General features: G+C 41.5%; 2 protein-coding genes across 5 annotated transcripts in view; both read left to right on the forward strand.

Moving 5' to 3' along the window:
* Positions 1 to 329: 329 nt before the first annotated feature.
* Positions 330 to 29580, forward strand: PM20D1 (peptidase M20 domain containing 1). 4 transcript variants are annotated; one of them, XM_042465541.1, is made up of 11 exons: positions 330 to 549; positions 3187 to 3273; positions 7041 to 7276; positions 7581 to 7667; positions 7952 to 8085; positions 9027 to 9146; positions 11691 to 11766; positions 12823 to 12884; positions 15110 to 15188; positions 16738 to 16809; positions 29529 to 29580. In XM_042465541.1, the coding sequence occupies exons 1-11, from the start codon at positions 330 to 332 to the stop codon at positions 29544 to 29546; spliced, it is 1191 nt and encodes a 396-aa protein (XP_042321475.1). In that variant the 3' UTR covers positions 29547 to 29580. The 4 variants fall into 4 exon arrangements, 2 of the variants coding, with proteins under 2 accessions (XP_042321475.1, XP_042321476.1); XR_006103727.1 differs by lacking the exon at positions 29529 to 29580 and having other exon boundaries at positions 12828 to 12884; positions 16738 to 16808; XR_006103726.1 differs by lacking the exons at positions 16738 to 16809; positions 29529 to 29580 and adding an exon at positions 14602 to 14835 and having other exon boundaries at positions 12828 to 12884.
* A 31595-nt stretch (positions 29581 to 61175) lies between these two features.
* SLC41A1 (solute carrier family 41 member 1) overlaps positions 61176 to 72089 on the forward strand; it is a 54988-nt gene continuing 44074 nt past the window's right edge. Inside the window, exons 1-2 of the mRNA XM_042462373.1 lie at positions 61176 to 61326; positions 64352 to 65708. Coding sequence (XP_042318307.1) covers positions 65322 to 65708 — 387 coding nt within the window. The 5' untranslated portion in view covers positions 61176 to 61326; positions 64352 to 65321. The remainder of the gene's footprint in view (positions 61327 to 64351; positions 65709 to 72089) is intronic.

The raw sequence follows: 72089 nt of genomic DNA on the forward strand, positions 1-72089 counted from the left end.
TCAATAATAAGACTCAAGGTGGTTAACAAAACCTTTTAAAAATTCAGATTATTATTATCTCATCTCTCCTTGTGGACTGAGACGGACAGATAGATATACTGCAGTTCCCAGAATTCCATAGCAGTGAGCCATGGCAGTTAAAGCGCTCTCAAAGCGGATTATTCCTGCAGTGCGGTGATGAATAATAACCGCTTCATTACTGATTAATGAGAGGCCGCCTCTCTCTCTCTCTCTGTCTCTGTCTCTCTCTCTCTCTCTCTCAGTCTCTCTCTCTCAGTCTCTCTCTGTCTCTCTGGCCTTCCCGAACAAGCACAGCGGAACGCGACGAAATGCCGCCGCTGCCGCCCGCCAGCCCCCGCGGGCTCTTGTGGCTGCTGGGGCTGGGCCTCTGCGGGGCGGCGGCTGCCCTGATGGCGGTGGCCCTGGCCCGGACTTATGGCACCCGCCGGCCCCCGACGGCGGAGGCCCCTGCTGCGCTTCGGAAGCCGCGCCTGGCTGGGCCTGCCTTCTCTGCCCAGGAGAGGCAGGAGCTCAAGGAAGCCCTCCGAGGTAAAACGGAAGGAGGAGGAGCAGGACAAGCAAACCAGTCCATGGCCCCCTCAGGATGGGAAGAGGCTCCACGAGGCAGAGACTCAGAACAGCCAGGGAAGGCAGCCGGGGGAGCCAGCTGAGCAGACAGCTATCAGTCTATCTACCTACCTATCTCTGTCAATCAATTAATCAACCAATTTCATCTATCTATCTATCACTCTATCTGTCTCTATCTATCAATCTATCTGTATCAGTCTGTCTGTCTATCTGACTGGGACACCGCCTTGAGTCCTTATGTTGGGAGAAAGACGGGATATAAGAAAATAATAATAATAATAATAATAATAATAATAATCAGTCTATCTATCTCATCTGTCTGCCAATCTATCAGGCAATCTTTCTATCTATCATCTATCTTTCTAGCAGTCTATTTATCTATCTATATCAGTCTGTCTATCAGTCTATCTATAAGTCTATCTATCTATCTATCTTTCTGTCAGTCAATATATCTATCTATCTATCTATCACCAATCAGTCTATCTATCTATCTGTTTGTCTGTCTATTTATGAAGCAGTCTGTCTGTCTGTCTATCAGTCTATCTTTCTTTCTGGGAGTTTTTGCCCACCTTTCTCCCAAAATGAGCTTCAAGGAATATATCTGTATGTTTCTGTTTAAAAACTAACAGAAGTACTGAAGAAGGTCTGGAGGAAGCCATGTAAACCCACTGGGTGACCTTGAGCAAGTCACACTCTCTCAGCCTCAGAAGATGGCCATGGCAAGCAAATTCCCCTCTGAAGAAACTTGCCAAGGAAACCCTAGGATAGGGTTACCTTAGAGTCACCATAAGTAGGAAACGACTTGAAGGCACACAACAACAACAACAACAACAACAGGAAAGTGTATTTCTTCCCATATTACATTTCCAAAAGGAAAGATAAGGGTGTATTCTACATTAATGCTACTATTATAAACACATTGGCTTCAGTCCAATTGTTAACTAAAGCAGATCTACTGAGTCAGTAGAGACTTAGGGTGCATCTACACTGTAGAAATAATGCACTTTGACACCACTTTAAGTGCTGCAGCTCCATCCTGTGGAATCCTAGGATTTCTAGTTGTGCGAGGTCCCAAAGAGTGTTGGTGTTTTAGTTGTGCGCTTTCAAGTCGTTTCTGATTTATGGCAACCCTAAGGTGAAACCATCATGGGGTTTTCTTGGCAAGTTTCTTCAGAAGGGGTTTGCCATTGCCATCTTCTGAGGCTGAGAGAGTGTGACTTGCCCAACATCTCAGCCAGGATTTGAACCCTGCTCTCTTGAGTCCAGTGCTCAAACCACAAAACTACAAATGCCAGGATTCTGTAGGATGGAGCCATGGCAGTTAAATTGGTGTTGAACTACATGATTTGTACAGTGTAAATGCAGCCTTACTCGGCACTTACATGAGTTCCTATTGATTTGGCCCCATTCTATTTGGAACCAACACTTAGATTTAGGCCATTTCTTTCCTCATATGAAATCATACTGAGTTTGATTGAGTTAGCCTCCAAATAAATATGATTATTATTGCAGCCAACTTGTGCGGACGTGTCATGCAAGCTATGCCTTATGAAATGTCCTCTTCTACTCATCTGTTAAAGGTGGAGGATCCCTTACTGCTTTTTTTTTCAGGTGATCCCATTAAATACACACCTGTCTTCTTTACTTGCTCCTCCTCAGCCAAACCCGCAGAAGTGTGTGATCAAGGGGGAAACAACATTCTGTGTGAGAAAACTGAATATGAAAAATCCAGGGTGACGAGATGTCCTCCTTTTCCAGCACATGTCCTCCATTGCCACCTTCTGTCCAAGAGGAATTTCAAAATGTCCCCCATTTTCAATATGACTATGAAGCATGACTTTATATTTCTAGGAGGGTTTTTAGATTTTATTTTGTGATGCCCTCTATTTTTCTCAAATGTCCTTCGTTTTGTGGTACCTCAGCCTCCTTTGTGGTTAGGACATCTGCAAAAAATCCTTTCTCCTTTCACACTCTTTCAATTAGGAAGGTGTGGTAAGTACAAGTTTTGCCAATCTGTCCTCCATGCGCGCTGTCTATATTAGTTGGTGAACCATTCTGGTAGATACCTGTTTTATTATTGAATAGTGCTTTACTAATGTAAAACACACAATAAGAAATAAAATGATATATTGTAATTCTGTATTTTTAGGCCTTTAAAGAATGTTTTTGGGGGACTGTGAATATAGATTTTCAGCCACCATGTAACTGTAACAAGTTAGTTTGCAAAGCCACAAGTGCAAAGATGAAATGAGGCGAAAAAGTGCTCCTTTCTTCAAAGTCTTTGTGTCTGTTTCTGTTTGTTCTGGTAATTCAAGACAGGAAAGTTATAGCTTGCCTTCATTTTGCAACCACCCTTTAACTATACTGTAGTCCTTTTTCTGCACTGCTGGCCCAGCTTCAGTGTTTGTTATGCTTATGGCTTATCACAGTGTTTTTCAACCAGGGTTTCCCAGAAAACCTAAGTTTCCATAGGTTTCTAGGGGTTCTATGAGAAATTGTGATTAAAAAAATAAACTATTTAAAAGCTGTATTGTTGTAATGTAGCACTTTGCCTGTCTGAGAAAACCTCAAAATCTCTTCTCTTGTATTTTATGTAAGGTGCTATCAGAATACAAACAGTCTCCTTCTCTGAAGATGATCAGAATATAACAGCCCTGGCAGAATTTGAGCCATATATTCGCAAAGGTATTTGACTTTAGGTTATTATTTTGACAGAGAGAATGGCATGTGTGACACAGAAGATCTGATTGTTGTATGGTTAAAGAGTGCTTGGAATTCATTATTGTTATAATTTTTACTTGATGTGATTGAAGTAGTAAACTGACAAAATGAGATTTATTATTCAGTAAAGTGCAAATGACAAAAGATAGATTTGGTACTGAATAGAATACTGCTGCTTAATTAACTGAAGCAGTTGTAAAGCATTTTTAAAAAATATTTATATAATGTATTAAGTTTTTATATTAAATATTTTTTCTAAATTATATTTATCACTGTGTGATTGATTATACAGAAGGGCTACAGCTCATCAGAGCATTTTTTTTTTTGCATACAGAAGATGTCCGGTTTGTTCTCCATCATGACCAAGTAGATCTGTCTGAAATCCTGGAGAGCTTCTGCCGGTCACTTTAGGAGTGCAGAACTGCTGCACTTTACTATTAGCTATGCTTTCTGGAAGTTAAAACCCAAAACATCTGCAAGGACAAAGGTTCTTTCTCTGGTCACAGACATTCAGTGCTGAACTAGATGAATTAATGGCAGCTCCATATATCCTAAAGTTTAGAAGATTTTTTTTAAAAAATCAGACTTTGATCTGACTACAGATCAGTTATGATGCAAAGATGTATGTAGATACACTGCATCAACACGCAGACTGAGCTCAGAAAAGTTGTGGGAAAGTTCATGTAGCATAGGAAAGTTGGGCCCATTACAAACGGGCACCCTAGGACGGACTCAGTCCGTGCTAGGGTTAGAAAGGGGCATCTCTTCCAGACGCCCCTAACCCTAGCACAGACTGAGTCCGTAACAAATGGTGGCGGCCATTCCACACGGCCGCTGCCATTTTAACGTAATGGACGCTCTGCATCCGCACATCGTGCGGCAGAAGTGACGCCACGAGTGCGTGGCTAGCGCCTCGCAGCGTCACTTCTGGGCCGCAAGAAGGAGCGCGATTTTCGCGCTCCTTCTTTGCTGTGTCCGGGAACTGCGCCGTTTGGCTGCTGCGGTTCCCGGACACAGCAACCGGTGGCGGCAGCAGACTGCCGTATTTCGGCGGTCTGTAACCCGCCTTGGTGTAGAATAGTTGCTAGCAGCACAATCCTATATGTTTAAGTACTTGGGCAAATCCTAAACTTTCACTAGAAGTGAAGATGGCTAAACTGAGGCTGTCATACTTTGAATTTATTATGAGATTACCTGATATTGGAAAGCAATGTGAAAAGAGGGAGATTGTACTGCAGGTGGATTGATTCAATCAAGAAAGCTACAACCCTGAGTTTGCAAGACATGAGTGTGATGACTGGGGCTCCCGGTTGTTACCACAAATTCATAAGGTTTCCATAAATCAGTCAACTTGACAGCAGACAACAATAACAACAACCAAATCCTATTGAATTCAATTCCACAATAAATGTATATAGGATTGCAGCTTAAGAATAGTTTTTTAAAAAATAAATTCATTAAATTCAAACAACAAACATGAAAAAAATCAATAAAGACAACTTTAACAAACATGGATATAAAATGACAAAACACGAATTTAATACAGTGCTCCCTCGGGTTACGAAATTAATTCGTTCTGCGGCTAATTTCGTAACCCGAAAAACCTTCGTAACCTGAATTGCCATAGGCGCTAATGGAAAAAATAGCTCTCTGCTGCCCTCCGGTGGCGGAAAATAGCGCCGAGGTTTTTTCGTAACCCGAAAAAACCTTCGTAAGCCGAAACAATAAATCCCTATGGGATTTTTTCGTATCCCGAAAAATTCGTAAGCTGGGTAATTCGTATCCCGGGGTACCACTGTACTACCTCTCCTGGCTTGATTAATCTATTATTTTTAACATTAAATTCCTCCTTTTGCAGGTCTCCATGCATTACATTACTATACAAATCATTGTTTTAATCTTGAATTTCAAATTATATTTAAAAATATATAATTTTAAGAATATGAGAGCATAACCAAAAATTGTCTGAACTCTATTCCAAAATTGTTTTAGATAGGTATGTATAAGAGTGATGTAAGTAGGTCACTCTTTCTTAACCTCAGCTCTTCACCTGCATTGTAGTGATAAGGAGGTATTCGCACTCTATAGAAATGTGCTTGGTAAAAGATTTGGTAAATATTGGTTCAAAAGGGATATTAACAATGAGAGAAAGAGAAGAGCTAAGTAAACAAGGACACACATTTAACTGGATAGAATACTTTCAAATCAAATCTAAATTCAAAGATGATATAAAGAATAGAGGGATTGAAATAATAATAAATGAACTCGATGATATATGGTGGAAACCACAAAGAAAAAAGATAGCAAAATTCTACAAGATATTACTAATGAGAGATCTTGAAAAGGAGATAATAAAAGAAAATATGGTAAGATGGGCACGGGATATAGGACATCCAATCCCATATGAAGAATGGCTGAAGGCCTGGGACAAGACAAATAAATTCACCGCCTCACAGTCTCTAAAAGAAAATCATCTCAAAATATCCAATAGATGGTATTTCACACCAGCTAAAATAAAATATATATATAAAATACCTAACTTAAAATGTTGGAGATGTGGGGAGAAGGAGGGCACGATGTGGCATATGTGGTGGTCTTGTAAAAAAGTCAAGAAATTTTGCTTTAAGGTTCATTCTGTGATACAAACAGCATTTTCTTTTCAATTTAACATGTCTCCAGAGTTCTATTTACTGAATATGTTGCCAAAGATGGAAAAAAAGATGGAAAAAAAATATTGGAGATATATTATATTTAGTTACTGCTGCAAGACTTGTGATAGCACAAAATTGGAAGAGCAGTAACCCACTACAAATAGAAGAATGGATGATAAAGACACAAGAAATGAAGGAAATGGACAGATTGACAAAATTGCTAAATAATAGATTTGAATTAGAATTAAATGATGAGTGGTTACCAATAGCACAGACATGGGAAAGGTATTTGATATAAAGAAAGATATTTTGATATAAATTTGATGTATGTGAAATGAGGTAAAAATGTGTGTACATTTTTTTCTTTTTATTCAGAAACAGTTGTTTTTGTTAAATTGATTATAATCAAGTATAAAAAACTGAGAATGTAAATAAGACTAAGATGTGAAATGAGCAACTCAAAATAAAAAATAAATTAAAAAAAAAAGAAATGTGCTTGGTAAGATCATAGATGTAAAGGCCTTTGAACATTCAGTCAGCTTTTATTAATTCAAATTATATTAAATGCTGTGTGCAAGAACTACAGCTGTTATATGCAAGTGAATTAAATTAAAGGTTATGTTTCCCTTCTCTGGAATTCTGAAATCCAAAGTATTTCAAAAATCAGAACTTTTTCATTAGTGGCTGAGATAGTGACAACTTTGCTTTCTTGTTTTCAAGAGTGTTTTTGGGGCAGATAAGAAAGCAGATAGTTATTTTCATTGTTGTAGCTGTGTACTGGTTTTTCCAGATGTTACAGAAGTCTGGCAACAGAAAAGGGAATCTGTAAATGCAGAGTTGTTTATACTTTTTCAAAATATATTTCCCACATTGGATATGATGGTAAGGTGTGGAGGCAGGAGAGTTGTGGAGTATTCTTCTCCTTTGTCCTTCAGTTAATCATTATCTCACATGAATTGTAAAAGATTTAAAACTTTACTGAATACATCTGAACTGTCTCCCCTCAGCGGTGTATCCAGATCATAGGTTCAACATTTCAAACAATCCTAAGTATTTTTCTTATTTTTCTTTTTCCTCTAGCCTTTCCTGGAGTGTTTTCTGCAACATTCATTCATCATGAAGTTATTGGAGGATATAGTCACCTGTTTACCATCCAAGGGTCTAACTCTCAACTGCAGCCCTACATGTTGCTTGCACATATAGATGTAGTTCCAGCTTCCCCTGAAGGCTGGGATGTTAGTGACCCTTTCTCTGCTGAGGAGCATAATGGGTTCATATATGGAAGAGGAACACTGGATAACAAAAACTCTGTCATGGTATATGCATTGTAAATTTACCTTTTGGAGAATGCAAAATGTTTATGAGAGGCAGATATGCATGAAATGTAATGTCCCATAAGATGTAGAGATGGCCATTAACTTGGACATATTTAAAAACAATTTAGAGAAATTCATGGAGAGTGAAGCTTACCCTTTTTCTCTTTTATTATTTAATATGATGTTTATGTGTTTGTTGTTCTTCATGTTATTCTGTTTTATGTAATTTATGGTAAAAACCATCTCTCTTTTTATGATGGTCTGTGAATAATAAATTATTGATTGATCTGTTTGCATTCCACAGGGGATTCTACATGCACTGGAATTCTTACTGAGACGAAATTACCGGCCACAAAGAAGTTTCTATATTGGCCTTGGGCATGATGAAGAGGTATTTTTATGACATACAATATCCACCATACTTGTGGCATTCAGTGCCACAGTTTGCATGTTGGGTGCAGGATTTTAGTAGTTCTTAGAATGAACCTGTACAGTTCATTTAGATTCTACATTTTTGATACAAGTGGCTTGAGGCATAATGGTCTTTCCAGTCGAAGATAACTTTATAGTAGTTGCCTTTTTCTAATGAAGCATTGGATGCTTGCTGCTACCTGATGCAAAATAGTACGATAGTGGCTTGATATCATGAGATCCTGTTATGTTTTTTTTTTCCAGATAGGTGGTCAAAAAGGAGCAAAAAAGATTGTGGCTGAGCTGGAATCTAGAGGGTTAAAACTTGCTTTCCTGCTTGATGAGGGAAGCTTCATCTATGATGGGATCGTCACAGGAATAGAGAAACCTGTAGCTCTGTAAGTAAGTTTACCACAAGAAATGTTACTGTTACTCTTATGAAACAATAGGGAGCTGGAAGCCATGCCTAATGAAATGCAAATAATTCAGACATTATCTAACAGTAGATTCTTATCTACCCTTTGTTTGGCCCTTCTCTAGAGTGTTAAAAATGTATAGTGCACCCCATCTTGCTTTATGATAAATATAAATGACTGACCACAGAAATATACTTAGTCAAAATGATTCCAGCCAAGAAGACAAACAAATGGGTCCTAGAACAGATCAAGCCAGAAATCTCCATGGAAGTCATGATGACTAAACTGAGGCTGTCATACTTTGGACACATCATGAGAAGGCATGACTCATTGGAAAAAACAACAATGCTAGGAAAAGTGGAGGGAGGTAGAAAGAGAGGGAGGCCTCATGCTAGATGGATAGACTTTATTGAGGAGTTTGCAAGTATGAGTTTGCAAGTACAAGTATGAGTTTACAGGAAGTCTTGGAGATGTCTCATCCACAGGGTCTCCATGGGTTGGGATCGGCTCAAGGGTGTTTAATAAAAACAAATGGAATAATATGTATGCATTTGGAGTCCTGTTTTGGGGATACTGGTATTCGTTTTAAAAGGCTCATCCATATTACTGAAAGGAGCAGGATAAATGGGCAATGGAGTCATTGGATTTCAAACAGGTGTGAGGCTTTTCTGTTTTGAGCGGACCAGAAAAGAATTATTATAGTTCCTATTGTGTTACACAGCATAGCAGTGTTGTGAACTGATCAAAAACGACAAGCATGATACACACTTTTTGTGTGTTTTTATTTTTTGAGTAGATAAAAAAATTCTAAATAGAATCATCAGTAAAGTGGCAAATGCTAGACCTGATTATCAAAAGAGGCATATTTGATAGAGAAAAAACCTGCTGTGAATTTCATTAATGCATTTTCCTCCACTTATCAGAATAGCCATCACAGAAAAGGGTGCAATTACAGCACATTTCGGTGTGACGTCAGTGCCAGGCCATTCTTCTGCACCACCTAAGAGGACAAGCATTGGTATTCTTTCTGAAGCAATGTCCAGGTCAGTGTTTAGGGAGTCCCTATACCAGGAGAAAGGCAGGATATGAATAGTTGTTGTTGTTGTTATCTGTCCCAGTAGCAAATTTCTAAGACAATGTGATTCATGTCTACTCAAATGAAAGTCCCCTTAGGTTCAGTTAGAACTTCTTTCCAGGTAAGGCCAGGGTGGGTGGATGACCAGATGAATGGTGGAGGGAGTTTTTGACTGTGGTGTGTGTAAGATGGGAACCAGAAAGGAGATGTGATAAACTGGCCAAGAGCATCTTCATGAGGCTGGAGTGTTAAACAGTGTTATAATTTCCCACACTTTCATATGGTCATCTACCCACCCTGGCCTGAGGCAGTATCCTTCCTCCTGCCCTTGTCTCTCAATGACCATAGTTAAAACTGAAGTTGTCACCTCATCACTATACCCACAAGTTTTGCATTTCTGTGGCTACTCAGGCAGTCTAAATATAAAGGTCCTTCCTGGGCAGTAGTTCACTCTACGAATTTGAGGAAGTAGATCTAATCTACCAAAATGCATGCTACCACTTCTTTCAACAATTAGTCTCAAAGGGGCTACAGGATCCCTTTGGGTACCCATATTCCAGACTAACATGGCTATGCCCTTGATTTTTCCAGTTGTTGTTGTGGCCTCTAGGTGTGTTACTGCTTATGCAACTGGTTGTAAAAAGCCTGAACTACCAGTTTTATAACAGGTTGTGCAATTGTAAACTATGCTGACTCTCCTCCACCCTCCAAGACATGGCATCCACAAATACAAAATCATATATCCTAGCCAGAATGGCATTTATGCTACAACTTCTTTCACACAGTTAGTCTCAAAGATGTTACAAGATCCCTTTGTGTACTGATACTTGAAACCAACGAGGCTATGTCTCTGAATAAATGTAACTGGATGGCCTTAGGAATGTGAATATCTGGTTAGATAAGCCCTAGCTATAGAATAGTGTTAACAGTTCATGGTGCAAATCTGTTGTCATTCCAGTATTGTAGAATTTTAGATTATAAGCTTGTCAAGGCATATCAGGACTGTGGCAGTGGCCCAGATCAGGCTGTGCCTGTGCAGTTGCCACAGTCCCGGCATGATCGGGTTGGGAGAGGCCTATGGCCACTGTTTTTGCCCTGTCTGCATGACCCCTTAGACATGTATGCAGAGACCATATTCCAAATAATTTTTGCCTCTCATCTGAGAGGACACTGCTTCCATTTCCTTAGTGAAATGTGTGTGCATGTATGTGTCTTTAAGTTGCCTTGTCAATTTATGGTGACCCCATGAATTTCATAGAATTTTCTTGGACAAAGAATACTAAGAAGTGGTTTTGCTACTTCATTCCTCTGAAATATAGCCTATAGCACCTGTAATAGGGTGAAAAATAGCTTGTATGTCGTTGTGGAGGTGGCTCTAAAAAAAAACCTGCCAGTGTTTTCAGACTTCCAGAAAGCAATATAAAATATGTATGTTTGTTTTTTTAAGAAATGCATTTAGGAACCTGTTACAATAGAAAAGATAAAGGTTTATTTTATAGTACATAGAACTATAGAAGGAAATGCTGTGGATATAGTATATCTTGATTTCAGTAAGGCCTTTGACAAGGTTTCCCATGACATTCTTGCAAACAAGCTTGTAAAATGTGGGCTAGACAAAGTAACTGTTAAATGGATCTGTAATTGGTTGACCGACTGAACCCAAAGGGTGCTCAACAATGGCTCCTTTTCATCCTGGAGAGAAGTGACCAGTGGGGTCCCACAGGGCTCTGTCCTGGGCCCAGTGCTATTCAACATCTTTATCAATGACCTGGACGACAGAATTGGGAGCATACTTATCAAATTTGCAGATGACACCAAATTAGGAGGAATAGCTAATACTCCAGAGGACAGGATCAACATTCAAAATGATCTGAATAGACTAGAAAGCTGGGCCAAAGCTAACAAAATGAAATTCAACAGAGAAATGTAAGGTATTGCACTTAGGGCAGAAAAATGAAATGCACAGATATAGGATGGGGGACACCTTTCACATGTAGCCAGTGTGGTGTGGTGGTTTGACCACTGGACTATGACTCTGAAGACTAGGGTTCAGATCTCTACTTGGCCATGAAAACCTGCTAGGTAACCTTGGGCTAGTCATACTCTTTCAGTCTTGGGGGAAGGCAATGGCAAACCCCTTCAGAACAAATCTTGCTGAGAAAATCCTCTGATAAGGTGGCCTTAGAGTCATCATATGTCAAAAACAACCTGAAGCCACATGAAAACAACTGAAATATTTAATTCATATGTGTCATCTTTGTTTTGTAATTTGCTTATTTATTTCATGGAAGTATTATTAGATTGCAAGTCTATCTAGGCAGGATTTGCCATCTGAAGTGTTGTTTACAAAACTTAGTTCTCTAAGCAGAAAAAAATTACTACTGCTACCATTCCACTACAGTACTGTTATGACTACTGTTAATCAAAGGCCGCTTTAAATGCATTCGTTATTAACCTGGATAAACAGAGCGATACAATGGAGTGTTTATTTCTCCTTCTGCATTTCTTCTAGGCTGGAGCAGAATCCCATGCCAAATATGTTTGGTCATGGAGCTGAACTCAAGATGTTTGAGGAATTGGCACCAGATGTAAGGATTCAGCCATTTGTGCCCTTTTACTTGTTTTCACTGAAGTAATCATAATATGAATAGTGTTAGCATTATTAGCCAGTACTAATTACATGTTGATATGTCATTTTCCTGGTCTTCTAGGAGCTATTGAACAGGTCACCAGAGAAAATAATAGATTTCATCATCATTTCTCTCTCATACTGTTCACAGGAGTCTTTTCTTTCAGCAGGGGTTGAGCAAAGCCCTTCAGCATTTTCACACTGATTTTTCCTTTTCTGTTTTTTTTAAAGGTGTATGCAACCCTTAGGGGACACAGTGGGCAATTTTAACGTGTTTTTGGCCCACCTGACCTATTTTAGGACTGGAAGGACACTTTCCCAAAAGGGGAAGAAACTTGTGGTGCAAGCGCAAGAGCTACCTTTTGAAGTTCAGGAAAGGCATACGTAGCTTCCTGGGCCTCTAGAATCTGCCCACCCATGCTTTAAATTTTTTCCTATTAACTACTTAATACAGAAATTTATATGCCATTTCCTCCATTAAGGATTGCTTAATACAGCTTACAAAAATTATAAACATCATAATCATCCATAATTAAAATAGTGAACAGTTGTTCAAACATAAGACCAAAGCAATATTTAGCATTATGGGAGCAAGGGCTGCAGTCATCTGTTCTTGCAGTATCACATTTTGCTTCAGTTAGTTCCTGGCTGGACTAGTTTAGCAGTTGTTATATCTGACCCAGCAGTCTATTATGATTTGTGCTTTTCCTCCAGAGTAAGATTGCAAACTCGCTTTTAAAGCATAATTTGTAATCCTTGTTTGAAAGGCAAGCATAAATCATTATTTAAATAGAGCATCAAAGTATGGTTTGCTGAAGTTAAAAAAGCTGAAGTGGGTTGGGGGGTGTTTCATGCAGAGGAAATGGTCTGGATTATGCTTCATACACTTAACCATTCCTAACTTGCAAGACCATTTTCAACAGTGCTTTCGAATGGTAAATGTTATGTCAGAAAACACCCTTATTTGAAGCAGATTTTCTGGTATGTATTAACTTTTTCTCCCCTCATTATTCAGTTTAGGTTCCCTCTCAATGTTATCATGTCAAATTTGTGGCTGTTTGCACCTCTAGTTGGCAGGTAAGAAAGAGGCATGGTACTTAGTTGTTTTTAACTATTTTCAAGAAGGCTTAGAAATAATGGTATTGTGGAGTAATTTACTTTCCCAACAACAATGTGGCCATTGCTGAGGGAAATGTTCCCCCATGAATGGCCAGGCTGTGTAGCTGGCTGCCTAATAAGGCTTTTGTAAAATAGCAACTTTATAGGTTTAGTTTGTTATGAATACTCTGAAATAGCATGCTTCTGTAAGTACTGAAATGTCCTGTCTGGTAGGATGAGTGTTAAGGTGGATGGCAGTTTATAGAGCTTAAGAGAATATATGCCTACCTCAAGTTATAGCAATCTAAAATTGTCCACATAAGACAAGGGGGAAGGAGAAGGCAATTGAGACAGGGTCAACAGGCAGAATATGCATTTATTTAAGCAGACGGGGTTTATTTAACCAGAGGCCACTCCCGTCTTGATCAACACAGAACTGTGGCAGCCACTCTCTGCGGTCCCAAGAGTGCCCACTTCTGTGGGCCCAAATGAGCCATGAAAAAGCGTGGTAAAAAACTGCGCCTTTCACGGCTAGTTTTGTGCCACATTCGCCGGCCTCAGAGGGATCTGCGGGTGTGCATGATCTGCATACTCTGCCCCTGGGTTGGCCCAACAGTGGCCCTTTGGGGCTGTCTGTTTAATAGAGTTAGAGTGCAACTTTATTAGGAATTGGGTGGGAGAAGTGAGTTGTTTTACTGTTGTCTGCTGATTTTTGTTTTTAATACCATTAAATTAACATTCCTATTCTGAAGTTTTACACCAACTAAGAGAAACCTGTAAATAGGCATTTTATCATTCTTTAAGTAGTGCACCCACATCATATGTGGGTGTGCTATACGTGGCTTTCAGTTTACGCTGAAAGCTGCACGTTGGAAATGGTAATGGCATGCCTGCGCCGTACATACTGCTCCACACGACATGCATGAGCCCCATTATTTTCAGTGGGGCTCAAGCATACACACTATTTGCCTTATGCAGGGTGTGTGTGTGTCTGGAACGGATCCCCCACGTAAGGCAAGGGACCACTGTACATGCATTGGCATAAAATTAATTCAAATAAATGGTGGCCATAGACTTAGAATCATAAAATTTGGTTAGAGTTGGAATATATCCAAGAGTCAACTAGTCCAACCCCTTATCAGTGCAGGAATCCACATCATTCCTAAAAGATGACCATTCAATGTCTGTTTAAAAAATGTGAAGGAGAGACTACCATTTTTCTGAGGTAATCTTTGAATACCTCTTACTGATATTATTTCTAATATTAAGTTGAACTCTCCTTTCTTGTAATTGGGATCCATTACTTTGAGTCATACCCTCTGAAATAGCAAAACAAAAGGCTTGATCCTCCTCCTATATGACAGACGTTTGAAGATGGCTTTCATATTATGCTCAAAATTCTGCAACATAAACTCCAACCATACATGGAGAGAGAAATCCCAAAGTTCCAAGCAAGGTTCAGAAAAGGAAGAGGCACTAGATACCACATTGCAAACATCTTATGGCTAATGGTGCTCATGAGAATATAGAAGCTTACATTTATCTCTGCTGAAATTCAGTTTGTTTGTTTTGTACCATTTCTGCTATTGGTTAAAAGTAAATTTGAATTCTGGTTTTGTCTCGTGAGCTATTGTAACCTTCCACTCCAGTTTGGCATTATGTGAAAATCTGATTAGTATTCTCCTTTCTCCGTCAGTTAAGGGATGAAGCAAACAGCCAAGAAGGAGCAGCATCTGGAGCACAATTGGGCTGGGACTGTGGCAACTGCATGGCCCACTCCCTGCATTCCCAAACTACACCACCCAAGAGCTGGATTAAAACTGCTCCTTTTTAAGACCAGAGGGCTTCGTCGAAGCACTTCCAGCCTATTTGGGGCCGTACGTCATGTAAAAACTACACCCCCAAAGCATCCAGAAGCTGCTTCGTTTAGGCATGTGTTTTGGGTTCTAGTCATTTGCAAGGATGTAAACAAAACTGGAACCAGATTTCATATTACATGCAGCATTAAAAAATAATTAATACATTGTATGTGGAAATGTATCACTGCAAGAATTCTCAAGTAAAGAAATTCAGGCAAAACACAATAAACATAACTGAGAAATGTATGTTTATTGAGCCAAAATATTGTTACTAATTTGTGGAAGGAAGCCTACATTAGTTTACTTTTGGACTTGAAGAAGTTTGTCTTTTTCATCTTCACACAGATTTCTTGAGCAACAACCCACCACAAATGCTTTAGTTCGAACCACTACTGCAATCACTATGTTTCATGGAGGAGTCAAGGTACCATTTTATGAATTAACAGGATTTCCCCTAAAGCATAATGAGAACAGTCTACATTTGTCTGATCTATAACCATGGCTTCCCAGATTACCACTCAAGATTACAAGAATACAAACCTCACCACCCACCCCGTCACTTTTTAAAGTGACATTTGCTCCTCCTAAATGGACTATTCTCTGTTCCTGAATTTAGGGTGTAGATTCTGTCTTTTCCCTTTTATATACATATAGTATGAGATAGCCACCTGGGTAGACTGATAGAATAAGAACCACTGGTTTGCCTCCAAGTGTAAGTACATTAAACAGGGAGCTACAGCCATTTTCAACACTCTCACCTATGCTTCAGTAGATAGCACTATTTTCAAACAGCTGTTTATGGCATTGGTGGTGACAGGTGGTAGAAAGGAAGAGGAGGAAAAGAGGTTGAACAAACTAAGCAGGCAGATCCTGAAATTGTTTGGATATAACCAGTAGAAGTTGACACTACTTGGGATGATATTGTTGCTGGTCAGCATATCTGCCTAAATACGAAATGAAGTGGTGAAATCACAGCGCTTCTACAGTTCTCTCGGTGCAAACCAATCTATAGTTTTCTCCCACCATTAGGGGTTGGAGAGAGGCAGAGCACAGGAAAGCTTGCTTGGCTTAAAATATCTTGATAGGAGACTACCCCATGTTGCTCTGTTGTCATGGTTCCACCCCTTGGGAAATTAGGCACTATGGCAGATGGGCCAGAGAAGCTTCCCCGGTTTCCTAGCCTGCCATGTGGCCATCTAGGCATTCTGATAGACCACCAAGAGGTTCAGTATTGAGAACGTACCACTGTTCCTCTCCACAAAGTGCAGACTTGGTTCCCAGATCACTGGGACCTAGGGTTGATATATTGGCACTAGATACTTTTAGATGTACACTTTTTAAAAATTAAGTACAGGTACTCTAAAACTATTCCTCAAAAAAATCTTATTTGGTTAAGTGGCTTTCCTTGGTGTGCTAGTGAAACAGTGACACACAGTGGTGAAATGAGAAAGAGCATGTTGGGCTTACTTTCTTCATAATTCTTGTTTGCTAAAAAGCAGCCCAAACTACACCTGATGGTGGCAGACTTGCACCTTTTAATGCAGGCTTGTCCTAGTTATGTGGGAAGTAGGGTACAGTATATGGTTTAAAGGGGATTCATGATTAGGCAAATGAATTTGCAGCCTGACCCCCAAGCTGTTTTATTTCCAGGATGCATCTCTTTTGGGTCCCTCCCTTGGCAAAGAGCCAAAATAGAGCTTTTTGTAGTGTCATTACAAGTGGAGAGTGAAGAGAACAGTGACACTTCAAACAAGAAGTGTAAACAAGTGTGCTTTTTTCCTATCAATACAATTTGCAATCTTCATTTAATATTGATAGGATGGCACAGGCCAACTGATGACAGTGTAATGGGTTCAGAAATTATTAGTGAACAATGGAAATTGTTTGAAAGCTGCTATGTTTCATCTGTGGTTTGTTGCTTGAAGATAATGCCTTTTGCATTTATGCTTATTTTTTTCTTCCCTTGTCTCTAGTCCAATGTTATTCCACCATCTGCGAATGCAACTGTGAATTTCCGCATCCATTCAGCTCAAACAGTTGATCAGGTACTTTAACTATGTGCAATATTATTTGTTTTCACACTTCATGTTTTATCTTTGTGAAAAGCCAGTCTGGGACTGTTCAGTGTCTTCTTCAGTCTGGCAGCGAGACATATTTGAAAATGGTAAAGAACAAAAATACTGTAGAGTTATTTCCAGAAAATAAAGGAGCCGGACAGGGTCAAGACAGAAAGAAGCTGAGAAAAAGAGGCTGGAGCAAGATGACACTGGAAGTTGTAAAGTCTCAAGCAGGGTCCTTGAGGACAGACATAGATTTCTCTTTTGTAAATTAAGCAAGGATGCATTTGAGGAAGTAGGCTTAAGTTTACAAAAGCTCATGGTATCAACTTCTTTCTTTCACTTCGTTTCAAAGGTGCTACAGGATCCCTTTGCATACAGGTTACATATAGTACAGTCAGCTCTCCATATCCACAGATTTTTTTATCCATGGATTCAAGCATCCACACATTGAAAATTTTCCAAAAATGTAAAAAAATACAAAAAACAAACCTTGCTTTTGTCATTTTATACAAGGGACACCAGCTGACTGTGCCATTGTATTTAATGGAACTTGAGTCTCCACAGGTTTTGTTATTCATGGAAGTTCCTGGAACCAAACCTTAGTGGATACCAAGGGCCCACTATAATAGATTGCAGTAAGAGTTACTGAAATTTCTGTTCTTGCCCCTTATCCCCTGACAGCAGCATTAACTCAGAAGTAGCAATATCTTGAATTTCCATCTTGGGAATTAAACTCATGCTTTACGTGTAAAATAAAAAAGTTCCCAAGCTCAATCCTTGCCATTTTGGGGTAAAATGGAAAAGACCTCTCGCTGTCTATATTTTTGGGAAACTGCTGCTAGTCCAAGTAAACAGTACTGAGCCAGATGGGTCAGTGGTCTGATTCAATATAAGACAACTTTGTGAAATAAGGGGGGAATAAATATAACTTATTAAAGACCAGCTTTGTTATCATCCTTGCTTGCATTGGACATGCTATTGACAACACAATCTCCACCATAACCAACCTCACTTCACAGAGAATGTGGCATAAACAAGGCAACACAAACAGCCAAAAGACAGACAATATAAACCAACAGGCAGATACCTGGCAATCAGTTTCTATGCATTGCAGTAACCAGTTTTAGAGATTAATCTGAAACTATAAAAGGTCTAGAATGAAGCAATATTTGTCCTTCTGCACTTGGTGCAGATGGACTGCTCTCTTATATTTCTTTTCAGATGGACTTGCTCTCTTATATTTCACTTGGTAGGGTGCAAACGTAGCACCCTATTGCTGGGAAGTCACAATAAGGAACACTGTAGCAGTTTGTGGAAAGAGCAGACAATGTTTGAGGAGGGTCTATGCCTGCCAGAATATTCCGGGCTGTTCCCTGGAATATTCTGGCCCTGAATTCTTCCCTTTACCTGCTGTATTTTGCTTCAAATTTTTGGCTTTCACATCAAACGACAGGTACTGCCTTTGCACATGGCCCCATTCGTCACATGGTGCCTCTGCTGAGGTCAGAACGAGGTGCTTATCCACACTATTGACTTTAGTCAGAGTGATTCAAGCCCACTGTGGTGGTGCTGGGCAGCTTGCAGGGTCTGTGAGTCAAAAGGCAGTCACTGCCATTGCTGCGAAGAGAGCCAAAAACCCCTAGCAAAACGTGAGTTATTTAAATGTGGGTTAAGGGGAGGAAGCCCTGAATCAGGTGCAGGCATCATGAAAACAGTCCAGACCAAATTTGGGGTATTGTCCCTGCATCATTTAAACAGGATGCAGTGAGGCCAGGAGGAATTCTGGGTAAATCAGCTGTGTAGACAAAGACTAAGTAACATCTCAGAGCTGTAAAATGTATTCCATGTGACACTTCTATATAGTACATGTTCCACCTGTTATAAATCTGCCATCAGATATTTACAGAGCCAGAAAAACCAAGGGATCATCAAATGCATGACATAGAGTGTGTTGCAATATGACCTACTGTATGTATATCTATTTCTCCCTTGCCATAGTTATAGAGAAAGGCTGCTGAGAGATACTTTATTTTTTCCACAGACATAACTTGTCTGGGAAACTTGGCTGCTGAGCCTCCTGAGAGGCCACAGGCTCTGCTGGAGTGAGCACAGCAGAGCTAGGGCCAGGCTCAGGCCCCAGGGGAGGCTCTGGCTCATCCTCCGAGTCCTCCTCCCGGCTGGGCAAAACATAACTTGAGTTAGCAAGCCAACAAACCAAGGTGAAAAGGGAAGTTACCTTGATAATTGGCGTCCTATTCTAAAATTAGAAATGGAATAACTAACAGATGTGATTTCTCCCCCCCCCTTTTTTTTTTTTTTTTTGTATTTAGCGTTTCTCAATGATTTTTAAATTAGCAATGTAGACAGTCTAAGGGTCTTTTAATAATAATAATAATATGGTTTATTTATAATCTGCTTTTCCAAAATTTGATCAAAGTGGCATACAATTGGAGTATAAAACATCTCAATAAAATCAATTAAAAACAACATTAAAAACAACTCAGTAATCATAACAACAAAAGGGCCAGATGGATAGGGGAGTTGATATACACACTACCAGGTCGTCAATGAAAGGGGGTAAGGGATAATATGATTTTCACGGTGGGAAGGATTGGGAAAAGAAGAACATCTTTAGATTCTTTTTAAAAATAAGGAGCCCTGGTGCCGCAGTGGTTAAATGCCTGTACTGCAGCCATTCACTCAAAACCACAAGGTTGCGAGTTCAAGACCAGCTAAAGGGCCCAAGCTCGACTCAGGCTTGCATCCTTCTGAGGTCGCTAAAATGAGTACCCAGACTGCTGGGGGCAAATTAGCTTACTTACTGTTCACCACTATGATCTTTGGAATAGCGGTATATAAATAAAAAAACAAAACAAAACAAAAAGATCTAAGGATGTGGTGGAGCGGAGCTCATCTGGGAGATTATTCCAAGATCTAGGGGCCAGGATAGAAAATGCCCTCTGTGAGGTCCTCACATAGCGTGTTGTTGGGACCTCCAACAATTTCATCCCTGTCGACCTGAGCGTGCGGGGGCAGATTGTATGGGGATAGGCGGTCCTCCAAGTACCCTAGGCCCAAGCCATTTAGGGCTTTATAGGTCATTACCAACACCTTGTATTGAGCCCGGAAGCGAATAGGCAGCCAATGAAGATCTTTCAGAATAGGTGTTATATGGTCAGACCTGGAACAACCAGCGACCAGTCTCACTGCCATATTTTGCACTAACTGTAGCTTCTGGGTTTGGTACAAGAGTTGCCCCATGCATTGCAGAAATCCAGTCGAAGGGTTACCAGAGCATGTACTACAGTTACAAGGTCCCTCCGGTCCAGGTAGGGACGCAGCTGGCGTATCAGCTGAAGCTGATAACAAGCGCACCTGACCGTTGCATCCACCTGAGATGACAACTGGAGCGACGAGTCTAGGAGCACTCCCAAGCTTCAGACTGAGTCCTTCAAGGGAAGCGTGACCCCGTTCAGGACCAGATGGCAAATCTCACCACCCAGACCCGGGGAACCTATCACCAGTACTTCCGTTTTCTCTGGATTCAAACTGAGTTTGTTTTCCCTTATCCAGCCCATTACCGACTCCAAGCAGGCATTTAGAGGAGAGATGCCATCCCTAGTCACTGCATCAGTCGGAGACACGGAGAAACATAATTTGGGTTCTCAGCGTAAATGATAACACTGCGCCCCGTATCTCCGGAATGATCTATCCCCAGCAGTTTCAGTACAGTGGTGCCTCTGGATACAAATTGAATTCGGGTTTAACGAAAATTTCGGGATACGAAAGTTGGAATTGCAAAAAAACTTTTCGGGTTACGAAATCTTTTTTCGGGTTATGAAATTCATTTCGGCGCAAAATTCCACTGCTGCAAAGTGCAGCTATAGGCTTTTCCAGTGCTAACGGAAAAGTGTTTCGGGTTCGACTTTCGGCTTACGCAAAGGCAGGCGGACCGAATTAATTTCTAACCCGAAGCACCCACTGTAAAAGTTGAAATGCATGGGGACCGAAAGCTCCTTGAGGGACCAAGATGTAAGTGCCCTCTTATCGAGCAAACGTCCCCCAGCTGCACCATCTGGAATCTACCCGAGAGGTAGGATCGGAAACCACTGGGCGCAGTGCCCCCGATACCCAACTCCCTCAGGCGTTCCAGAAGGATACCATGGTCACTGGTATTGAAAGCCGCGGAGATGCCAAAAGCACTAACAGGGACCTTTCTCCTGCCATGCCCAGATGGAGATCATCAACTAAGGCGACCATGGCAGTCTCAACTCCGTGGCCCGCCCGGACGACGATTTGAATGGGTCTAGAAAAATCCGTTTCAATCCAGGATCGATTGGAGCTGGAAGCGACTGCTCTCTCGATCACCCTCCCCAAAAATGGCAGCAGCGATACAGGCGTGATGTGTTTGAATCGGGGTCTAAGGAGGGTTTTTTTAGCAGGGTTTTTAACCACTGCTAATTTTAATTTAGCTGGAAATTGTTCCCTCTCTTAGAGATATATTATGCACCATAGTTAGCACCGCCTCCCCCCCCCCGAGTCTGCCAGGCAGAGGGACAGGGATTGAGGAGAGAGCCGTCGTCTTCCTAACTTGAGGAAGTGGCTCACAAAAATCATTGCCTAAGAATGTTCAAGCTGTTTACACACTAATGATCCTTCTGTGAACAGGAAAACACTTTTAATACTGAGGCGGGGGGGGGGTCCTTTTCTGGCTCTGTATTTTCTTTAGAGATCTTTTATTGATTTCAGAGTTGAACATGCAGCCTTCCAATCTGTGTTAATTTTGTGATGGATCACCTGTGCTTACGTTGTCTTTTGGGGTGTTCTTAGGTCCGGAAATAGTAGGAAAAAACCCAATTGACGATTAGGATGTGAAGATAGAATTGGGAATGCCTTTGATTCCACTCCCAGTTAGCCCCTGGGTGACCAAGACCTTCGCATGCAGGTTTTCCGTAGTCCATCCGGATGTTTCCCAGATTTGGCAGATTAGCTCCAGGTACTGGCAAATGCATGATGTTATTGTTTTGTTTCTCATTTTCCACTCAGTATCCCTATTTGGTTTCCATTGCTCTTTAATCCATTCCATTGCTACACTCACAACACACATTACCATGTTCAGATAAAAAAACAAACATTGTTTCCCCTCTTCTGTTTCCTGTTTCTGACCTAGGTTGTTTGGAAACTTTTTACTAGTAGAACTCATTTTAAAAAAGTTAACAAAAAACTAGCAACCAGTGTACCGACACTTTAATCTCTCACTTATATAACAGCATACAGTTTGTAGGTCTTATACAACACGGCCATACTTTTATTTTCTTCATTTAGGCAGTGATTTCCAAACTCTGGCATTCTGGGTGTTTGGACTTCAGCTCCCACAATCCCAGATCCTTGGCCAGATGGCTGAGCTTTTGGAGTGAAGTCCAAAACACCTAGAGGACCCAATATTTAATATTTAAACAAAAAAAAACGTGGAAACATTTCTACTGGAGACCTGCATTGCCTAGCAGTTTTATTGGCTTCTGTTGCCTCTAATCTAGTAATTAAGGAGAGGTTTTCAAAGCTCTAAGAAATTTCAGCCCATCTTTCCGTGTTAGATAGAGAGCAAGAACCTTAATCCAGTGTGATAATTTCAGCTAAAGTAACGCGTTGTTGAATCCGTTGCTGATAGTTAAACCCTACTGTGCAGTGGATCTACACTAGTTCAGACTAGTTATGGACAGGCCTTAAGATCTTCTCCCTTTATCTGTTACCTTAACGTAATATTGACTTCCTGCTATCAGCTTCATGATTTATCCTGATGATTTTATCCCGGCATTTGTGTTGGAAACCATGACAGTGACATTACACAGTCTCACAAATGCTATTTATCGATTTAACCAGTAATCTTCGGCACCAGGATTGCCAGGTATAGTTTCTACTTGATTTTTTTTCCCTAGTGAAAATTCCAGGAGAAAACATGAATGTTTTCTCTATCAAATACATATAAATTTTGCCAGTAATGTATTCAAGACTTTACAGAATACTTTCAAGTCAATTCTCAAGTTTGGGAGCTAACTTAAGAGAAAAAAAAGAGGTTGGCTACTTTTTCAAAGGAGAACAGTTAACTGCATAGGCGATGGGCTTGACGCCGGGGTTGAGGTCGTCTATCTCAGCAGCCTGTGGATGAGCGTTCTAAAATTTTTGAAGGCATTTGGAAGGATCTTCCCCACCTCAAAACTATTGCTGACATTATTGCTGCTTTCTCTGAGAAACATCCTGTGCTCTGGGGGTGGGTCTTGCCTATTGCTCAAAATGAATGATGCCAGCAAGTCTGTCACTAAAAATTGCTAGTTGCAAGTCAGGTTGAATCAGTTGCATCATTTATTTTTGAGTTGAGTCCAGGTTGAGTAATGAAGCAACTTAAGTCATGCATGAGTCCAAGTCAGTCAATTAAGTCTACATCATTGATTATTGCCATGAAACATGACAAGAGATCAGCACTTTTGCTAAGCCTTGAATTAGATTCAGAGTGTTGTGGTTTAAGTGCTAGAATAGCTTTGGGAGACCAGGTTCTGTCCTTGTTAGCCATGGAAACCCATTATGTTAGCTTCAGCAACACACATTCAGACTTTAGAGAAAGGCAGTGGAAATCTCCTCTGAAACAAATCTTACAAAAAAACCCTATGACAGTGTTGCCATAGGTTGGAGTCTAAATGACAATACTGTATATACTTATGTTAAGTCTGGAAATTTTAGTCAATAAATTGGCCCCAAAAACCTGAGCCGACTTATCCAAGGGGTCAGCAATACGTTCTGTTACTTTAACTCTTATTAAAAGAAGGAAAACAACCCCTAGTTAAAGCAAGAGTATAAATCTGTCCTGGACGCCCTGACCTCCCTCTACTCTCTCATTCATCAACCTTTAGTGTGAGCACAACAGCTTGCCTGGTGAAATGTTTTAAGTTATTTGGCATGTTGTCCTTCCTTCCTTCTTTATCATCTTTGTTACATGCCCCTAAGTCTTACCCTCGACTTATCTCTGGGTCATATCAAAAATCCATGATCTCCCCCCCAATCCTGCCCTAAACTTATATATTGGTCGACTTATACTGTAGTCGAGTATAATACGGTAAAAGACATGGGAGGAAGTTATATCCTTCTTGTCCCATATTGATAAAACTACATGGAACAGCACATCTCTTCTAAATCTGAATTACAATTGTTACTGCTGTTGCTGGCTTGGGAGAACATCTTGGAAAACGTTACTATTTGGATTGCAATTCCTAGGTTCCTTAATTACCATAGCCCGTGGCCATGCCGGCCGGGGAGATTCTGGGAGTTGTTGGTCCAAATCAGTAATTTTTTTCCGAATTCTGAACTGTTACAGATTCATACTGTAATATTCTAGTCAGATACATCTAATATAAAGGACAAGAAAAAACGGCTTTGGCCTAAATCCAACTGTGAAATTTTAATGCTCCAAAATAGTAGTAGCATCAGTGTTTGGGGTCCACCCTTTCTCTCACTTGAAAACCTGCCTTTGAACCAGGCTTGGGAGGCTTTTTAGGGTGTTTTGGAGGGTTGTTGCAGGAGAGAGTAGTGATTGCCCATTCTCTGCCTACAGAAACACCTAGGGAGTACTATTGGCATAGATCGGAAGTGGCTTTGTTTGTTTTAATTCTCAGCCAGCAGTATTATCTTCACAACGATTATATTCACGCACAGTAAAAGCAAACAAGCTAAGTTATTGCCCAGACTTCTAAATCCAAACAAAACTTTCCTAATCCTTAGTTTCTAATTCTGTTAAAATGCCCACAACTCCAAACACAGGCTTCCCAACTGGGGTGCCTGCACCCCCAAAAGGTGTGATTTCAAGGGTGCAACAAAGAGTGGTTTTTATCCTTGAGTGACTAGTCTGGAATCATCACTCAGCCAGCTGTCAGTGTGAAGTGTTAGTAGGTGGTTGTGTTGAATGGTTGTGATTTTTGTTGCATAAAACAGTAGGGCCTGAATAGACAGGCCAAAATAAAAGCTGCTTCGGGTCACTTTGGAGGTACGCTGGGAGAGATCTCCGGAGACATGGGGCGCGGGGTTATCAGTACGCTGATGACACCCAAAGAAGTCTTCTCTATGTCTCCGACTGATGCAGTGACTGGGGATGGCCTCTCCTCTCGTGGCCTGTCTGGAGTCGGTAATGGGGCTGGATGGGGAAAAACCGACTCAGTCTGATCCAGAGAAACGAGGTGGCTCGTGATAGTTTCCCTGGCCCGGGGGATGCAGTGGTTCCACTGTCCTGACCGGATCCCGCTTCCTGTGAAGATCGTACGCAGTCTGGGGTGCTTCCTTGACTGTCGCTCCACCTTACATCTCCGTGGTGCGCCGGTCAGGAGCACCTGTTATCACGCTTCGGCTGATACGCCAGCTGCGTCCCTACTGGCCAGAGGGACTTGAAACAGTAGTACATGCTCTGGTAATCCTCGCTAGGATTTCTGCAACGCGCTCTACATGGGGCAACCCCTTGTACCTACTGGAAGCACAAATAGTTAGAATATGGCAGCCAGGAACTGGTTACTGACAATCCAGAGCAGTCATAAAACACCAGTCTTAAAGATCTGCACTGGCTGCCTATTCGTCCGGGCGCAATCACAGGTGTGGGTTATTACTATAAAGCCTAAATGGCTTGGGACCCAGGATATCTCAAGGACCGCCTCTCCCCATACAATGCCCCGCCACTCTCCGAACCTCTGGCAGCAGGGGTTCCAGGGGCCAGGCTAACCTACTTCTAAGAGGACTTTTACCATCTCGGCCCCTACCCTCTGGAATTCTCGCCCATTGAGCTTCCGCTCGGCCACCTCCTGGCCCAGTTTAGAAAGGGGCTGAAGACCTTCTTATTTAAGCAAGCATTCCCTGATGCCAAGCCCCGATTAACCCTCCCCCCCCCCCACGCCGTGCAGCTGGCCGGAATGTTTTTATGGATTGGTTTTATTTATATGGTATATGTGTTTTATGTATATGTATATGATATGCCTGTATTTTAGTAGCTGTACAACGCCTTGGTTTATAGAGGGCGGTATAAAATAAAATTTTTTATTTTATTTATTTTATTATGCATGTGTCTAAGAGGCTGGAAGCTCGCCAAACGCACCACTTTAGGAGCACAGCTTTGGCGTGGCTTCTGGCCTCTAGGACCACATGCATCATTTACAACAACATACTTCCAAAGCGACCTTGAAGCAGCTTATTTTGGCCTGTCTGTTTGGGCCCCCCGACGTATGTTCTCTTTTATTTAATCAACAGAAGGAATTATGTTGTTAGCTATTTTGGCACCTTTTCAGTAAAGCAGGAGGCGGAACATGTGGCCCTTTGCACATTGTTGGACTGCAAGTCCCACCATCCTAGCCGCATAACCATGGTGATGAATGATAGACAGCCAGTCCCAATGGTATCAATTTCCCACTACTATTTTAATGGAAAGTCTTATATAAATATTTAAAAATATTTTTTTCTTAAGGGACCATGGACGATGAGGAGACACAAAACTTTAAAAACATGCCACAACTAAGTTACATACCATTATCTAGATCCATTCAATCTGGTTTCAGGCCTGGCTATGGAACAGAGGTAACTTGATGCCTTGGTGGATGACCTATTGCAGGGAACTAGACAGGGGAGTGTGTCCCTGTTGGTTCTCCTGGACCTCTCAGCAGCTTTCAAATCCATCGATCGGTATCCTTCTGGACTGCTCTCTGGGCTGGGGCTTGGAGGCACTGTTCTAAGTGGCTGCCATTCCTTCCTGGACAGGCAAACCCAGAAGGTGATACGGGGGACTCCTTTTCACCCCCTGGCCATTGACCTGTGGGTGTGTCAGGGCCTATGTGTCCTCTGCTGTTTAACCTCTACATGAAACTGCTGGGAGAGTTTTGGGTGCAGTGTAATAATATGCAGATGACAACTCTACTACTCCTTCCCCCTCAATCAAAGGAGCTGTCCTGGTCCTAAACCAGTGTCTGTCATCAGTAATGGCTGGATGAGGGCAAACCAGTTGAAACTTAATCCCTGAGAAACCATTATCTGGCCATGGTGGTACATTCCTTGGTTACATCACGTTTGGCCACTTGTAATGGGTTACATGGGGCTGTCTTTGAAAAGTGTTTGGAAATCGTTTGTTCAAAAGATGCTGCCAGGCTGTTAACAGGGGCATATACAGAGATCATACAATGCCGTGTTTGATGAACACGCTTCATTGCTGGCCCAACTTTGTTTCTGGCAACAATTCAGGTGTTGGTTATTAACTATAAAGCCTTACGTGACTCAGGTCCACACTATTTGGCAGACTTTTCTCCTGGTATGAACCAGCCCGGACTCTGAGTCCTCTGGAGAAGCCTTTTCCTCTCCGTCCCAAACACATCACAAACACAGTTGGTGGGGACACAAGAGAGGGCCTTCTCGGTGGTGCCCCTAGACTCTGGAACTCCCCCCCAGGGAGATCAGAATGGTCCCTCCTTGATGGTTTTCGCCAGCAGGTGAGACCTACCTATTCCCACAGGTGTTTAAGGAATTGCTATAAGGACGCAGGGTGTTGGACCATTTTAAAATTTGTTAGTCCCGTCCCTTATTTATAGTTTTTTCTTTTAAAATATGTTTTATTCTTTTAATAACTATCTGTTTTAATTGTAATAATAAATTCCTTTTTATATTATATTAATTTAATTTAATTTAATTTTATGGTTTTTATTGTATGTTTTTAATGCTTGGCAGCTGCTGAGTCCCATTCCTGGGGGAAGAGCGGAATACGACTAAATATAATAACATATATAAATACCCACTCATGTTAGTTGCAACCATAGGCCCTGTATGCATGGGCCAAAAGGTCTCGTACTCCCCCTGGCCTTACATCATCCCCTATGATGACGCAGTCAATAGCTCCAGATGGGATTGGCCAGTTCAGTCCCTATCTATGCTCTGACCATCCCACTATAAGGGCCTTGGTGCCAGTCAACAACAGACCTTGCTCTTGCCATGGAGTTTTCTGAAACTGTGGCAGCAGCAGAAAATACCATTGATTCATGTGCTCCATGATGTGGTGTTGGGGGCAAGTGTGTCAACACCTAGCCCAGGGACTAACCCGTGGCAGGATAACACGATCTTGACCTGTGCTATTCCTACCCATCTGCTTAGGCCCATAGTTGATTAAGTGAAATTTGAGTGATTAACTAAAAATATTAATATAAGCAAGCTCTTTATATGTTTATCGAGGTGCAATTTCCTATCGAATTTTTCATCTGTGATCTAAATGAAAAATTAGTGATCCACTGACTGCGAAACAGATAATCTGTATCCTTTAGGTTTTAATGGAAAGGTCGCGCGAGCACTAGCAGGCTGGCCCCCCACGTCACAATCAGGGAGCTAGCCTGAAAAGAACGAGGCTCCTCCTCCCTAACCTGTATCTTTCGGCTCTGAGGGAGAGGTAGGTGACCGCACCATCAGGGGGCTAGCCTGAAGAAAGAGGGCTCCTCCTCCCTAACTGTCATCTTTCGGCCTTGGGTGAGAGAGTAGGCTGGAACCAGCACCATCAGGGGTAGCCTGAAGAAAGAGGCTCCTCCCTCCTAACTGTCATCTTCGGCCTCTGAGGGACCCGGAGAGTAGGCTGGCCCATACCATCAGGGGCTGGCCTCACTTGAAGAGCGACCGGCTTCCTCCCTCCCTAACTGTCTCTTTCGGCCTCTGAGTGGAATGCTGAGAGTCGCTGGCCCAGTATCATCAGGGCTGCCTGACTAAGAGCCCTCCATCCGGTCCATCTGCCTTGGTCCAGGCCTCAGAGGGAGAAGTACAGAATGCTGGACCTGATTCCCTTCCCCCCCTTCACCCATTTCCCTTCTCCTTTTGTGTCATGTCTTTTAGATTGTAAGCCTGTGGGCAGGGAACGTCTGTATCCCCCTATTGTAAAACCGCTCGGTATTCCCAGTGCTGGGGGTACAGTATATAAATAAACCCTATTCTTATTATTAAAACTGTTTTTTTTTTCAAAAAAACTGGCATATTTACAGTGTTCATTAAACCGACGCTTGGAGTTGGATCCAGACTTAGCTGTGTCTGCTTTTCAAGTCATTTCTGACTTTGACCTGTCATGGAGTTTCTTGGCAGAATTTTTCAGAGGTAGGTTTGCCTTGCCTTCTGTGCGGCACTGGGTTTCCATGTGCTAGTGGGAATTCTTCTGGTGATTGGTTTCCTCAGTGTCCAAGTCTAACATTCAAAACCACACTGGCTCTCCCCAGACTTAATAGTCTTTATTAAAATCAGTTATTAGTAATTTTAAGTGCTACAATTATTTTAGTGGGTATGATGTACTTATGACTATGAATGCCTCCTACATTGTGGCACTAAGCAGTTTAACATATCAGTTTCCAGTGATATAGCTTCATCTTATGGAATTCCCAGGATGGTATGTTTACCCCAGGTTCCTTTAGCCTTCTCTGCCACCTAAGGTGTGTGGTTGCCTATTTAAAACACGACTAAGGACAATCCCATTATTTTTGTTAGTGTGCTAATCTGGCCTGCGCCCATTGACAGTGTCTAAATGGCTAAACACTCTACAGCATCCTCCTTATTTTACCAAGGTGAACCATCTGTTTCGCGATCCAGCCCTGATTGTCTCCTTGTTGAAATAGGATGCAGATTATTTGATGTTAACTTGGCCTTAAAAAATGCCTTTTTCTTTTACCAAGGTTCCATGGGCTGAATAGAAAGACTCTCTCTTTGACGGATATGAAATAGCAACGTGGAAATTTCTCTTCCAGCTGATTCAAACTTCCGATTTTATATCCAACCCACAGAGCCACATATTGAAACACTCAAGAGTTCTGCTCGACTTACCATAAACCAAAGTAAAAAGGTTTGTGCAGGGTTGTTAGAATCTGAAGTCTACAAAGCACCTGGTTTTCGTTTTGCCCTCGTTCCTGAACCCTGAGTTGTTAGGAATAGCGTATAGCATTCTGATTTCTAAAGTAATGGCACTATCCATGCTGGACAAGCTGTTCTGTGGAAAACAATACTGAAAACACTAAAACTGAGTTAATCACTTTTGTATCAATAAGGAAGTGACTAAGCTTTCATCTCATATTCTACATCAGACCCGCCTACAGATTGCTGAAAATTCTTAATGCTGATTTCCCTAGGACAGCAGTATTAAAATGTATATACTGAGGATTTTAAATTGTTCTCAGATTGAAAAGACGAGCAGTTATTTCATATAGAGGCAAAAGATAAAAGAGGCTGGTTAATGGTGTTGTTTAAGATACTAGACAACTGGTAGCATCAAGTGGTACAATTTCTCCTGTATGTATTAATTTACCTGAAGTGAGAGTTAATACCCAATTAACTTACGATTCATATCGTCTTTGTGGGTGTGTTGCACTTCCAGACAAGGTATTGACGAATCCAGAAAACTAAGATGCACTTTTTGCTTCTTGTTTCTTATGGTTTTGATTTTGCTGGTCTATATAGTGGACCTTGTTCTACACTGGGTTTGGTTCCAAGATCCCTCGTGCTATAAACACAAAAATCCGTGTATGCTCACGTCCCATTTAAATATTAATGACATAAAAGCAAACTGCGCTTCTTTTGTCCCTTATAAAACAAATGGACAATTCAAGGTTTTATATTTGCAAATTTTACTTTTTGGACATTTCAAAAACTCGTGCTACTTGAATCTGTGTATAAACAAAAAATCAGTGTATACGAGCGACGGGACTGTTTATTTTGTTATTAACTGTGTATCAGGATTGCGGAGATAGACCTTTTTGCTTTCCTTCCCTGCCCCACCCCCCCACCCTATTGACACCTGTGCCGGGAAGAAAGGTCCCATTTATGTGAAATTTGCCCAGGAGCAGGGATAAAGAAGGAGAAAACCTGTGGCTTCATGGACCAGCTGCCATCCCTCCACACCTACCCAATCATGCCCCACTCTACTTTTACCAACAGTCTGGCTGACATGTCTTCCCTCTCACTATTTAAAAAAATGGGCTTATTTTCTGAATGTCTTGTGACTTTTTCCTTACTTCAGTGGGAATATACCTGAGAGGCAAATCTTATGGCCAGATTAAATTTGAATGCTGTCAGGAGCAAGAGTGTTTGTGTCTTTGTTACTCCTCCTGTGCTACATTTAGCTCTTGTCAGTTTTAACCGCTAACACTCATAATGGAGATGCGTGTAATAGGATGGTCCCTATGTAGCTTGTCATGTTTTATTTCAATTGCTTTCTCTAACTGAAGCTTACACTGGAACATTGATTATGTAATTGACTTAATGAAATTTATTTTGAGGTTTTTTTTCCTTCAGAAAAGATACAGGTTGCATACCAAAAGAACAAAGCTGATTTTTGGTGCCTGATTCCTCGCGGATGTCTATAGGGATTGCTAAGGCCTGAACAATATAGCGAAAACAGGAAGATCTCTAGTATATGCTGTATACATTTGCCTATGGTTTTATCTGGCTGTGACAACTCCATGGCATGAAACTGATTTTTCATATACAGCAATTAAAAAAGACTGTTTCTGTGATCGGATGCTTGAACATGTTCTATAATTCATTGGTATATTTCTTTATGCCATTAACTTTTTGAGTTTGACTTTCTTCTCATTAAAAATTTTTTCCTGAAAAAACAAAGCTCTGCTATTTTTTACCTAGCACTATCTTAGAAGCTATCCATAAGTTTCTTCTCTTTTCCTAATTACAAACAAATAAAACAAAAACCATTGTGCTGATTCACATTCTCGATGCTACCGGTCGTGCCTCAGGCTTTTTATGGATAGCCTAAAACACTAGGCCTAAATAAAATCAGATCCTGTCATCTCTAAAGGTTACTGCTTGAGGCATGTGAGGATTGACTTTATCTTGCTAGAGGTTTGGTTAAAGATACAACAGCACAAGTCCATTCGCGAAGTTACTGTATGGCTTTATAAAAGAGAAGATAAAAAATTAAGTAGGCTGTAAAGACACAGTTGCCTAGAGTACAAATGAAGGTAGAGCAAACAATATATAATAGTTGGTTATTATAAGGAAGAGAGGGAAGTTGCACAGGAGGGTTATGTGCCGCACAAATGATGCCAAGTAGAGAACTATACACTTTATAAAGATGCACTCTTCATCTGGCAGGAACCAGGGACATTGATATAGACGCTAGAATGAAATTTTTACACTCAGGTTTTGTGGGGGGAGGATTTGGGGGATTACTGGGAGAATTTGTGGTATGTGCCAAGTAAGAAGGCTAACTGGCACATTGGTGGGCCGCAATGAAAAGCCACAAGGGCCATGTTGAGCTGCATCTTGTGCTTCCTCAAAACTGGGGGATGGCAGCCTGTGGGCTACACGTTTGTCAGATTACACGCCTGTCATCTGTAATCATTAGCGGCCTAAGGCTGATGTGAACTGCAGCAATAACAACATCCAATAGGCCATTCATTCCTCTTCCTTGCTTACCCTATCCTTTTCTAGCTATACAAAGGAATTCAGAAAGGAGGTAAAGATGGAGGAGCGATATAGCATCAAAGTCTGAAAAATCTTAAAGGTAAAGGATTCTCCTCTTTTTGCTGCTGCTTCTCTGAATATATACCAAACCAATCAATCTTTCTGCCTTTTGGGCTAGAAAAGCCAGTATGAGTTGGAATACTAGAGATCGAAATCAGGGTAAGCATGTGTGAAACCTGGTTCTTTTAGCAACAAGGCACATTCCTTTTTACCAAACACTTCCCTTTTGTAGAGAACAAGCTCTCTATACCAATTACACTATTAAAAGTAATTTCATCTCCTCTTTGCAAATGAATATGAAATGTTGCCAAAAGAGGATGGAAGGAACCCCCCCCAACCCCATTTGAAGAACTCTTTTTAAAAGTTTTAGAAATAAATCAAAAGAAGACAAGAACCACCCCCAAAAACCCTCAATCAAGATGAACATATTCACTGGTCACAGAGCTGTGTGTCCAAGAGCTGGAGGTAGAGAATAGAAATCGAGGGTGGAAGGCTGGGATTATGTCATATAATCTTAGGACGTGGCATAGTAGCTTTGTTTGTAAAACTGGAGTATTCCACAGCAACAACCTTTTTTGAACATCTACACCTGAATAATAGATTCCTTTTGATAGGGATCTGTTAGTTGTCTTTCACATAATAAATTATGCTGTAGTGGGCTAACTTGCATTTTTCTGCCCTCTATTTTCCACTTAAATTCCTTAGTTCATTAATCTTTCAGTGATTCAGTGGAATTGCTGCTAAGTTTCCTCAGGAAAAGATTGTTGCTTTTTGCTGCTGCAGCAAACCAAAAATAGTGACAAATGAAAGGATTGTCAAGAATACTACTGTATTCTTGAAAGCAGGATGTGTGTTATCTTTTGATAAATGCCAGCACTGCTGTTTGTTTACTACTGCTCTTTATCTTTGGTTGCTTCCCACCTTGAGTTACGGTAATTTTTTTAAGGGATTTATTATGTAACCTTCCTATTTTTGAGGGAGAGGTGACATCATTACCATAACTTTGTTGTGGGGTCCTCTTAGCCCCCCCCCCCCCGCTCGCAGCCGCGTTGCATTGCCTTATCTGCTTTCTTACTTTGTTACATTTGTTCGTTCACGCTCTCTCTGGCGACACCAACGTAAAGAACCGCGCGATAACCCTGGCGACCTAGCACTTCAATCTTCAGACACAGATCGGATGGTTGCTCCCCTCTTATACTAACATAAATGTGAGATTGCGAGGCGTACTCATCCTCGCTTCTGACGTACAACTATTTCAGGGTCCAACATCCCCTCATCTCTTCGTTCCAGACCGACCCGTTCTGGTCACTTACTCTGCTGGCTGCTATGCCATGAGACCCATACACGTTCCGATCACCAGTAGCCGCCGTCTATGATACACACAACAGCCCGTTTGCGGACTATACGACTCGTGTACCTAATGGCTACCACGCCCTTTACGTGTCCCCGCACGCGTCTCCCCGAACGCTTACGGCACACCTTCTCTACCTTACCCGATTCAGACCCAATGTCCTACAGTGCTTTGTAAAACTTCTACCCTTGATATTACAACCACATCCCCTCTTCCCACAGCCCTGTCCCCAATTGTCACAATAAAGCATTCCGCGTCGGCAATATTACTCAGCCTTGTAATGTAGCTCGGACCACTCCTTGCATTATACTCGTCGTGAAATTCGGAATCGGACGGGCTGTACTCAATAATGCGGGGTAACTGGTTTAGCAGTGTGACCGGATTATGCTGTCGGCTTATCCAGGTGGTTGTCCTGGCAGTTTCACGCCAAGACCCCCGGCACGTGCTGAGGATCATGTATCTGCCCGAACTGTGAGGATCCCGCCACGCCCACGGGCCTACAGTGGGTCATCTCTCCCGTCTACACTCCCGTTATCGTTATTAACACCACCAATGTTTCAGTACGGGGCCCCCGACCTTACTCATTAATTAATGAAAATGAGTTTATCAAATTCTAACATCCATTGCCTACTTTGTAAAAAGAGCTGGACGTGTATGACTGCATCGTTTATCCGGGATACTATCGCACATGGCGCTTTAGTCCTGTTGCCTCAGTTGAGTGTTTTTGTGGAGTTAGTGTGTTAGAGCTAACTGTCGCCCAAGACTCCGATGCCTGCCAATAGTCCACTTTTGTAGATTTGACTCTATTTTTCAGATTGCACATGCGACTCTGGCTTCTCCATGCTCACTGTCTAGACTGTGAGCTCCGCCTCACGTGTCAGTTAGTGCGAGCCAGTGTCTATCTCGATTCCGTCCTTCACCAGCACACTACCCCTCACTTAAACAGCCACCGACAGACGCATGATAGAAACCTCCCGTGCTCGGCTGAGGTCCTATCGACGCTTGGACACTTGATGTGCGCGGAGCGGTGTCCTCCGCGCTGTAGAGTACCGTACCACTCCGCTACATTCGATGTTGTTCGTGTGCGACCGGTGTCGGCCGCGGAGCAAACCGGCCAGACACCCGCGGGTGGCCCTTTAGCCAGCGACCATTAGCCCCCCGCCCCTCTGCGCTGCCCTTATCTTGAGCTCTGGCGAAGCCCTCGCTACTTGGCGAGTTGACTACATGGGGGAGCCCCTGCGCGCGCGTGGTGGGCGCTCGCCGTCGACCCAAATTAGGAAGCTGGTCTTTGATGATGCTCATGAGCTATAGAAACGTGAGCGCGCGGTGTGCTGTCAGATCTGGCCTGAATCCGACCCCATGATTCAGGAGAATTACAAACACCGATGGTTCTTCTCGCTATTGACGGAGATAGGACACCTATGATAGTGGGAAGAAAAAATTTGAAACCACCTTACTACTCCTAACAGGCCTCGTACCGCGACCTGTCTTATCACCTAACCGGTCACTTTCTGGACTCCCAGCGGTCTTTGTTAATACCATATAGTGCGTCAATGATTCCTCGCTGGAGCGGCCCTACTTAGTCCACCGTCAGCAAGGCCATTGTCTCGTTGATTTTAAACCTCATTTGTGCGCCGGGCGCAGGGCATGGCTCAGCTGCGAGTCCCTGGAGATGTCTAGCTCTACAGAGACAATGCCCACGATAGATTATCCCGCTGTTGCGCGCTGACATCGTAAAGAAACTTGCCACACGGGCAAGGGCGGCAGTTGCAACAGAGGAAATTGGAATATATGGCCCCAGCTCTATACACAAGCTTGCACACCGCTCACTCCTTAGGCCCTCATCAAGCTCTTCTCCACACAATCACAGAACACTATTCATGCAATAACCCCACCATTCCCCCCTTGATTCTGGCACTATCTGGGGGAGGCCTGTCTCCTCTCAATCCCCCTCTGCCCTTCCGTGGATTCCTTGTGGCCCTTTCTGTCCTGAATAGCCAGACATTCCGCACACTTTCATTACATAATGCGGCGTTTATTTCCTCCCAAGTTCACGACTACCCTTCCTAGCGGTGCTTTTCTCCTTACTGACCGGTATCTTACTTTCACGTTATGCGCTTTGGCTGCTAGCTAATCTCGGCCGATGCCTTCCGTAAACATCTAAACCTCCGGCGCTTCGGGTCCCACCATCCCTCCTACCTCTTCCCAGGAATACCCTCTTTCATGTGCCCCTGTACCCTCACAGATTCCTCCTTCTCGCCAGGTTCTTAAACAGAAGTCTCCTTTTCGTCACAATGCTTCTGCTCGATGAGCGCTTTGCTTAGGTGGTCTGTATCTCACATAGGTGGTAACGTCCAGAGCTCAGGCTCGCTGCACCCCCAACTGTCCTCCTTGAGAGCATGATTCGAAACAAGGGTTATCAGTACTTTGTTCACTGCGGAGTAGATAAGCTACAGTGTGGCGGTTATCCAGGGCCTGTCTCTTCCACCATCTCCCCCTTCATCCACACACCTCTCCTCCTGACTACTTTATAACCCCCTGGGGCCACACCTCTTCTTTGGCTCCTCCTGTGCACCTGACCCTCTTCACCCCTCCCAACTCCCACAAGCTGCCCTGCTTTACTACACCATTATTGTGGTGTTTATCAAATGAATTTCACAGAGTACAATGGAGGTAGCTAAGCTTGTTATGCTTGGTGGACATACACCTCTGTAGTATTGCACCTGACCAAAGACGTTGCGTTAAGTTTGTTTTAACTGAATACATAGGGGATGGCCATGGGGTTAATGCTCTAGCTAGACTCATTTACCTATGTAGGGCTAAAAAGAAAGCTGGATCTGGATATAAAATGAATATTTTTACACCTTCCTGCTCTCTGTCTTGTTGGCAGTGCCAAAACAAATAAGCTAGAAACCTCAAAGGTCAGTTTTGGTGGGTAGGGTAGGTCTTCTCTCCACCATATAGGGTTTTCACTACTCAGGCCTGCTTTTCTGTTTGAGGTAGTATAATGGTTAACCACAGACTGGAACATCTTTGGTTGAATTCTCAGCTTCACATCAACCTTCACTGGTGGCTTTAATCTATTATTCCACTTTAGCTAGTCAGGACTATGGCAATGCTAATGCTAATGTAGAAACCATCCGATTTTTTGGCATAATCAGACCTTGGAAAAGTTACTTTGTGGACTTCGCTCTGAAGAGTGGTATGTTCACTGGGGTGGTAGTGTGTGTTGAAAATAATTTTTACAAGCTGTAGGAATAATTAATATGTAAGAATGGTTTTTACATTCAGGAAAGTGCTATTTTATTTCTTTCCCAGTCACTATTGTGTTCACAGAATACTGAGGTGGTTTAAGCTCCCATCAATTCATATCATCTCATTATTTTAATGCCATTGTGTACCCAAAGCGCATTACTAATACTAAAAACATAACAAATATGTATTTGTACACATGGGGGGGGGGGGCGCCAAGGAGAGGAAGGAAGGAAGGAATTAAAAATTATAATTATACAAAACAAGTAAAACAAATTATCAAAAAAATAATAAAATATAAGCAAAGCGACAAATAGATAGATGCAAATATACAATATTTAACTAACATTCCAAAGTTTAAATTGAGATTTTAAAATATGGGAAAGAAATGTTTAGGTTGAACAGTGAGTGAAATATATTGAATCGTGAGTGAAAAGGATGAAGCTGAGCTAAGGAAACTTGGGTGAGAAGCCTAGGTTCCTAGAATGCCGATCTTGAGCAGGTTGGTAAAAAAAAAATATGGTTGAAGAACAGGGTGAGCTTTGCTGTGTAGGGCTAAGACAGGAAGCTGGTACTGATTCCTGGACAGTAACGGGTTAACCAAAGAGATGAGAGATCAAAAATGGGTGACATGATCAAAATGAGATGCCAAAAAGATAATTTTATCATGGGCAGTTGAGTAAGTAATTGTGTCCCTTGTATTATCTCGCCAAGCATCGAGAAGAAGCTCTACAGCTGAATTAATTTCAAGACCTTCTTGTATGTTGAAAGCAGGACTGTTCTGTAGGTCTTTTCTCAACCAACTTCTGCAGTTCAGGTCACATTGTGCCCAAAGCAGAAAGCAAATGTTCTGTAGAAAAATACTATTAAAGCAACAACTCAAGGTAATTCATAGCAAGTGAATTAAACCATGTGCCAAAATGGGACAAAATAATAAACCCAGGGTTACTGGCTAATTTGCTCCTCAGAAATTTGATTTCTTACTACAGATAGCACTTGTCATATTCAGAACATGAATAAACCACCTTTTCAAGGGGCCATTCACATATCCTTTTACATCGGTTCTGAAATCGAATCTTCCACGTGAAGTTCATATTGGGCTCGATTCTGTCATTCTCCATGTCAAGGCTTGCACCGGAAATGCCACTTACGGGGTATTCAGAATTGGGCTAAAATCCGTCTTTTCTCAAAGACCCGGGTTCCGGTGAAATATTGAACTTGCCCTTATCGTGATTGGGCAAATTCAGGGGATTAGGTCAGAGGGCAGGCAGAAGTCAGCATTCCCCCCCTCATTGGAGGGGAGGGGGAGGAGGAAAGAGCCGAAGGAAAAAGGGGAATCTGGATGAAAAGGGTGAAGAGGATACTAAAAGGAGAAATCGGGTGACTGAGGGCTGCAAAGGGCTGTCAGTAGGGGAGGTGGGGGGAGGGAGAAAGTGGGAGGAGGAGGGGAGGAGGATGAAGGGAGCCTGGAGGGCCTTCTTATAGGGCAGGAGGAGGAGGATGAAGGAGCCAGGCGGGGAGGTGAGGTCGGACGGAAGGAGGAGGAGGAGGATTGCCCAGGGAATAGGGCTGTGGGGCCAAGCTGGGGGATGTAGGAAATGGAATGCAGCAGAAGCAGAAGCAGCCTCTTTTGACATTTATGCGCATGATTTTTTGGGTGTTTGCTTTCCTCTTGCTCCTGGAAACTTAAGAGCCATTATTATTATTTTATATATATTCTTATTATTTTATTAGTGTTATGAGGATGCTACAGTCAGAATGCCTGCGCTGCATTCCCTTTTATTCCCAATTGATTCCATGGGTCATTTGGAACTGACAGGTCACTTCTCTCAGCCTCTGGAAGGCAATGGCAAGCCTCTAGCAGAAGAGAAAGGGTCAGGTCAAGCAGGGCATGAATGGGCTCCCATCAGGCACCTTCCCCCCTTTTTTATTTTTAATTTTAATTTTTTTTTTTACAAATTATGAGCATGTTTTTTTCTTGAGCAGATATTATAGATGCATAGAACAGGGCTAGCTGCTTGTTCACTTTCCCTTCATTTGCTGGCTTCCAACAAAGGGGAAATGTTGCAAAGGGAAAGACTTACAGATTTTCCTTTGCGAATCAATCCTACAATTCAAATGTTACATTTGTGCTCTTTAAATTAGGCAATTGGCCAACGATACAGCTTTTGCTACTGTCTCTTCATGGCTGCCCTGAATTGCTTTTAAAACAAAAAGAATGCATGACAATCACATCCTTTTCTGGCATTTCCGAGGTGAGGAAATATTTTATTTTATTATTATTATTATTATTTAATATTTATTATTACATGTCTAAGAGGCATTCTGGGCTGGCAAGGAGTGGGGGATACAGGATGCATTAACTTGCATTTTGGGGTTGAAAATGGGGCCAGGGGCAGATCCTAAACCTGCACTGACCCAAATGCCCACAACAACACACACACAAAAGAGTTTTATTTGACAAATGTATGCACTTTGGGGCATTTTGTGCATGGCTCTTTAAAAAAAAGGAGGGGGGAGTACACTTCCGATGCCCTGCACGTCACCTATGCACATTTCTTGATTGACGCAGGCGCCTCAAGTTAAACCCGATAAGGCATTTTGTGGTTAAATGCCCCTCAATAGTAGTGGGCACTCCTAACGGAGAGGATTGGGGGAGGAGCTCCGGATCTACCCAGTTCCACCCACGTTAACTGGGCCAGTGAGATGGGCCCCAAGTCATTCTAAGTAGCAATTAAACATATCATGTTCAATCTACCATCATGTATACCGAAATAGGGAAACTATTTTTTTTTCTGTGAAGGGTCACATTCTTTCAGGAATACGTTTTGGGGAGCTGTACATGGTGCTGTGTGGCTAAGCCAGTCATGGGTGGTTTCAAGAATCAATGTGACTAGAGTTTACCCTTTCTTTTTCTCTCTCGGCTACCATTTCCCTCCTCCCTTCTGTTCCCAGTCAGTTTCCATGAAGGACACATTGTTCTTGCCAAAGAGCTAAACCAGGGGTAGGCAACCTGTGGCCCGGGCCGGATGCGGCCCGGTAAGGCCTTGGGACGGCCCCAGCCCGGTCCTGCCGCCGATTGCCGCCAGGGCCTTTGGCGTCTGCGCAAGGGGCCTGGTGGGCAATTGTCTATAGAAGCCTCAGAAACATGCATTATCTTAACATTTTTTTAAAAACAGCATTTTTTTTCATGTGTCCTCCATTTTTTATTTAAAAAGTGCCTCCATTTGAAAATTTGTCCTACATTTGTCCCGGTTTATTATTTATTTAATTTTTTTTAAAATTATTTTTAATTATTTATTTTTGGCTTTGGCCTCCCAGTTGTCTGAGGGACAGCAACCCGGCCCCCGGCTCAAAGGGTTGCCTACCCCCTGAGCTAAACTGAGCTAGCCAAGGGCTTTGGAAATCAGGTTGCACACCCCTGATGTGTTATACTGTAGTTATGGCAATCCCTTGTTTTCAGTGCATGTAGGCTCAAGATCCAAGACCACACATAAAAAGTATTTCCAAAACTGGTCACACAAGCACAACAAAATACTGCTGTGAAAAGGCCATAGATGAATGTGATAATTTGAACTTTACTACAAGATATTTGTTAATTTGCCTCACAAAATCACCCAAAAGCCATAATTGTTTCCCAATATTGTGTGGCTCATTTTCCACCTGAAGTTCATTCCTTGAATTATGGTAGCCCTATAAGTCTGGCTCCTTGATGATTCTATAAACAGGATCTCTGCTTATTCTAAGAAAGGAACTGTATGTGGGTGCCTTTTAAAAATAGTCTCATCTTTCTCACTCATTTGCCAGGTGTGTGCTCTGGGGCTATAAGCTATTCACTCATTTTGCCCTCACTGTGGTTGCTGCTTCATCTACTGTGCTATGGTATATTGGTGACAAGAATGTTGTCTAATGTACTGGCTGTGTGCCAGGGAAACATCAGTTTTCTTGAACAAGAATATAAAATGCACTGGCTTACATATAAAGCAAGGTCGAATCCCACATCGGTGTTTTCTAAAGCATGCTGCTGTACCAACTTCTATTTTAATGCCTGGATTTATTCTAAGCCTGTGACTACAGAGAGTCATGTCTGTCAGGTCATGATATGTCAGGCTATTGAACAGGTGATGGTGCCTTCAAAAGTGAGGATGCTGTAAGTGGCAACCACTCCGCAAAGCCACTCTCAGGACACCTCACCCTCAACCATACAAATCTCTTCCCACACTTCAGCTGAAACTTTTCAAGGAAGGTACAGGGCTCTTACACTGGAGAAGGAGCTGCAAAAAGAGGATTAAATTGCCATTTTCTAGTGAACCAATCTTTCAACAAATTAGCTGATTTAAAATCCAAATCACTAATCCTCAAAGGATTACTTCCCCAACATGGCCACTCTTCATATGTTGTTGAGCAAGTAATTCCCAGACAATTTGGTTGTGTTGTATGGGACAATGGAAACTGTAGTCTATACCTTGGAGGGTGCATGGTTGGGAAAGTAGAGCATGCGTGGGAAATTTGTGACTTTCCAGGTATGGCTCATCTGAAGCGTCCATCTCTAGTCAGCACTGCCAGTACTAGAAGATTATGGCAATTGCAGTCCAACATCATCTAAAATATGTTAGAAAATAATTCTGAAGGCTTTATATTCTGAGTAAGTATGTGGCTGAATACTAGATTCTAGGAGCACACAATAGTGAAAGACCTATTTTTGATCTTTTGCTGTTCCCCACAAATCATACAAATTGCTACACACTCCAAAGAAAGAAAATCCCAATTTTATATTATTATTTTTATTATTGCTACCAGTTTTTTCTACTCCCTCATCTTCTTTAGTAAAGATACATGTCAATGCCCATTACCTCACCCAATTCCAAATCAATTACTAGGAGGATCTCTTTCCATACATTATGCCATTCCATAATCACAAAAAGTCAACATGAGTTTCAGAGAAACAAGTCATGCCAGACAAATCTGATTTCTTTCTTTGATAAAATTACCAGCTTGGTAGATGAAGGGAATGCTGTGGATATAGTACAGCGCGCCCGCGCCATACGCGGCTTGAGCATACGTGCTCAAGCCGCGCGGGGCGGAAGGGGCAGCGTGTCCGCCCTGTGCGCCGCCACGCCGCCGTGCACGAGCCCCATTGTTTCCAACGGGGCTCGAGCATAGGCGGAATTCGCCTTACGCGGCGGGATCCGGAACGGATCCCTTGCGTAAGGCGAGGACCGACTGTATATCTTGATTTCAGTAAGGACTTTGACAAGGTTTCCCATGACATTCTTGCAAACAAGCTTGTAAAATGTGGGCTAGACAAAGTAACTGTTAAATGGATCTGTAATTGGTTGACCGGCCGAACCCAAAGGGTGCTCAACAATGGCTCCTTTTCATCCTGGAGGGAAGTGACCAGTGGGATCCCACAGGACTCTGTCCTGGGCCCAGTGTTATTCAACATCTTTATCAATGACCTGGATGACAGAACTGGGAGCATACTCATCAAATTTGCAGATGACACCAAATTAGGAGGAATAGCTAATACTCCAGAGGACAGGATCAACATTCAAAATGATCTGAATAGACCACCAGGAGCCCTGGTGGCGCAGTGGTTAAATGCCTGTACTGCAGCCATTCATTCAAGACCACAAGGTTGCGAGTTCAAGACCAGCAAAAGGGCCCAAGCTCGACTCAGGCTTGCATCCTTCCGAGGTCGCTAAAATGAGTATCCAGACTGTTGGGGGCAAATTAGCTTACTTGCTAATTAGCTTCCTTGCTGTTCACCGCTATGATCTTTGGAATAGTGGTATATAAATGAAACAAATTATTATTATTATTATTATTATTATTATTATTATTATTATTATCTCAGATGAAAGTTCTTTACACATCTATCCTGGTTTATTTAAACATCTTTCATTTTTCCTCCTCATTGGAACTGTTTGAAATTGTGCCTTCAATATCTCCCTTTTAAGAAACTCCCATCCCTCATGAACCTCTTCTCTATTAGTATTCCTGACCATGGGATCACTGCTAGTATTTCCCTAAGTTCATTGAAATCAGCTTTCTTAAAGTCTAGAATGCATGTCTGATTATGCTTGGCTTCACCTTTCCACTGTATAACAAACTCCATGACAACATGGTCACTCCCACCTAAGGATTTTGCCACATTCACCCCATTAACCTGATCTCTCTTGTTGGTTAGGATCAGATCTAAAATAAGTTATCCCCTAGTTGCCTCTTCCACCTTCTGGACAATGAAATTGTTTGCAAACTATGCTTTGATTGAGAGTTCCTGCATGGCAAGAGGTTGGACTGGATGGCCCTTGTGGTCTCTTCCAACTCTATGCTTCTATAATTCTATGAATAATTTGTTTGACCTTAAAATTTTGGCAGAGTTTGACTTGCAACAAATATTAGGATAGTTGAAATCCCACATTATCACTTCTGAAAACATTACTACTACTTAGTGGTTTCAGAAATCACATTATATTATAGTAGTAATGTGATTTCTGAATGTGTGGTCATCTGTTCCAGGAAAGCATAATCCAAGTCCCCAGTTTGTCTTGGAGGTCTGTAGTAGTAGACCCAGACACACACATCTACGATGTTTCTCTCACCCTTAATTTTTACCCAGATGCTCTCAATTTGGCTTCCAGGATTTAAGCCATAGATCTCTTCGGAGGTGTACATCCTTAATGTATAATGCTACTCGACATATCCTTTAACATGAGACTCATCCCACAAGTTTCATTATTATTATTATTATTAACCTTTATTTATGAAGCGCTGTAAATTTACACAGCGCTGTACATGCAATCCTTTTAGTTAGACGGTTCCCTGCCCTCAGGCTTACAATCTAAAAAGACATAACACGGAGAAGGGAGTGGTGACGGTTTCAGTGATACTTATTATACAGTGGGCCCTCTCCTTACACGGGGATCCATTCTAGCCCCCCGCGTAAGGGAAAATCCGCGTATGTTCACGTCTCATAGGAAACAATGGGGCGCGTGCATGACATGGTGGTGTGCCGTGCATAGGCATGCACACCATTGTTTTTATTGTCGTGCGGCTTCCGCAAAAGCAGGAAACCGCATATAGTGCACCTGCGTATGGCGCGGACACACTGTATTTGCTTTGCTGTGCTATAAGTTTAAATTCATTCTGTTTATTTCTTATAATCTGTGCATTAGTATAGAAACATCTAAAACCATGGGACATTCGCCCTGTCCTCCTATTGTTGCATTCTTGTGCTATTTGCCTTGTTCTCTGTATAACATTTGGGCTATATGTCCAGCACTTGATAAACTTCTGCCAACAAGAATACTGTATCCTCCCCCACATGACTCAGTTTAAAGCCCTCCTCATCAGAGATTTCAAACTCTTAGCAAAAGTACTCCTGCTAACTGCTGTGAGATACAGCCAATCCATTGTCAGAAAGTCACCTCCATGAAACTGTACATCATGGTCCAGGAAGCTAAATCTTTCTTTGTGGCACCATCTGTGAAGCCAGTTATCCACTTCCACTATTTTTTCTACCTTCTATGCTATCTCCTTCCACTGCAAGGACAGACAGAATAACTATCTGTGCATCCAGCCCCTTCAGCTTCCCATCCAGAGCTTCATAATACCTTGTCATATTCTGAAAGCTATGCTTTCCAGTATGATTGGTTCTCACATGGACCAAAAGGAAGTGATAAGGGTCAGTGGGCTTGATAAGTCTTGTCAGCTTTTCCATTACATCGCAGATTTTTGCCCCAGGAAGACAGCACACCTCTTGAGACATCTTCTCAGGCCCAGAGACTACTGATTCGCTACCCCTCAGCAGGGAATCCCCTGCCACCACCATCACATGCCTCCTCCGAGATTTGGCAGATGCCATTCCATGTGCTGAACCTTCCAAGGTCTCATGCACATTCTCCGAGGACTGACACTCCTCCCCTTCTTGCTTCCCCTCATCATTACTGATAAAAGAGAGAGCTTCAAATTGATTCTGCAGATCCAAATTAATAGATTGATCCCTGGTCCTTCTGCTTCTACATGCCACATGCCTCCAACTGTCTATCTCCTGTGAATGCGAACTGACCATCTCCCAAGAAGCATCCTCTCTGTGTGCCTCAACCAGGACAGCCTTTCCCCCTCTATCCCTAATATACTGAAGAGCAGATAAATGGGCCTCAAGTTGCTGGACCTCCTCTCCCAACAGGGGAACCAACTTGCACTTGGTGCAGGTGAAGTTACCCACATCCTTTGGCAAGAACGCAAACATACCATAGCTGTTGCAGGTGACTGCAGCAGCTCCCTCATTGACCTTATTCAATAATCTTAAGTAGGGAATGAAACAGCACTCAGAGTGTATCCCTCAAAACTCCCCCACCAAACACCCAAGCAAAACAGCCCTGTTGATGTTGCATGTTAGGTGAGTTCTGTTTGTTGAGCTCCAGGGCATGGGACTGCAGCTATATAGAGAGCTAGTAGCTGCTAGCTCCTCCTTTCACCAAGTCTCTGGGGTCTTCCCACTACGAAAAGCTCTGATTCCTGAATCGATTTATATGCCACTGGTTCCCACTGGAAATCAATTCTGATCCTCATTTGGGAAAAAAGCGGGGCAAACACCAAAAGCTTGGGATATTTTGGTAGCCGCTTTTTAGCGGTTCTTATGTTAAGAATCGATCCTGCCCTATATCCATTAAGTGAGAACACCAGAATGGGATCGATTCTTTCAGAGGGGAGGGGCAAATGGCAGAGAGGTGTGTGTCATCCATCCCCAGAGATGTCACACACACATCCAGTGCCGCCATTTTGCATCCTTTTTTTAAAAAAAATTAAACTAATCGCAAAATTGATAGATTGGCAAAGCAGCTACTTGTAAAGGTGAGTAGCTGCTAGGCCATTCTATCGATTTTGCGATTAGATTTGCTTTAAAAAAAATCCCCATCCTCCTCCTCCTCCCGGCTCTCTTCTTTCCTACCTTCCTCCTTTCTTTTCCCTCTCTGCTTCTGTGCCTCCCGATGCTGGCGGGGCCTCCGCGGCTTCCACCGGGGTTCGTGGGGCTTCCATCATTGCTCCCGCTCTGCTGCCGCTTGCCCCCTATTGTGCCGGAAGCCCCACAAGGGCCGCCAGCCCTGGAGAAGCAGTGGAGGCCCTACAGCAGCTCTGGAAGCCTCCTGCGCTGCTGCCAGGCCTCCGCTGCTTCTCCCTTTTAAAAAAAAGGACCCAAATAAAAGGGCACACTGTGTGTGTGTGTGTGTGTGTGTGTGTGTGTGTGTGTGTGTGTGTGACATCTCTGGGGTCAGGGGGAGGTGTGCTGGCTGAAGGGCTGCTCCGTTTTCACCAATGGGAACGACAAGTGTGGGAACAGGGGGCCTTTTGGAATCGATTTGTTTAGCGGGGCAGAGCCAAATCAGGACGCAGGTTATTCCTCCAGTGGGAATGAGCCACAGTAAACTACAGTTTCCAGAATTCCCTAGTATTGAGCTAGGGCAGTTAAAGTTGTCTCAAGATGGATTATTTCTGCAGTCTGTTTTGGTCCTTAGTTACAGATTGCATTTAGAGTCATTCCTTTAGTTACTGACAGCTTATTTTTTTACTTCTCTTTGGTATATATCCTTCACACATGTTAGTCTGTGATAGTGGGGATGGGCAAAATGGGCATTGGCCCCCAATACGAATTCTGCCCTCTATGCTATTTTAATTTAGTTCCCAAATTTCTAGCACTTAAAATTTCAACTGAGTTGAAAGAGAAAAGAAACAGAGAAACTTACTAAGGGAATGTGAGCACAGCAAATGTAAGAATTTTAGGTATGAATGATTTTCAGTGTCTCTTTCTTTACAAAGCTAGAAATTTGGGGAATGAAGGAAAATTTCATTTCACGGATCAGAAATCCTATGGGCAGGACAATGCCCTCATTCTGCTCCACCCACAGTTACATCCCTGGCCTATGATGTAGGAGAGGGTTTTCTTTTACCTTTAAGTACAACGCAAGCTTTTTCTATCCCTTTTCAGTACTACCAATCCTTCCCAGCCCTGCACTACCTACTTCCAGGCCACAGCTTCCCTGCTCAACTCTGCTATATATCACCTGCTCAACTCTGCTATATATCACCATCCACCCAATGCTATCTCATCCCTGTTGTACTGCCAAGCTGCAATGTTAAAAATGATAAATGCTTGCTGAACAATTGCCATTCTTTTAGCAGCAGATTGCTATGAAGCAGGCCTCATGGGAAACCTAGTTTTGCTTGTTGGCGCCTTGCAAAAAATACAGCTATAGGAACATTTTTACGATTGCACAGTGTGGCATATCTTCTGGGCTGCTGTGCAGGGGAATTCATGCTCATTTTCCGGCCTTAGTGATTTCCTGGGACAGCAAGCCCTGCAGATAGAATGAGCTCAGTGTGATGGGAAAGGGAGTGCCCTGCATCATTCCCCTTGATTCTCTCCTTTGTGATTGATTTAGGAACAGCAGCCACCAGCACAAAAGGAAATGGTATAATGCAGGAAGGAAAATGACCACATTGAGGGGAGGAAAAATGATAGATTGAATGATAGCTCAGCTGGTCAAACCAGGGACAAAGCAATAGGATGGACTACAAAGCAGGGAAACTTAGATATGGACCCTTTCATGGAATGTTCCATTACTGCTGTTAATTCATGGATGTGATATGCTTCATTATATTCACTGGGGACCTATCCTTTGAAGTAGCTCCAGTTGTACCATATAGTACAGAATTGTACAGCATCCTCAAAATCTTAAGTATTTTGCCATTATATTAAAACTCTCCTCCACTCTCTGATTTCAGTGTCTGCTTCTATCTAACCTATAGCATAAGTTGGGCTCAGAAATCTGCATTGTTTCTTGACTAGAACTGTCAGAACTGACAAGTGGAGCCTGGTTCAAAAGAAATATTCTTAGGAACCCTTTTATGCTACATAATTATGTGTGTTGTAAGCCTTCAAGTTGTTTCTGTTTTATGGTGACCCTAAGATGAACCTGACATGGGGTTTTCTTGCAAATTTTGTTCAGAGGAGGTTTGCCTCCCTGGGGCTGAGAGCATATACCTTGCTCCCAAGGTCACCCAGCAGGTTTCATGGCTGAGCAGGAAATCGAATCCAGGGTCTCCAGAATCGTAGTTCAAGATTCAAACCAGTACGCCACGTTGGCTAACATAATTATAGCACTATGGTTATACTTATGACAACATCCCATAGAATCCTGGGGTTTGTAGTTTGGTGAAACATTAGATTGCTCTGGCTGGGAATTCTAAATGCCCCTCCCCAAACTGCAAATTCCAGGATTTCACAGGACATTGTCATGGCAGTTAAAGTGGAAGCATTGTGTTTTAACTGAGTAATGGGGTATTTTGGACAACAGATCTGCCCAGAACACCTACAATCCTTCCATGCATCACTTCTGATTACCCACAGCTTTCTTAACTTCAATAGTACAATTTAGGTTGGGGCAGAAAGTCAAGGAATCAGAAATCCTCACTGGTTTCCTGCCACTCATCTACCTAAAGAGCCAAACCCATTAATGGTATAGCATATACTGTATATACATGTATAAGTCTAGAAATGTAGGTTAAAAAATTGAACCAAAAAACCTGAGTTGACTTATCCATGGGTCAATGTACATACAGTGCGCCTGCACCGTATATGGGTGCACTATACGTGGCTTTTAGCTTATGCTGAAGCCACGCAGCAATGGAATGAATAGCACGTGCATCCATAGAGCATGCACACCAATGCACCTAAGCCCCATTATGTTCAATGGGGCTCAAGCATAGGTGGTTTTCATCTTACGCGGGGTTGGTGGTCCAGAACAGATTCCCCCGCATAAGGCAAGGGTCTACTGTATTGTACTTTAATTCTTGTTTTTTTAAAAAAACCCATCTCCTGGGGAAAGGCAAGAGTATAATCTGTCTTGGAAGTACTGACCCCACACTACTCTCTCATCCATCCAACTTCCAGTATGAGCACAATCAGTTATGCTTGCTAGAATTTTGTTCTTTGGCATTGTTTTCCTTTGCTTTGTTCTTTACATCCTTTGTTACATGCCCCTAAGTTTTGACCTATCCACAGATCATATCCAAATCCATCATTTTGGCTCTAAAATCTTCCCTCAACTTATACATGATGTCGACTTATAGTTGAGTATATACGGTAGGTGGAGAGATGTGTCTCAGAAGCCATATGCTATTTTCCTACTAGAAAGTGGTTCCATAGGAAGCTCGTATGTGCAAGTGTATACTATTCATGCAGTTTTACAGGACAGCACAACATTGTTCTCTTTCACTGGTAGCTCTTTCATGTTTCTCCATTGTGGTTTTTTTCTGCCTTTTCTTCCTCATAGAAAAAGAGATAAAAAAAGCTACAGTGTGTTTTCTGAATATGAATAGTTGGCACCTTCTATCAGGAATTGCCCCAGGTAGTCACTTCTGGTAATCTAAGATGGAGAACTGCACCAATTCATTAGTAAATGCACAAAAGCTTTTTTATGACATAATGAGACCCAGCATGGTGTAGTAGTTTGAGCATTCGACTACAACTTTGGAGAGCAGGCTTCGATTCCCTGCTCGGCCATGAAACCCATGGGATGACCTTGGAGAAGTCATGTGCTCTTAGCCTCAGGGGAAGGTAATGGCAAACCTCCTCAGAACAAATCTTGTGAAGAAAACCCCATGATAGGCTCACCTTAGGGTCACCATAAGTTGGAAACTGAAGATGCATAACGTACACAACATACAGATATATCAGCTTTCCTGGGTTTAAAATCCATACATCCTCCCCTGAGTTCTTTCCTTCTCCATCTTCTCTTTCTCACTCTACCCACTTCATTCCATCCTTTTTTTCCCCTTTTTTCCCCCCTTACTACTTGTCATTCCCTCCAGCCCATCTCCTTCTGTTTAAGTCATCCTCATAATTGCTTTCCAGATATTGCAAGAGAGAGAACTTCTTGGATTAAAGGAAGGACTCTTAGGAGGAAGACTCTTGCCAAAAACAATAACTCAGGCATTAATTCACATTGATTCCAAGAAATGCTTCCAGGTATTCATACATTCGTTGTCTGAGGTTGCCCTGCTAAAGAGCCAACTTCAGACAGCAGATGTTGATGGTAAGGGTGGCAAATCTTCTCCATTTTCCCAGATTCCACATGCTAACATCCTATGGTGGGGAGTGCTATCCCATCACCAATGGTAAACTGGGATTCAGCTGCCAGTCCAACTGGATTTTATTACATGAAGGCAATATCTTTGCCCCAGGCAGCAAAATATCTTGGACCAGCCCTACTACTACTACTACTACCTAGACGTGCATTAAACTGGAGACATAGATTTGTCCCAAATAGAGTATACACACTGAATCAATGGAGTTTACATTAAAAGTGATTTATTAAATTCCTACTATTGGCTATGCCACCTAGGCCAACAACATTCATTCAGAAGACCACATGATTCCCACTCTTGGGTTAAATGGGGTCAAATCAAGTGTGGGCAACATGAACTTAACTTTCCAAATTGGAAGACAGGTGAATCTGTGTGTCACAATTCCGCCTTTCTCTTTCCCATCTCCATGTGTTATGAAAGCAAAGCATTCTCAATTACTATATCCGGTCGATGATGGGAAAAATTGGGAGATGGCCTAGATTTTTATTTGGCAGGTGGCTTCTTCGTCACCAGATCAACAGCTGTTGGCATAGAAACCTGGCTTTATGACACAGGATATGAGGTTACTTTTATCTAGGCTGTACCTCAAATCCCAGCAGAGGGGAAACTGACTTAAAAGTAGAACATTGTACATTATCTGCTGCATCTTGTATAACACATGACTTGCATGTGAGAATACTGCAACTGGGCAGCTGTGTGTTTGTAGATTTTAAGGTCAGAGGGATCTGCAGTCTTTGTCATACTGTCATTTTTCAGATAAGGGGAATACTGACCTTCACCCAGTAATGTGGAACACACTATCTTTTGAGCTTCACTTGTTCCCCAGTCTTGTTGCTTTTATCAAGACTCATAATTTAAACTTAGCTTTTTCAATTGGTTTTGTGTTTTTAAAACATTTTTAATATTTTATGTTTGATGTTGCTAGTTTAATGTTTTATTATGTTGCTTTGTGACTTTTCTTTTGAACTGCTGTACACCACTTGGGTAGTTTTTAGAAAGATGATATAGAAATATTTCTTGTAAATAAATAATTCCCGCATGTGGCTTTAGCATTTGACTGTGGCCAGCTTTTGTGTTAAAGGTTAATAAATAGTTTATACTCCTGGTCAAGGGCAGAAAAAGAGAGGAATGTTACACATGAGCTACAGCAACCATGGTAAGTCAAAAATTAAGAGATCAAATGAAAGGGTAGAGGAAAGCAAGGCAAACACCTCTAGAATGATGTCAGGAAAGGTCCATTCAAGTCATGATCTGGATAGCCATAATCCTTTATTAGACATTAGACATCACAGAAATAAAAAATCTAGTTGAATTAAAGTTAGTTGAATTGTCATCCAAATGGACAATGTGCAAGCTGAACAGTAACATAGGAAACAGACTCAGGTAGATAGTTGATATAAATCTGAAAGCACTAACATATTACAAAAATCTAGAAGTCCCAAGATACCACAGGCACAAATCTGAGACTCTTAAATGGAGAAGCAACATAGCCCAGTCTAAATGGGCAGCAGCATATGTAACCCAGTCTTTCCAAAGCTGGCACCAATCAGATGTGCTAAACCCATTGTTGTGTGCCATCAAGTAATTCCAACTTATGGCAACCCTAAGGCAAACCAGTCATGGGGTTCTCTTGGCAAGATTTGTTCAGAGGGGGTTTGCCATTGCCTTTGCCTTCCTCTGAGGCTGAGAGTGTATGACTTGCCCAAGGTCACCCAGTGGACTTCCATGGCCAAGCAGGGATTTAAACCATGTTCTTCAGAGTCTGACACTCAAACCACTAGACCTCCCATAATCCCCACCTAACATGGGCCATGCAGCTGGGGATACTAGATATGTGGTCCCAACACATCTGGAAGGTGATGTATTAGGAAAGATTGATTGTAACACTTAGCTCAGCTGACTTTTTCCTTGCCTGAGAAAACCCTGTGAAATTAATAGGGTTGAAACATGAAGACATACATACAGACACATATAGATGGTTCCTCCCACTACAGGCCAGGGAGCTGAAGTCTGGAATCCTGTGTATTCAAGCCGGAGGGGATAAAAGAACAGACCTTGATGTCCTAGCAGTCATTTTTTGGTCTATACATTTTGAGTCCTAATTTAACAATACTTTACCAGGATACCCTTTTCAACTGATGAGGGGGGTGATGGGGAAAATTCTTGGAAATGTGGGGATATGTCAGTATTTTTTGACTGGAATGATTAGGGCCATTTCATCCCAGGAACATGTTCAAAGTCTGACCTTCTGTTCAAATTCAGAAGCTAACTGGAATATGTCAACATAGCTGTACGTTGTTTCCTCATAAGCATGAGTCCTTGAAGTTACCAGTCAGTTAGTTCTAACCAGGTTGTCTCTCTCTAAACTATGTCAATGAGCTCCTGCATATCAGACATTTCTACATAAAATTATCAAGGTAAGCCATACTAAATAAAAACATAGTATCCTCTGCTCTTGATGTTCTGAAAGAGATAACTGAAAAATGTGACTTCTCACCCAGACAGTTCTGCCCAGGGGGAATTTTTGAGGGCATACATCCCTTCAGGAGATTACAGACAACACTAAATGTTCATATGTTCTTCAAAAATAGCCTCTCTAAATTTTGGAGTCTAAAAATCCTTTTACAATTTACGTTTCATATATGCAATATGCTACCCAGTAATTTGCAGCAAATTTTATAATTAAATATGTATAAATACATCTCACTCAAAATGGTCTCAGTTGCAGCAGGTTCAGTGACTTGACTGTTGAATGCTAAACTAACATTTATGTAATCCAGTTGATTATATGAGTCTACTCTAAACAGTATTTTTTTTAAAAAATGTATTTAGGCTGCTGCATTTTTGTTCGGAACATTTTACATTTTCACCTCCTTAGATTATCTCACTGCAGCATGTCTGAATACAAGGCCGTCTTTGGCAAGTAAGTTAAATTTAGGACCTAAGATGCAAGATCTCAGTCTACTGCAGTTTCTACATATTGTACATGTTAAATCTTGATTGAAGTAAAGTAAAACAAGAATGAACAAACAGAGAATATTTCTGCATGTTTCTTACATGTTGACAGTAAATAATTCTTGCAGATCTATACCTATGGTTCACCTCTATGGCATCACTACAGGAGTGGGGTGTGTGGCCCACACCAGGTGACACCCTAATGGGGTTTATACCACTGCTCCCCAAACATCAGCCTTTTGGCAGAGATCTGTCTTGTTAATGTGCATGCCCAAGGAAAGGCTACTCACAGTAATCCTGCTCTTATTAGTACCTAAGCATAACTTTTCAAGCATCTCTTATCATGGCAAGACAAAAAGCTCTTACAATATGTAATGACTATACTAGGACTGTATTTCAGTTGTCTTCTACAAAAGCAGGAAGCCATATGCCCTCAAAACTGCTGGGTTATAAAGATAAGGTAATTAACCTGATCATTATATGATATCCAATTTTGGTTTATGGCCATGAACCAAGAGATAGAACAATGGCGAATCAAATTCCTGAGGACTGTTCAGAGTCTTCCCTGATATGCAGAATGCTGCAATAAGTCTGGAATGTCTCTTTACCTCTTTCCTATACTTGTTCCATGTGAAGGGTATATTTACTTATATGCTTAATGACTGCAGGCTACCTGGCTCTTGACATTGACAGATAAATGCATCTGTGGTTGGTGGGAAACGTTAAATAGTAAAGTCAACCATATTGGATTGTAATTAAAGTGATATGATTATACAGAGGCTAACTGCCAAATTAAAAATAGATTTTTGATATAAGCTTTCAGGAGGCACATCTAAAGGCAATTTGTGTTTGCCCACCATTAATGTGAGGGAAAGTGCCAAGGTCAGACTGCTCATTGGCTAACTGTGCTACTTCCAGATTTTATTTAATGTTAAATATTGGAAAGCCTATTCAGCAGCTCATTTTAATTATGTTCCTTCAGCCTTTAGGGAGAGATGTTTATTTGAAAAAACTCTCGGCTTTTTGCCCTTGTCAGTCAGAACAGATTGAAACACTGGGAGATGATCAATTGGATTGCAATTTTTACAATGATATTATATTTGTTTCATAATTTCATTACCTATCCCACTGCCTGGAAGAAAAGATGGATTTTGTACTTTTATATTTGTTGGCAGATAGAAATAAGGTAGTAATGGAAGAAACAACAAAATTTATAGTTGCTACAGCTAAGTAGTGGGGGTAACTATGAATTTCCACATCGGGTAACACCAACCCTAGTAATGCCACTGGGTGTGTGCATGCATGTTCCTGGTCACTAGTTGTTAGTGGACAACTAGTTAATCTGGTGGAGAGAGAAAAAAATCCCTAAACAACTGTGATTTCAGTGCCAAGAAAATGCATTTCTGCAAATCTGACTCAATAGTTGCTTGGAGAATTAATCGCCTGCAAAATTTCCATGTTCCCTGTGTGGTATACATCAAACATCCTTTCTTTTTGAAAAGCAAAACATAACCCTCATTCTCTCTTGTTCTGTGCTAAATAACTAACCAAACCAGCTTCCATATTGCTCCATATGTTTTTGTGATCTCTAAGGTTTCTGAAATTAGTAGAGACGTTATAATAAACAACAGCCTGCAAATATTTAAGTAGATGTTTCTGTTCTTACTACATGAATTATATCCATCAAATAATATATAGCTTACTCTACAATGCAATTGTTCAGTCTCCTGTGGTCTGGCGGCCCCTAACTGAAAATTGCTTCCTTTCATACACACTTGTCATCATTAGTACCTGCTGTCCAGGCTATAGGAAACTCATATTTGGCTCTTTTATCTTCTTCTCTGTGAAGTCTCTGTACATTGCTGTAGCCTCCCCATTCTTCCAACATTTTCTGTTTTTCTTTCTTCTCTCAGAGGCCATTCACATTACCATCCAATTCCTGAACTTATAACTTGTAAGGCCATATATTTTTTAAGAAAGAAAGAAAGCCGATTGGGATCAGAGAGTGGGGTTGTATTATTTGGTGATGTGTGGAACTTGATTTGCTTTCTATTCTGATCACCATAGAACATGGTAAAGAATGTAGAATGTCCTAAAGTGACAAGCTAAAACATTTCCTTACAGGCATGCAGTAAGTACTCCAGCCTCTAGCTAACTTAGCAGGCTGAAGTGCAAAGTTGAGTGTGGAAACAAAGGCTTTCATGGCCGGCATCCATAGTTTTTTGTGGGTTTTTCGGGCTATGTGGCCATGTTCTAGCAGAGTTTCTTTCTGATGTTTCACCAGCATCTGTGGCTGGCATTACTTTCAGTTAAAGTAACTGCATAGATTTGATGGTTAAACAATATGTTAAATACTGTAGATACCATGCAGTTTAAGAACACTTTCTTCTTCTACAGGGCTTCTGTGACTCATACAAATGGGTTACCTGTCCCTGTGCAGTGCTTGTTTCAGAGTCTTCTAGATCACCTTATGCATTTTGGCAGTAGCCCCGCTTACTCCCTGTGCAAACCTCAGTTCTTTTCATCTGCCACAGCAGCATCCAGGAACTTTCTAAGCATTGTATATCTACTTGACTCAGATTTTCCCTTACTGGACCACAATATTTCTTCAGATCAGAATGTCATGTGACTTGGATTAGGATTGTATTTATTGATTTTGACTGGTTTTTTTTTGGCCAGGCTTTGGCTCTACTGGACTTTACAAGTTTATAGCCTCTTCTTTGTTCTTCAAGTATGGTTACTTCTGTGGAGGGAAAATACCAGAAAAGGACAGTCACACTAAGGAGCTTACCACTTGGCTATTAAAACTGGCTTTTCTCTATCTGGTTTAAATCTTAATTCGGGCAGCATCCTGATCTTATCAGAAGATTTTTGCCGCCGAATTTGCCACCCGAATACAGCCTGAGTCCATCCCCGCTTCCAGGAGCACTCCGCTGGCCATTTACTTAAGTCAGAAAACACACAGATCCGAAAAGAGCTGTGTGGAGCACTCTGGAAGCGGGGATGGACCTGGGCTGTATTCGGGCAGCAAATTCAGCAGCAAAAACCTTCTGATAAGATCAGGATGCCACCCAAATTAAGCTTTAAACCAGATACAGGTAAGACGCTTTTAATAGCCAAGTGATTAGCTCCTAAGTGTGTCTTTTGTCTTTGTGAGGCCCATGGCGCTTATGATCTTGATGATTCTTCTAACACTTCCTCGGGTTCATTAGCTGAATTCTCTCCTGCAGCTTTAGTGGCTGAATGTGATCCTTTCTTGCCGAGGAATGATGTGAGGTGTTTCACAAACCAAACGCTACACATGGCTCACTCACATAATTTACAGGTCCAACAATCCAATATGGCAGTGTGTATAGAGCCTGGCCCCATCTCTAGCCTCTCTTCCTTTGCTGCCTTACCTTTTTCATGTTGCCAAAAATTCATGGTCAACATCTTCCTCAGTTCCTTCTGCTGTGAAGAAAATTGAATCACTATGGAGTCAGGATTCAGCCATAATCATGCTGCCAATCAGTCCTGTTTGTCACAAAATTTACACTCTACACCAGCAATCAAGACAGAGAAGGAAACTGCTAGCTGTATCACCTGCACGGGCGCTTATCAACAATTTTTGTGGGGGGAAATTCTACCATTTTTGGATAAACTCCCAGAAGAAGATAAATGGGCTACTGTTAGATTGTATGTTGAGGCACGCTGCTTGGCTCTGCTCCAGATTACTATTGCTCACCATGTGGCAGACTGCAGCAGCAAAAGTCTGGCAGGTGTAATGGCACTCTGTTGCAGTCCTCCTGGCAGGCACAGGAAATCAATTTTTACATCAAGCCCAGGTGTTTCAGGATGGTAATATTATCCTCCCCCAATATAGAAAGGCAATTGGTTTGCCATGCTAGATTTGAAAGACATGTATTTCCACATTGTAGTCCATCCTAGTCATCATAGATTCCTTTGCTTTTCTATCCTCTGTTGTTCTTTTTACTTCAAAAAACAGGGGTTTTATATTATTATTATTATTATTATTATTATTATTATTACTAGCTTTTTTAAATCAGGAATTACTTTAAACTAATCAGGGTTCAGTCTCAGAATTTGTTTTTAATGTCCAGATGAAGACCTTTGAAAACATGAATTAACAATGGGCAGTGTTCCTGTTTGCATGTATAGAGTGTCTTCTCACCACTGCCCAGCTCCTCCTACAGCTGGGATTAGAACAAGAGGTTCAGAAGCAGAGGAGCAATACAAAATGCTGGCCTAAGTCATTTGTACTATTATTAATAGGACAATGGTGTACACATTTACTTACAAGTGAGTCCCACTATGCATGATTCACTCTGTATTAAGTGAGTTTGGGATTGCAGTCGTAGGAATTGAGGGATAAATTATCCAAAGTACAGTATGATATCCACATTTACAAACATTGATTTCCTGGCACTGCAACACACAGAGAGAAGTTAAACTCTTCCCTCTGCATCACCCCCTTCAAAAGTGGCTATTTGCACCACAAAATATGACAACCCCTTGCCTGTATGATATCTGTAAATGTTGTCCTACTCACAGACAACTTCAGTTAATGGAATTAATTGGGTAAATTATGCAAAGAAAAACATTAAACACTCCCAATGCTGAAGCTTCACTCCAATCGTTCCCCTCACTGCTCCTATTATAATTGTTAAGGGATGTTAACATGCCTCTTACATGTCTCATTTAGTTATCCCCCCAAGGATAAGTCCAGCACCTCAGGCAAAAGACAAGATGGTGTTTCCCATCTTGTAGATATTCCCCCTGGAGAATTGCTCTCTGCATTTCATGTATAGAACCCAATGGGACTGGTAGCTGAACCCTACTTTAACAATGGCTTTCCCCACCATATCTGAGCTTCTGACCAGGTCAGTTTAGGAGAATGACAGAATGACAAGGACCTGCCCATCCTGCTTCCAAAATCTGCTTCTTTCTTCCAGCGAGGTTCATTTTTGACTAAGTGGGTGATGAAAAGGAATTACAATGGGCCCTTGGTATCCGTTGGGGTTTGGTTTCAGGACCCACCATGGATACCAAAATCTGTGGATACTCAAGCCCCATTATATACATCGGCATAGTAAAATGGTATCCCTTATATGAAATGGCAAAATCAAGGTTTGCTTTCTGGAATCCATTTATTTATTTGAATATTTTCAAGCCGTGGATAGTTGAATCTGTGGATAAAAAAATCTGTGGCTATGGGGGGCAACTGTATTCCCCAGTTGCTTCCTGAAAGGGTACATTCTACCCTCTCTGCTCCTGAAAGGGTGACAAGGCAGCCTCCTTTTCTAGGAAATGTCCTACATTCCAACCTCCTGAGCAAGAAGAATTCCAAAATGTCCTCCATTTTGAGCATGATTAAGAGGCCCATTGAATAACATATTATTTGCTGTTCCCCTTGGAGAAATGTGTCTACTTAGCAGCTTGTCCTCAATGCAAACAGGGGGAATAGGATACATCCTTCTAAAGTTCTTTTTTCCTAGGAGCAGTGGCAGGCAAGACTTCCTACCAGAGCTTGGGGCATGTTTGTTTTTCAGAGGTGAAAAGGACACCAAACATGTCAGGCAATGGGCTGCTTGAGGACACAGTGCAAATACCAAAAGGATTTCCCTCCCTTAATTTCAGCACAATGGACAAATGAAAGGAATAACCTAAATGTAGATTCAGTCAAAGGTTTGTTGCTGCTAAAGTACAATTTTGTCTTGTTGTTGTGAACTGTCCTTGAGTCGACCTCGACTCATGGTGACCCTCGGATCTTCCTTATTGAATCTATCCATCCTCTCTTTCTTCTACTCTCAACCTTTCCCATCATTATTGACGTTTCCAGTGAGCCATGCCTTCTCATGATGTGCCCAAAGTACGGCAGCCTCACTGTGATCATCTTGACTCCTAGAGATATTTCAGGTTTCATCTGTCCTAAAACCCATTTGTTGGTCTTTCTTTGCTGCCCACAGTATCCTCATCACTCTTTTCCATCGCCACGTCTCAAACGAGTTGGTTTTCTTTTTATCTGCCTTTTTCACTGTCTAGCTCTCCCATCCATACACAGTGATGGGGAATACTATGGCTTGGATGATTCTTTAGTGCTCAGTTGTATATCTTTGCTCTTTAGGGTCTTCTCTAGCTCTTTCATGGCAGCCCTTCCCATTCCTAGTCTTCATCTTACCTCTTGACTCCAATCTCCATCCTGAACAATGTTTGATCCAAGGTATGAGAACGCTTTAACTCTTTACCTTCTTTAAAGGTTTTGATTTCCTCCTTGTCTAATCCAAATTTATGTGGGTCCTCCGTGGCCGTTATTTTTGTTTTCTTTACGCTCAGCAGTAAGCCTGCCTTTGCATTTCCTTGTTTGATTTTCCTTAGTAATTGTTCCGAGTGCATGATGTTTTCTGCTAGTCATCCTCATATCTTAGGTCCTCGGTGTTCTTTCCTTCTGTTTTCACTCCTCCTAAGTCTGGCCCCACTCTTTGTATGGTTTCCACATACAAGTGGAACAAATAAGGCGAAAGGCTGCAGCCTCACCTGAACTCTTTGCCGTTTGGGAACCGTGGTTTCTCCGCATTCTGTGCTGACAGTGACTTCTTATCTTGAGGCCTGATTCCCACTACTGTACCTTTTAAACCGGATCATGAATCGGTTTGAGCCGGTTCAAATGACCCTGGTTCTTGCTTAAACCCAATTGCTGATGCGATTTGGAGAGGGGGGGGGCATGCACTAGACCCATTTAACCCACGTCTTTTTGACGCTGATTTTTCCCCTGTCTTTTTCGATAAACCGATTCTGCGCAAGTGTGAACCAGATGCGGATCAGAATCGATTTAAATTTGCCCTTCGGCCAGTTTAAGCGGGTCCATTTTGAACCAATTCATTTGTGAATGTGAACCACAAGTGGGTTGTTTTACAGGGAAAACAAATGCGACCGAGGCAGACGTCGTGTGGGCCATGCTCCCCTGTTGAACCGATCCATTGGTTTGGATCGCAAACTGATTTATTTGCAAGTGGGAATGAGCCCTGAGTCTCTCTCTCTCTCTCAAGAGAACTGTCCTGAGTATAAGTCTATTGCTGTGCTGGCCAAATGGCCATAATAAAGCTATGATTATTAAGTCTATTGCAAGCCAAGAAGGCCTTTCAGTAGAGACAAGCTCACCAGGAACATACATAATCAACCCCAGTGTTTGCAAGACAGCTCTAACTAAAACCACATGGAATCCATTTATGTTTATTCAAGTGTTTTTGGCTTTCATTGGGTCACGTTCTAGATATTTTCTCAAACGTCCTACATTTTGCAATGCCTTTTCCTCACAAGCCGGCTTTAGGACGGCCTCACTGCCAAACATGTAGGACGTTTGAGAGAATGTAGGACACGGCCACAGAAATGCTGATGCTTCTTAGGCTCAAAATGGAGGCTGTTTCAGAAGGTAATGGGACGTAGGGCCACGTCCGGGAAAAGGAGGGCGTGTCGTCCAAGGAAAACGTAGGACTTGAGCACGGAAGAGCTAAACACGCTCGTTTAAACATAAAGCCATGGCTCCAAATGGAGGACGTCTGGGAGTTTCTCCCGGGCAGAAAGCAATGAAATGTGGGGGAGGGCGAGTCCGGCAAAAGTGGGACCAAGTCCGGGAAAATGTAGGACCGTGTCCGGGGGAAAGGGAGGACGCGTCCGGTGACCCTGCCCAAGGAAAATGCAGGACGCGACCCAAAATAAAAGCTACAAGCACTCATCGAAATGGAAATCCATGCTTGTTCTTAGTCAGGCTCCAGGCGGAGGACGCGGGGCCGTGTCCGGGAAATGTAGGGCCGTGTCCGGAGAAGGGAGGACGCGCTGGAGCCCCTCAGAACAGCTGCGGCGCCCCTTCGGCGAAGGAATGCCTGTGCCTTTGGCACGGCGGCGCTCCTGATTGGCTCCCTCCCAGACCCGGATCCCCAAGGCCCTCCCCCTCCCGCGCGGCGATTGGCTAGAGCTGCGTCCAATCCGCTCCGTCGGCCGGGGCCCCGTCCTCACTGTCAACCGGAGGAACCAATCAGGAGGGAGCTAGGGGGCCAGCCTCTCTCTCCCATTGGAGGCCGGTGATGTCAACCGTCCGAAGGAGGGAGGAGGAGCTTAGTGCTTTCCCGCCTCTCGGGTGCCAGCCGCGGCTTCTTAATCCTCCTCGGTCCAGTTGCAATGTGGACGCGGAAGGGAGAGGAGCTGGAAGGAGTGGAAGAGAGCCAGAGGGAGGAGGACGACGACGAAGAAGAAGAAGAAGAAGACGGAGAGGGTCTACTGCCTGGGAAGAGGTAGGAGGCCCCCCTCTCCATGGAAGCAATTGTGGGCAGGAAAGAGTCTGTGCTCCCCAAACTCTGCTCTTTAAGGGGTTTTGGACTTCAACTCCCAGAATGCCAGGCTACTGGCCAGCGTGGCTGAGGCTCCTGGGAGCTGAAGTCCAAACTCTCTTAAAGGGCAACACTGGGTTAATAAGAGTGTTAAGGAGCTCTGCCTTGGGAGCCCCATAAGACTTGAAGGCACACGGCAACAGAGAGGCTTCACCAGAGGTAGAGTAAGCCTTTAAAGAGATGGAGGGCTTGGTCAGGGTTTAATGGGGCCCCCGTTCAGCAGCCCTTTCCTCCCCATCCTCTCTGCCATCCCCAGCTGTGGGTTCCCTGCCTTGTGTCCAGTGTTTTTGCGGGAGAACTGAGCAGGTGAGAGAACTACAAGATTGGGGTAATGTTTCTGGGATGGAGATGGTCCAAAGAAGCAAAGTCCTATTATTATGATGATGATGATGCTTTGATAGAGAGTTCCTGCATGGCAGAATGGGGTTGGACTGGATGGCCCTTGCGGTCTCTTCCAACTCTATCATTCTGTTGTTCTTATTATACTGATGTATGTCCCACTCTTTCCCCTAAAACTGGGACTCAGAGCAGCTTACTATTTAATAGCACAGGACAATTAAACATATGGAAATGACCATTCGAATGGAATTAAGTTATGACACTATTAAAACAGATCACAAAATAGAACACAATCAGCCCTCTGTATCCACGGATGCAACCAACCATACTTTGAAAATATTATATATATACACATACACACTTGATTTTGTCATTTTGTATAAGAGGCCCCATTTATATGCCACTGTATTTAATGGGATTTGAGCATCCATTAATTATCCATGGGGTTCGGGTACACAGTCCTGGAACCAAACCCCACTGTATACCAAGAGCCCACTGTAAAGTAAAAACCATAAAAGCATTTAAAAACCATACACTTTTGCTGTTGTGTCTGTGAGGGGTTTCTTAAAAATTACTGTGCCTTTTGCTTGTGGGTCTCAGGATATAGGGGTATTTCTCTTTTGGGATGGAAGCAGTGGTGTTAGAATTGCCTGGCTGGGATGAACATAGTGCAATGTGACATTCAATAAGGTTTTTGACTGTGTATTTCAAGTCAATAGATCTGTGCCCTCTCATAGTAAGATCCTGCAGGTAAGTCTTAGGCCTGTTACAGACTGCCAAAATAAAGCTGCTTTGGGTCTCTTTGGAGGTATGCTATTTAAATGATGCATGGGTCCTAAGAGTCCGGAGGTCGTGCCAAAGCCACACTCCATTGCTAAGTACTGGAGTGCAGCTTTGGTGCAGCTTCCGGATTCTTAGGACACATGCATCATTTAAACAGCATACCTCCAAAGAGACCCCAAGCAGCTTTATTTTGGTAGTCTGTAACAGGCCATAGATTGGTGGGAAGAGCAGAGATTAGAAATGGGATGATTCTGGGTTTCTCTCAGTGGAGGCAGGGATGAGTACTGAGTACTGGTGGACCAATGTAAGGATCCATTCAACTAGTGGAAGGAGATGGATGGCCAGCCACCCAAGGGGATATATATTGAAATTAGATGCACTCAGATATGAGAGAAGGCTAGTTGCTATCAGAAAGGGCTTATTGAGGGTGGAGTACAAAATTGGATGGGTTACTCACAATCCTGAAGTGCATGATCTTTGTGTCATGTAACTTCATAGTAAATGAGGCAGTGTCTGACTCATATATGCTAACAGCACTTCCTGTCCAAAAAAACATTTTCAGTGTAAATAAAATTGGATCGCTTAACTGCACAGGCTTGAATTCAAAGAAATAGCTGTGTTAGTCTGGAAAATGAGGATGCAAAGGGATCTTGTAGCAGAGACAAACTGAAAGAGGTTAGTTGGTAATGTGTGAGATATACAATCTTGAGTACCTGTATAGTGTTTGCTTTCTCAGCTGAGCTTTTAGATTGTTCTTGGGAGTCCCACTTATGCCCCTTCCCCCCCCCCCCAAAAATTATACTTTCTTTCTCAGGTGAATTGTGCTTAGATTTTTGGCAGTATAGATAGCTACTTGGCCTTCCATGTAAAAACCCACACAGACTGTTGTCCTCTAAAATCTTTGGATTTGGGTCTTGTATGCTCATTGCTTCACTAAAGACTATGTATTCACTTTGCTACAAGGGTCTACCAGGTAGCATTCATTAATAATGAATTGTTTGGATGAGAGCATGGCACGTTGGGATGACTTGTGAGACTATGGACAAGTACAAAAATAATTCATTGAAGAACCATCATCTCTGCCTCAAATCATGTATAAGGAGTTGTTTGGGGGAAGCAAAAGAGATAAAGGGGGGCATCTCTGTTCATCTTTATCCCAAGGACATATCAAAAGACTGCATTTTTAAACACGAACAAAGTTTTGAATTAGATTCAACAAAAGTAACTGTTGCCCCAGGCTAGGATTTGCGCTTTTATTTTTCTTTATTGGATAGTGGTAACACACTTGTGCCTCTGTTATAGCATGTTTTGCTTTCTTACTAGTTGCAGACAAAAGCTGTCAGGTTTTTGGCTTTAGAACCCAGGAATGGCCTGCATATCCATCCTGGTTGAGGAATGGCCCTGAAGGTATAATAATGCTGGCCTGATTCACTTTTAAAGATGTTTGTTGGCTGCTCTTGCATTGTCTCAGCAGCAGCGAACAATGGTGTCTGTCCGCTTCATGGAACACATCTGAGCTTTACGTCCTGTGACTCCGGTGGATGAAGCTCTTAAACAGGGCTCAGTGTTGAGAGGGAAACTGAGCAGTGACAGCGGAAACTTAAGGGTCTCTTCCTTTGCAGCTGTTTTTATATTGATGTATGTGTGCTTACGTATGCTGGTGTAATGTTTAAAGAAGCATTAAAAAGAACAGTGAAGCTATTGATATATGCTCTTAATACATGGGAGGGAGGGACTTTGTGAATGAAAGCGTTATTCTCTAGATCCCTAAAAGGTATATCATGCATTTTCCACTCTTCTGTTCAAGGTGAAAGCCACGTGATCCCTGAAGAGTCCACTGACTTTTTTCCCCCAGTGCAAGTACTGGACAAGTTCACAGTGTAAGCCTGTCTGGAGTCGTCTTGTTGCTTTAAATAAAACTCTTCATTGCCTCATGTAAAGTGAGAGATCTCCTTTCTGAGAAGGTGGATGGCTCTTCCGACCGCACACTGGTAACCAAGCTGTCTCTTAAGAAGTGTGAAAGGGGAGTTGGAAAAAGTGAGGACAAAAGCAAGATATTAACCAAGCCTCTCGTAATCATTTGGAACCCCATCAAAGCACAGCATTCATGACAGGATTACATGTTTCTGTTGGGGAGAAAAGAAGAAATTAACTGGACAATTTTATTTCTCATTTCTCTGATCTTTCAAACTTTCTGGAGGGCCAGAACTGCCTGAGAATCTGAATAAACCATATTCTTTTCTTCTTTTGTTTGCTTTTTTTAAAGCTAGAATCCAAAGTTATTTCAAACTGGTTTTAAAGACTCTTAGTTTACCAAGTGCCTTCATGAAGTATTTTTCTCCACTAACTCTGAAGAGCAGCTGAACTGTTCCTGGCAACTTCAGTAAGAACTGGGCCTAAAACCAACAAGGCACACATTTGGAAATATGATGCTCCAGAAAGTTATAAACCAAAACTAAAAACTAAAGAGTATTTTATATTGTGTACCAAGAATTTTTGCCTGGGCGTAAACCTCCAGGAAAGGCAAACCAGAGTGGTTTTGATTTCACTTGAAGCTCTTGTGGTTTGGCTCTGTGGCTGGTGTCTCCAATTCTGAATTGTGCTTCATGGGGATTTTTGCTAGGGGAGCAGATCTTGCAGCAAAGGGCAGCATTGTGGGCCTGGGGGATTTGACATCCATATGCCAAAAGGCAGGTGGTCTGAACCCCAGAACAAAAGGCTTTTTCTCCAACAGTTGTCTTCTGTAGTACATTGAGGACTGAAGACTAGAGCAAAATATGTCATCCAAGCTAGAACAAAAAGAGGCTCATCACCCCAATGGAGTCGTGCTGCCCATTGTCGTTGGACCTATAGATTGTCTCTCTAGCCCTGACCGAGAGCATCTTGTTGAATCCTCCGAGTTTTTAGAACCTGAAGAAGAAGGAGGAGTGGAGGTGGTAGTGATAGAATCCCGAGCCAATGCCAAAGGGGTATGTGAGGAGGATGCTTTGCTAGAAAACGGCAGTCAAACTACTGAGAGTGATGATACCAGTATGGATCGGGGCCCAGAACCAACTTCTCCACTAAAAGAAACATCTTTCTCCATTGGACTGCAAGTCCTTTTTCCTTTCCTGCTGGCAGGATTTGGGACAGTAGCTGCTGGAATGGTCCTGGACATTGTGCAGGTAAGAACAAAGGTTTTCATCATGATGTGGACTCAGAATCTCTTAACTGTGCATGAAACTACATGTTGTTCTTGTGGTTGTCCTATACAGAAGTTATCTGCTGCTCTCATTGTTGGTTTCTAGATGCTGGCGCTTTAGTGAAACGAATAAGCAACCATTTGGGTTTTCTGCCTTGTGGTTTCAGGTTCTTTGTTCCTTAGCTATAAATAATTATCCTACATGCTATAGGCAATGCAATGAGAGCCAGCATGATTTGAGTGTTGGACTATAACTCTGGAGACCAGGGTTTGAATCTCCACTAAGCCATGATAATTCACTGGGTTTGCTTGGGCAAATCACACTTTCTGAACCTCAGAGGAAGGGCAACTAATCTTGCCAAGAAAATGCTGTAATGCGTTCACCTTTGGGTTGCCATAAGTCGGAAATGGCTTTAAGTTACACTAAAACAACTATAGACAAAATCACTTTCCCTGTGCTGTTCTGGAAGCAATGAAATTTTACACTGTTAGCAGCAAGATGCTTAAGTTCTTTTTAATATCCTAAGATAGATTTTCTTATGCTTCTCAGGTTTAAGCTACAGAAGCTCTAAAATGTAGCCTCTTGATTTTTTAAAAAAAGCTTCCCTTGGTTACATTTAGGAGGCTGGATTTCTAAAGACTTTCAAAGTTCTCCTAAAAGTCCAGAATAAATAGCAAAAAAATGTTCCAAGTTATATAGACTTCTTCTTCAAAAAAAGCAAAAAAAGCATGATTTGTGTATTGTTTAATGGAAATGGTGATAATACATGTGACTGCAGAACTACCAATCTGGGAATGACTCAGTGCTGCATTACAACTGTGTAGCCACTAATGATATCAATACTGACATACTAGAGCAGCTGCTATGCGGCTGAAAGACTGTTTTAGCTGAGTGATAAAAAGAGAGATAGTCTTATTGTGGCTTTACCCAAATTCAGACTTCATTTTTCTGTCAAGTCAGAGAAATGCAAGCCACAGTGGAGATTTCCAGCAGACCTTTCTTGAAACACTAGTTCCATGTGTTTGGCCCAGTTTCTCAAATGACATTCCCAAGTATAATGTCATTTGCCCTCATGCCTGCAATGCAGCTATCTGGCAGGTCACATTAAAGGCCAAGGCCCTGTCAGTAGAGACTTGTTTCTCTACTTGTGTTAGCCAGGTTGGTAGCAATTCGGGAAGAAACCAGCTCTCCAGATTCTAAATTATAGCTGTCGTAGGAAGTGGTTGGGTGATATAAATAGGCATCCATCCATTTAACTATGCTCCTGAGCAGGCTGCATTTTGCTTTTCCTTTAAAACAATACTGTCTGTGGTGTAGAGAACATTAAATCCATAGCCAGGGATGTAAAGGTTCTCGTCCTCAGCCTTCTGCTGCTTGAATACGTGGGAAAAGTTCAGCTTCATGTTATTTGCATGTTTTCAGGCACTTTTGGAAAAATAGTATGCTACGATTCTTATAATTCCCACCTTTAAAACACATAAACTCTAAAATATAGCTTCTTATTCAAAACTATTCTCCACTGTTTATGGTTGGATATTTAAAGATGCTGTATGAGTGCTACATACATTTGTAGTTTGATATTTTTGCTCTTTTTTTATTTATTGATTAAAAACAACATACATTGAAATTCCAACAAATCTGGTGTATCTCTATTACATCTTATTATCTGTTGTCCCAAACAATTACCATCACATATACCACATATAATCCATCCTTGCTTTCATTTCTCTTATTCACGTAATCCACCATAACTCATTATTCTATTTATTTATGTTATCACTCTTCTAGATTTCTTTTTCTCTCATTTAATGTAATTGTCATATTATTGCTTTCTGTTTAAATGCCAATATTTTTTCAAAAAGCCATCTATAATCGTCCAATCATCCACCTCTTCTTTTTTGTTTTTTAATATCAATGTCAACGCATCCATATTCTTTAAGTCCAGTACTTTTTGTAACCATTCCTCTATGTCAGGTATTATGTAACCAAACCATTGTACATTATTCTTCCAATTTTTTGCTAGCAGTATGAGGTAAAGTATAATTCTTCAGTATTTTTTTCATTATCTTTTCCCAAAAGTGCAGTCATATTCAACAAATAAATTTCCGGTAACATAGGATACTGTATGTTTAACATTGTTTGTATAATATGATGTATCTTTTTCCAAAAACACTTAATTCCTAAACAACTCCACCACATACGATAGTATGATCCCTTTTCGTAATCACATTTCCAACATTTGTCTTTGTTCAATTAATACATCTTAGCGATTTTAACCGGTGTAAAATACCAGCAATTAGAAACTTTCAAATAGTTTTCTTTTAAATCTTGCACTTCTGTAATTTGGTTGTTTTTTCCCAAGAGTTCTCCCAATTTTCCATCAAAATTGTATGCCCTATCTCTTGAGCCCATTTTGTCATACTATCCGTAACATTTTCATTTTCTAATTCATATGCCATAAGAACCTTATATAACTTTGCAATTTTACCTTTATCCTTTCCCCAAAAAATTTTATCCAAATTATTTTCTGTTGTTTCATATCCGTCATTCATAGCATCCTGTTTGAACTTGGATTTTATTTGTATGTAACCAAACCATTGTACATTTTTTCCTTCTTTTTCCAGCTCTTCTTTAGTTTTTATATCTATTTCCCCATTCAGCTTTATCTTTAATAGATCCCTGTATCTTAACCAATCTTTCTTCATTTCCCATCTACTAAAGAAGGCCTCCTGAGTTGATACCCACAAAGGGATTTTTGGGTAATATCGTTTCCTGATTATGTTCCATATTCTAAACAGGGGTTTACAAATTGCATGATATAGAAAATCTATGTTAATCTGATGCCTCTGGTACCATAGGTACACATGCCAACCAAATCGCATATTACATGATTCCACATTCAGCAAGCTAGTTTTGTCCACTTTTATCCAATCCTGAATCCACAATAACCCACATGCCCAAAAATAAATTTTTAAATCAGGTAGGGCACACCCTCCTTTTACACTTTCCTTCTTTAAAATTTGATGTTTGATTCTAGCTTTTTTGCCTTTCCATAAAAATTTTTAATATCTTTGTTCCAATCCGTAAATACTTTATCCTTAACAATAATAGGTATATTTTGATATAAGAATATAATTTTCGGCAATATATTCATTTTTATAGTTGCCACTCTGCCCAATAGTGACAACTCCATATTGTTCCACATCAGTAAATCCTTCTTAATTTGAGTCCAAACTTTTTTGTAATTATTTTCGAACAGTTCTACATTTTTGTTAGTTAACCAGATACCCAAGTATTTTACCTTCTTTACAACTTTAATCCCTGCTTTATCAGCCAATTCATTCTCCTTTTCCTTTTTCATATTTTTTGTAATCATCAGTGTCTTTTCTTTATTTATTTTGATACCAGAATATTTTACAAATTCTTTCAATTCCGTTAACAAGCTGTCTATACTTTCTAATGGGTCCTCCAGAATTATTACCATATCATCCACGTAAGCGCGGAGCTTGTATTCACACCCTTTAATCTTAGTTCCCCTTATTTTCCCATTATCCCTAATCGCGTTGTTAAGAACTTCAAGAATTGTTATAAAAAGTAAAGGGGAAAGCGGACATCCTTGTTTTGTTCCCTTTTTCCACAGAAATATAGTCAGTTTTTTGTCCATTTATTATTAATTGTATTTTCTGTTTTGTATATAAATGGGATATATTTGCCAAAAAGTGTGATTCTATTCCCATACTTTGTAATACTTTCAACATAAACTCCCATCGTATACTGTCAAAGGCCTTTCCGGCATCGACAAATACTAATGCCATTTCTTTTTCTTTGTAAATAGTATAATATTCTATTATATTTAATATCATTCTTGTATTGTATCTCAATTGTCTTTCCGGTAAGAAACCATTCTGATCATTATTAATGACCTTACATAAAATCTTTTTCAGCCTATTGGCTAATAATCCTGTAAATATTTTTTAATCAATGTTCAATTTATAAAATACACATGTGAAGCCATCTGGCCCGGGAGATTTGTCCTCCTTCAGCGATCTTATTACTTGTATAATTTCCTCATTCTGTATGGGTCTTTCCAAGTCTTCTATTTGTTCTTTCGTGAGTTTGTTTGTTTTCTTTTTTTCTAAATAATTCCTTATTTTCCCTTCCATGTCACTGTCTTTTATGTTGTCTTTGAATAACTCCTTGTAGTACTCTTGAAATGCTTTCATAATTTCATCTTGTTTAGTTATAATTTTCTCACCTACCTTGATTTTATTTATCCTTTTATTCCTTTCCTTTTTTTAATTTGTATGCGAGCCATCTTTGGTTTTATTTGCACCTTCAAAATATTTTTGTCTTGTAAATTTTAACTTGTTGGCTAGTTCTTTTGTATTTTTCTGTTGTATTTTATGTTTTATCAGAATATATTGTTTTTTAGTTTTGTTGGTAATCAAAAATAAAAAAAAATGTTCCTGACATCTTATACTCAAAAGCTAGTAGGTGCCAACAGCTGTTGCTGGAGGAGGTGTATTATACGTTGGGCTAATTTTACTCATTCTTGGTATGTTTGTAGCCAAACAAACTAAACTATACATAATTCATTCACCAAAATACCTTGCAAGAGTAAATAAAGTCTAAATTCCACAGTACATGTTAAGAAGGGGCACAATAATACACAAGTTATACATGCCTCCCATCTGGTTTAATTACCAATACAAACCTAGCCCAACCAAAAAAAAGAGCAAAAAGAGAGGAAGAAATAAGAAAAGAATACAATTGCATGATAAATAGCCCGGACTGTAAATTACTCTTCTTAATATAAACTGAGATAAACATTGACTGACTGATGATTTGAATGATATTATTGTTGTAAGGTAGGAAAAGGTTATAAATAAGAAGAAGGATTTGATGATAAGATATTCATGAACTGGTCCAGTCAATTGGCAGTTAGTAAAGATATGGCAATGGGTACAAGATCCAAAACACAAACTCAAACTCAATCGCAAACATTTGGACAAACAAAAAAAATTTCAAATTCAAGAAGGGGATCAATGGAATTGCCGACTAAACAAACTGATATTACAATGACAATATTAAAAGAGTTGAGAGAATTTAAAATACAGAGCAGACAAGAACTTAAGGAAACTAGAGAGGAAATTAGGTCTGATATGCATAAAGAAATTGAGGGTCTAGCAAAAAAAATAGACAAGATCTCAAGAGAAGTAACGGAAATAAGAGAGAAGGTAGAGGAAATAACAGAAAAAACTAAAGAATTAGATAAAAAGACAGAGAAAATAAAAAAAGATAGAGAGCAGGACAGAAGAGATATATTAATGCAAGACATTAGATACAGAGAAAGGAGTGCCAAAATTAGAGGACTGCCAGAAAGGGAAAATGAGCAACTATTTGAAAGACTAATACTGGAGTTAGCAAAATTCATGGAAATGACAGAAGACCTTTTGGATATGCAAGTTGAAAAAATATTTACAATAAACTCAACATTTGCAAGGGAAAGAAACTTGCCTAGGGATGTGGTAATTTGCTTTACAAATATAAGAGTTTGAGAGAGAGACTATGCCAGACAAGTTATGAGGGAAAATTAGTGATAGAAGGGAAAGAAATTGAGATATTTAGAGATTTACCTGCATACGTGTTAAAAAAAGGCAAGAATACAGATTTCTTACACAACTATTACAAAGGAAAGACATAAGATATCGCTGGGAAAAGGTAGAAGGCATCACATTGACATACAAACAGAGAAGATATAAAATAATTTTTTTGGTTGGGCTAGGTTTGTATTGATAATTAAACCAGATGGGAGGCATGTATAACTTGTGTATTATTGTGCCCCTTCTAAACATGTACTGTGGAATTTAGACTTTATTTACTCTTGCAAGGTATTTTGGTAAATGAATTATGTATAGTTTAGTTTGTTTGGCTACAAACATACCAAGAATGAGTAAAATTAGCCCAACGTACAATACACCTCCTCCAGCAACAGCTGTTGGCACCTACTAGCTTTTGAGTATAAGATGTCAGGAACATTTTTTTTATCTTTGATTATAGCATATTTCATTTGCAATCTTTTCAACTGCTCATGATGCTTGGAGCCATGCAAGAAATGTATCAATGCAAATAATATTTAAGTATTGTTCCCATGGACATAAATCAGCCTTCTACTGGTGAGCTTTGTGATCCTATAGATGTCGTTCATAGAATCTTTGGAAGAATCCTGCTACTCAGACCAAATTGCTAAGAAAGAGAGGTGCCAAAGTGAATGTGCAAATTAGTCTACTGGTATATTGAAAATAGTAAGCTAGATGACATTTTGTCTAGTTCATCTCTTCTCTTCCAGAATCAATTTTAAAA

The sequence above is a fragment of the Sceloporus undulatus genome, chromosome 4 (assembly GCF_019175285.1).
Source record: "Sceloporus undulatus isolate JIND9_A2432 ecotype Alabama chromosome 4, SceUnd_v1.1, whole genome shotgun sequence".
NCBI lineage: Eukaryota > Metazoa > Chordata > Lepidosauria > Squamata > Phrynosomatidae > Sceloporus > Sceloporus undulatus.

Bases quoted from the DNA above. Each gene is read 5' to 3' on its own strand.
- PM20D1 (XM_042465541.1), top strand. From the start codon at position 330: ATGCCGCCGCTGCCGCCCGCCAGCCCCCGCGGGCTCTTGTGGCTGCTG. The intron at 7,668-7,951 runs GTATTTTTATGA...TTTTTTTTCCAG, and splicing joins GCCTTGGGCATGATGAAGAG to ATAGGTGGTCAAAAAGGAGC. The intron at 8,086-9,026 runs GTAAGTAAGTTT...TCCACTTATCAG, and splicing joins ATAGAGAAACCTGTAGCTCT to AATAGCCATCACAGAAAAGG.